This window comes from Schistocerca americana, chromosome X, assembly GCF_021461395.2.
Source record: "Schistocerca americana isolate TAMUIC-IGC-003095 chromosome X, iqSchAmer2.1, whole genome shotgun sequence".
Classification (NCBI taxonomy): Eukaryota; Metazoa; Arthropoda; class Insecta; order Orthoptera; family Acrididae; genus Schistocerca; species Schistocerca americana.
The window spans coordinates 795,832,220-795,904,308 of record NC_060130.1 but is presented as its reverse complement, the minus strand read 5'-3'; positions in this window follow the sequence as shown (position 1 = coordinate 795,904,308).

Sequence of the window (72,089 nt, the reverse complement as noted above, 5' to 3'; positions counted from 1 at the left end):
CGCAGTATCGTACAAACGCAACCTATTCTAAAGATATTCTTCCAGTGCCTGGAGTGCTTATCATATGACATCGCGAGAGACATGGAACGGATTCAGAGAAGCGTTGCTAGGAAAATTTAAATGGAAATTGTTGGAAGGAGGGCGACGTAGTTCATGTGTAATCCTGATCGGTAAATTTAGAGAACTTGTATTGTAACAAGACAGCGACTATTATATTGTCACCATGGCATATATCATGTTGGGATCATGAGAATAAGATAAGAGAAATTAGGGCACGTACAGAGCCATATAGCCAGTAATTTTTACAATCGCCCAATAAGCGAGTGGAGTAGGACGAAAAACCATTAACACTGTCGTGTTGCACTCATCGCCATGCCCTGACTTGTGGAGTGTATACACAAAAAAATAATAAAGGACGCACCACGAAGGAATCATGGAACGGAAATCGGTATATGTGACGTACATGTACCGGCAAACAATTGATTAAAATTTCAGAAAAATTGGATGATTTATTCAAGAGAAAGATCTGCATACACTGAGCAAGTGAAGGACGTAATTGTTCTCCTCCGGCCCCTATGCAAGCCGTTATTCGGCCTGGCAATGATTGACTGAGTTGTTGGATGACCTCCTGACGGATATCGCGCCTAATTCACGTTAGGTCGTAAAAACCCCGAGATGGTTGGAGGGCCCTGCCCATAATGTTCCAAACGTTTTCAATTGGGAAGAGAGCCGGCAACCTTTCTGGCCATAGTAGGGTTTGGCGAGCACGAGGACAGGCAGTAGAAACTCTCGCCGTGTGTGGGCAGGTACTATCTTGATGAAATGTAAGCCCAGGACGGCTTGCCATTGTAGCGGCACCACCGTTTAGGACAGGGAAAGTTAGTTTTGATGTGTTGGTAAATGTGCCAACACCTTGTAGATACAGGAGGCCGAAATGCACGCTATCTAACGCAGACGGGCGTGAATTCTGGAACAGGATAAGTAGTGAATTCTAATAAGAAAAGTATGCAGCTCCTCGAATACTTATCTTTATTCCATCCTTGTGGTACATCGCTCTTGATAATACAAATAAGACTATCTTCAGATACGGTTAATGGCGCCTTGCTAGGTCGTAGCCATGGACTTAGCTGAAGGCTATTCTAACTGTCTCTCGGCAAATGAGAGAAAGGCTTCGTCAGTGTAGTCGCTAGCAAAGTCGTCGTACAACTGGGGCGAGTGCTATCCCGTATCTCGAGACCTGCCTTGTGGTGGCGCTCGGTCTGCGATCACACAGTGGCGACACGCGGGTCCGACATGTACTAAATGGACCGCGGCCGATTTAAGCTACCACCTAGCAAGTGTGGTGTCTGGCGGTGACACCACAAGTTTTGTGCGATATTCTGAGCACAAGTTACAGCCAGGTGCGGGCCGGATTGCAGTAAGTTACGCTGACCAGCGTTTGCGAAGTAGAATGGAGGCCACAGGGCCGTCGAACCACTGAAAAGAGTAAATGCAGTGGTTCGCATGGCGCAAGCTATAGGCAGAAGGGGCCCACTGGCGCAACCAGGGTGTGGGGCATATGTGACTCGGAGTGATGCCTTAGCGAAACAGAGGCGCGCAGCCGAGTATAAATAGGTGTTGTTCTCTAACGAGATTCATTCAAGTGTGGCAGCTCTCCTGGACGGCGGAGCGTGTCACTCCGCCGAGCTACACGCAGCAACAGATGGGGCGACAGTGTCCCAGTCCACGGCGGGTCGTTGGTTCGACCCTCTGAGGCCGACGTGGGGTCCGCAGCCAGCCAGGGCGGGCCAGTCTCTGGCTCGCTACCGCGGGCAGTTGTCCTGGCTCCCGACACACGCCGGAGACTTCCGTGGCGAGGGCCGAAAATTCGGACGCCGGATCGGGGGCGGTCATTGCCGCTGCGTTCCCAGCTACGCCAGCCGAGGAAGAACCAACAGCGGGGCCGGCCTACGGCTCCCGGCGGAGCAGCGCGGAGATAACGAGGACAGTGGTCGCCGAGTCGGCTGCTGGTGCAGCCATCCTGACGTAATCGGGACTCTACAGCTGGCGAACAAGGCTGGCACGACACAGCGTTGCGTTGCACAGGTCGCTGGGGCGGTGGCCTCAGCACTGCGGGGCCTGTGACGCAGACCGAGATGAAAGAAGCACTGTAGTGGAAACAAATAAATCATTTGGAAAGTTCTCTCCGAGTTTTAATACGGCACCTCCTGGCACCCATCCACTACATTTGGTGTCAATACGCCGCATTTGGCGTCTGACACCACAACATTTGGTATCAGTCACTACACCATGAAGGGCAACAAAATGGGGCACTGAATATCGTTGATGTACCGGTGTGTTGTAAGAGTGTGGCGGATGACAACCAAAGGGGTCCTGCTACGAAATGAAATGCCCCCCCCCCCCCCCCAGATCATCTCTCCTGGTTGTCGGACTGTATGGCGGACAACAGTCATGTTGGCGTCCCACCGCTTTTGGAGAGTCTCAAGACACTTCTTCGCTGGTCATCGGGACTCAATTCGAAGCAGGACTCATCACTGAAGACAGTTCTAGTCCATTCAATGAGATTCCAGACTGAATGAGCACGATACCACTGCAAACGGGAGTGTTGGTTGTGCAGAGGTCAATCGTAGTCGGGGCAAAGGGCGCCATTAGCTTAGCCTCCTTTCTGAGAGCATCATGTTAATGGTCGTTGTGGTTACTGAAGCACCAGCTGCAAGTCGGATCGATGATAATGGTGACTATGGCGCTCTGAGTGCCTCTCTGACGATTACAACGTCCTGTCGTTCTGTCATCCCTCTAGGTCGACCTCTTCCTTCTTGACACTTTGTTCGGCCATGCTTTACCAAATCCTCCCAACATGGTCGAATAGTGACACCGCTCGTATTCAAATGTCGAACGATTCGTCGATTAGTAGAACCGGATTCTTTGAGCCCAACTACACGTTCTCTCTGCAATGCGAGGTATAATTACTGTCCAACGCAGTACACGGAATGAAATTCACAAAGACCTTATGTCCTGGTATCGACGTGTTACCTGTGTACTATCCTTGCCAGCCGTTTGGTGAAATTTTGCTGCAGCGCCACACATTCACCCATCGGCCGCCAAAGCTTACTATTTTGCATTTTCCGTCGATACCTGTATGAATATAAATTTGTGTCCAGTTTTCATAACTGCTTAGTGGTGCATCGTTTTTTTTTCTTAGAGTGTATGTAGATACACCGAAGAGCCAAAGAAACAGGTGCACCTGCCCAATATCGTGTAGGATTCCCGCTACCAAGCAGAAGTGCCGCAACACGAAGTGGCATGGACTAAACTAATGTCTGTAGTAGTGCTCCAAGGAATTGACACCATGAATCCTGCAGCTTGCCCATAAATCCGTAAGAGTACGAGGGGTTGGAGATCTCTTCTCAACGTTGCCATTTACAAATGGTGCAAATAGCTCTGAGCACTATGAGACTTAACATCTGAGGTCATCAGTCCCCTAGAACTTAGAACTACTTAAACCTAACTAACCTAAGGACATCACACACATCCATGCCCGAGGCAGAATTCGAACCTGCGACCGTAGCGGTCGAGCGGTTCCAGACCGAAGCGCCAAGAACCGCTCGGCCACAGCGGGCGGCGGTTCGTTGTAAATTCGGCTGTTTTGTAATCAGTGAAATAACATCACCAACCCTGTCAACCAGTGAAGTTTAAATATGTGTCCTCCTCCCATTCTGGGTGCTTCACTTTTCGTCAAGAAGTGCATATTAGCGAAATAGTCTTTGACAAGGTTCGATAGCATCGCTATAAGCATTAAGACTTGGTTAAAACAACATGACTCCAAACATTACTAACCACCGCCTTCTAATAGAAATTCCAAGAGATAAATTCAAAGATACGACCTCTAAGCTGAAAGCATAAAAAGTTTGACCCTCAACTGACTGTTTTCCATGTCCACGGGAATATCCCACACTTCAGTTTCTACGGAAGTAATACAATTTCCACTTTAGTAAAAGTACTTTAATAAAAGGACACCTTACAAAGTATTAATTAGGTGGTCACAGTTCAGTCTGACACTAACTTGTGTTCAATGTTACGCCATACTCACGCTGTGAAAACCCTCCAACTAAAACATGCCAAATGTGATGATAGTATTCCAGTGGATAGCAAAGGATCGTGTCAAGTGGCACGATGAACAGGACCACACACTGTGAATGTGTATGGGATGACAGTCCTGTTGCATGTTCGTAAGATACACTCCTGGAAATTGAAATAAGAACACCGTGAATTCATTGTCCCAGGAAGGGGAAACTTTATTGACACATTCCTGGGGTCAGATACATCACATGATCACACTGACAGAACCACAGGCACATATACACAGGCAACAGAGCATGCACAATGTCGGCACTAGTACAGTGTATATCCACCTTTCGCAGCAATGCAGGCTGCTATTCTCCCATGGAGACGATCGTAGAGATGCTGGATGTAGTCCTGTGGAACGGTTTGCCATGCCATTTCCACCTGGCGCCTCAGTTGGACCAGCGTTCGTGCTGGACGTGCAGACCGCGTGAGACGACGCTTCATCCAGTCCCAAACATGCTCAATGGGGGACAGATCCGGAGATCTTGCTGGCCAGGGTAGTTGACTTACACCTTCTAGAGCACGTTGGGTGGCACGGGATACATGCGGACGTGCATTGTCCTGTTGGAACAGCAAGTTCCCTTGCCGGTCTAGGAATGGTAGAACGATGGGTTCGATGACGGTTTGGATGTACCGTGCACTATTCAGTGTCCCCTCGACGATCACCAGTGGTGTACGGCCAGTGTAGGAGATCGCTCCCCACACCATGATGCCGGGTGTTGGCCCTGTGTGCCTCGGTCGTATGCAGTCCTGATTGTGGCGCTCACCTGCACGGCGCCAAACACGCATACGACCATCATTGGCACCAAGGCAGAAGCGACTCTCATCGCTGAAGACGACACGTCTCCATTCGTCCCTCCATTCACGCCTGTCGCGACACCACTGGAGGCGGGCTGCACGATGTTGGGGCGTGAGCGGAAGACGGCCTAACGGTGTGCGGGACCGTAGCCCAGCGTCATGGAGACGGTTGCGAATGGTCCTCGCCGATACCCCAGGAGCAACAGTGTCCCTAATTTGCTGGGAAGTGGCGGTGCGGTCCCCTACGGCACTGCGTAGGATCCTACGGTCTTGGCGTGCATCCGTGCGTCGCTGCGGTCCGGTCCCAGGTCGACGGGCACGTGCACCTTCCGCCGACCACTGGCGACAACATCGATGTACTGTGGAGACCTCACGCCCCACGTGTTGAGCAATTCGGCGGTACGTCCACCCGGCCTCCCGCATGCCCACTATACGCCCTCTCTCAAAGTCCGTCAACTGCACATACGGTTCACGTCCACGCTGTCGCGGCATGCTACCAGTGTTAAAGACTGCGATGGAGCTCCGTATGCCACGACAAACTGGCTGACACTGACGGCGGCGGTACACAAATGCTGCGCAGCTAGCGCCATTCGACGGCCAACACCGCGGTTCCTGGTGTGTCCGCTGTGCCGTGCGTGTGATCATTGCTTGTACAGCCCTCTCGCAGTGTCCGGAGCAAGTATGGTGGGTCTGACACACCCGTGTGAATGTGTTCTTTTTTCCATTTCCAGGAGTGTATGTTACAGTGTACAGTGTCGTACATAATGTCATTTCGACGCTGGAGCGCTGATACCAGTGTGGATTTATTTGCGTCGACGTTTTACTTGTCTGTTGCTTGCTTGACCTGGAGGTTGAAAGATCAGTTCAAACAAACGACAAACTATGGGGGGGGGGGGGGGGGTGGTTACCGAATGAATGAGTCTCCTTCACGACAACGCGCGACCCCATATAGCAAATCGAACGAAGGAAAAATTCAGACTTTTTGGCTGCGAAATTTTAGAATATCCTCTGTATAGTCCGGACTTGGCAACATGCGAGTTGCATCTCTTCCATAGATGAAGGCGTGGCTGGCTGGTCAGCACTTCACTACAGATAATCAGCTCAAAGATTCCGTCAACAACTAGCTGCAGCACTATGTGGCACCAGTCTCTGATGAAGGAATAAATAAACAGGTGAGACTGTACTACAAATGTTTGAAATTTGGTGGCGACTGTGTGGAGAAGTAATATCAACACTGATGCGTTTGGTTCTCTCTTATTCACTAACTGACATGTATTAAATAAAAATCTTCTCAGTAATTCACGGTAAGAAGAGGATATGCATCCTAAGAACTTTCTAATAACCATAACACCGCGAAGAGAGAAGGAAACACCTAACTATGATGAACTAGATCCAGTTTTTTAGATAAAAGAAAATTGTAAATGCTGTTGAAATTCCTTATAAAACACATCAGCGTGTTATTTCTGTTCACCATCTGTATTAACTCGTGGGACCGGAGACATCAAGCCAATGAAGCAATTCACGACGTCATTGTTCAGTGGTGACTGATCGATCGACTTAGCAAGATTCTTATTTAAAAAATATACGAACAAAACCGAAAGAAATCGATCTCAGAGTGGTTCTGCTTAGCGATGTCAAACGAATAACGAATGAACGCGTAGTGGGTCCGGCCCTTATACCACCGAACATTTCCCCCACAATCTTTTCTTTACGGCCTCTGAGTAAATGCAAAAGTGCATATAAATTATCTTTGTCAACGTGAGAATAAAAAAGGTCAAGTATTACGAAATAAATACAATAGACTTGGATATTAAAATATGTTCTATTTAAGCCCAGTGTCAGCACAATGAAACGTACATGCTTACGGTACAAGAGTAAGTCGAGAAAAGACGGAAAATAATGGCAAGAATAAGTGAAGAGCAATTATTCCTCTGTTAAAAAACTACTTGGAGTTCTTTTCTCTTCTAGAAGCGTGGCCTGGTAGCAAGAGTCTCTGGTCGTAAAACTTTATTTTTACTTAATAACATGAAGTATTTAATATATATCGGAAAAGAAATCTACGTAGCATTTTAGTTATTATACAATTACATAGGTATACGTCGATCTTTTTATTTATATAACTTTGTAATTTCGCATGTATAACATAGGGAATATCGTTACATGTAAGTACATCTGGTACCCAAAAGAATATTTCTTTCTTTGTTTTGTGGCCAGTCGGAGTTTAAAATATGAATAGCTTTCGTATCACCACAAAGAAAACAACATATGCGATTATATAGGATGTCCCTCCTAACTTGGCATCTGCAACGACTGTGTTAATTTTTATGTGTCAAGAAAATGGTTCAGTCAAAGGGCGCTTGATTGCAAGATTCCTAACTGCTTACGCTACAGAAAATAACTTCAACTACAAGTTTTAAAAAATACGACGGTCACTAGCATTTTGCGGCAGAGAAGCAAATCTGTATGAGATAAGTTCAATGACATAACTCTTTTGTATATCTGATAAGGAATTATGGAGTAAAAATATATTGGCTAGGTGGATTTGTCTGCAGTTTTTGCAATCAGGTGAACGTCGCGCCGCCTGGAAATTCACGTAACACTTAACGGGAACTCCGCCGAGGCAAACGATACGTGGTGTTCACACCACTCTCGACGAAGAGAGGAGCAATAAACGTCCGGGATATACGTCACTCACATAGCAGTAACAACAAATAAAACTTCATATTAAATATACTTTCACTCCGTAATTTCTTGTCAGACTTACAGAAGAGATGTATCGCTGAGTTTGTCTCATACAGATCTTCTATTCCATTAAAATGAAACGAAGTTGTTGCTAGTATTTAGCTGATTAATAAAATTGAGAACATTTGTTGATTTTTCTTCAGTGATACGCCAGTCACTAACCATCCCGATGAAAAGAGATTAAATCTACCTTTAACGAACTGCAAAGTTATTTGAAGTGAATAATGTAGGCGCTCCATCATATATGACGATGATGATGATGAAGTCCCATACTCCTCGACAGAGCGTAGGGGACGATGAGAGAGACTCGCACCGCCTTACTAGGCAAGGTCTTAGTGGAGGTGGTTTGCCATTGCCTTCCTACGGCCGTAATGGCGATGAATGATGATGATGAAGGCGACACAACAACATCCAGTCATCTCGAGGCAGGTGAAAATCCCTGACTCCGTCGGGAATCGAACCCGGGACCCCATGGTCGGGAAGCGAGAACGCTACTGTGGGACCACAAACTGCGGACCCATCATATATATGAGTTTTTATTTTTTTGGGGACGATTTACCTCTCCTAATGACATTCGGAAGCTATTGACACGATGAGTAATTTACCAGTAAGGAAGTACACATAAAATTGTTGCACTGCATTTCTTTTTTCAAGAGGTCTTAAATGGTATAAAAAGGTCTCCGTTCCACTAAATACATTGTTGCTTCAACATCCCGACAAAAAAATAAAATTTATAGATTATAAATCACATAGGAGAGTACTCTCCTAGTTGCGTACTGTTATTAATCAAAATGTTATTTCTGTATCTCCAACTGTTTATAAATATCACGTATACCCAAGTCACCGGAACCTTTCTGTCTATTTACACAGATGAGCCTGAGCCGGCCGAAGTGGCCGCGCGGTTCTGGCGCTGCCGTCTGGAACCGCGAGACCGCTACGGTCGCAGGTTCGAATCCTGCCTCGGGCATGGATGTGTGTGATGTCCTTAGGTTAGTTAGGTTTAACTAGTTCTGAGTTCTAGGGGACTGATGACCTCAGCAGTTGAGTCCCATAGTGCTCGGAGCCATTTGAACCATTTGAACAGATGAGCCAAAACATTATCACCACTGCCCACCGCGAAGTTGAATGCATCTTGGTGGTGTTGCCAGCTCGTGACGCAGTAAGGAAAGAATATAAGCGGAAGAGAGACGAATGGGCAGTCATTATAGAGAAGGAAACAAAGGAAGTAGGTTACAGTACACTTGTTCGCCCACTGCTTGAATATTGCTCACCAGTGTGGGATCCGTACCAGATAGGTCTGATAGAAGAGATAGACAAGAGCCAACGGAGAGCAGCGCGCTTCGTTACAGGATCATTTAGTGATCGCGAAAGCGTTATGGAGATGATAGATAAACTCCAGTGGAAGACGCTGCAGGAGAGACGCTCAGTAGCTCGGTACGGGCTTTTGTTGAAGTTTCGAGAACATACCTTCACCGAGGAGTCAAGCAGTATACTGCTCCCTCCTACGTATATCTCGCGAAGAGACCATGAGGATAAAATCAGAGAGATTGGAACCCACACACAAGCATACCGACAATCTTTCTTTGCACGAACAATACGAGACTGGAATAGAAGGGAGAACCGATAGAGGTGCTCAAAGTACCCTCCGCCACACACCGTCAGGTGGCTTGCGGAGTATGGATGTAGATGTAGATGCAGAAGATATGGGCCGCAAATGCGGAAATACACGGGTACACGTGGCTTTGACAAAGATCACATTGTTGTAACGCAGCGGCTGGAAACGAGAACCTCTGAAACGGCGAAGATGATCGGCTGTTTACGTACTACAGTCGTGAGCACCAATGGAAAGTGGTTGAAGGATGGTGGAATAACGCAATATGATACTGGACGTCCACATCTCATCACAAAACGTAGAGGTCGAAGGATCCTCCACTGTGTAATCCAGGATAGGCAGCAATCTGTGGCTGATCTGACGACAGAGTACAATGCTAGTGCAGGCACAAGTGTTTTGGAGCGCCCCGTTCAGAGGCCATTGTTGAACATGGAGCTCCACATCACACGACCCCTAAGTGATCCTCTGTTGACCCAGCGACATTGTCAGTTATGATTGCAGTTGGCACAGCATCAATGAGTCTTCACCATAGATCAATAGAAACGTGTCACCTGTCGAATGAATCCTACACTACTGGCCATTAAAATTGCTATACCAAGAAGAAATGCAGATGATAAACGGGTATTCATTGGACAAATATGTTATACTACAACCGACATGTGATTACATTTTCAGGCAATTTGGGTGTATAGATCCTGAGAAATCAGTACCCAGAACAACCACCTCTGCCTGTTAATAACGGCCTTGATACGCCTGGGCATTGAGTCAAACAGAGCTTGGATGACGTGTACAGGTACAGCTGACCATGCAGCTTCAACACGATACCACAGTTCATCAAGAGTAGTGACTGGCGTATTATGACGAGCCAGTTGCTCGGCCACCATTGACCAGACGTTTTCAATTGGAGAGAGATCTGGAGAATGTGCTGGCCAGGGCAGTAGTCGAACATTTTCTGTATCCAGAAAGGCTCGCACAGGACCTGCAACATGCGGTCGTGCATTATCCTGCTGAAATATAGGGTTTAGCAGGGATCGAATGAAGGGTAGAGCCACGGGTCGTAAAACATCTGAAATGTAACGTTCACTCTTCAAAATGCCGTCAATGCGAGCAAGGTTCAAATGGCTCTGAGCACTATGGGACTTAACATCTGTGGTCATCAGTCCCCTAGAACTTAGAACTACTTAAACCTAACTAACCTAAGGACATCACACACATCCATGCCCGAGGCAGGATTCGAACCTGCGACCGTAGCAGTCGCGCAGTTCCGGACTGAGCGCCTAGAACCGCTAGACCACCGCGGCCGGCAATGCGAGCAAGGGGTGACCGAGACGTGTAAGCGATGGCACCCCATACCATCACGCCGGGTGATACGCCAGTATGGCGATGACGCATACACGCTTCCAATGTGCGTTCACCGCGATGTCGCCAAACACGGAGGCGACAATCATGGTGCTGTAAACAGAACCTGGATTCATCCGAAAAAATGACGTTTTGCCCATTCTTGCACTCAGGTTCGTCGTTGAGTACACCATCGCAGGCGCCCTGTCTGTGATGCAGCGTCAACGGTAACCGCAACCATGGTCTCCGAGCTGATAGTCCATGCTGTTGCTAACGTCGTCGAACTGTTCGTGCAGATGGTTGTTGTCTAGCAAACGTCCCCATCTGTTGACTCAGGAATCGATACGTGGCTGCACGATCCGTTACAGCCATGCGGATAAGATGCCTGTCATCTCGACTGCTAGTGATACGAGGCCGTTGAGATCCAGCACGGTGTTCCGTATTACCCTCCTGAACCCACCGATTCCATATTCTGCTAGCAGTCATTGGATCTCGACCAACGCGAGCAGCAATGTCGCGGTACGATAAACCACAATCGCGATAGGCTACAATCCGGCCTTTATCAAGTTGGAAACGTGATGGTACGCATTTCTCGTCCTTACACGAGGCATCACAACAACGTTTCACCAGGCAATGCCGGTCAGTTGCTGTTTTTGTATGAGAACTCGCTTGGAAGCTTTCCTCATGTCAGCACGTTGTAGGTGTCGCCACCGGCGCCAACCTTGTGTGAATGCTATGTAAAGCATATCACAGCATCTTCTTCCTGTCAGTTAAATTTCGCGTCTGTAGCACGTCAGTTTCATGGTGTAGCAATTTCAATGGCCTGTAGTGTATTTCTTAGTACACCAAGGCGATGGTTGGATCTTTACATGCCGTCTTCTAGTCAAGTGGCTGCAAGAAACATGCACCGCGTCACAGATGCAGGCCGGTGAGGGCAGAATTATTCTAGGGCATCATGGCAGAAGAGAACCATGTGAACATTACTGTGGACCACCTGCATCACTTCATGCTTTCAGTCTCCTCCTACAGCGATGACATCTTCCAGCACTATAAATGTACCCGGTGCAAAGTCATAATCGTGCTACAGTGGTTTGAGGGCGTTATAGTGAACTCACACTGATATCGTGGTCAGCAAATGTGTCTGATCTGCACCCACTGTGTATGGTGGCAGAATAAATGAAGTTCAATTTCGCACCTTACACAAGAGTTTTATACACTACTGGCCATTAAAATTGCTACACCACGAAGATGACGTGCTACAGACTTTGATAAAGGTCAGATTGTAGCCTATCGCGATTGCGGTTTATCGTATCGCGACATTGCTGCTCGCGTTGGTCGAGATCCAATGACTGCTAGCAGAACATGGAATCATTGGGTTCAGGAGGGTAATACGGAACGCCGTGCTGGATCCCAACGGTCTCGTATCACTAGCAGTCGAGATGACAGGCATCTTATCCCCATGGCTGTAACGGATCGTGCAGCCACGTATCGATTCCTGAGTCAACAGATGGGGACGTTTGCTAGACAGCAACCATCTGCACGAACAGTTCGACGACGTTAGCAACAGCATGGACTATCAGCTCGGAGACCATGGTTGCGGTTACCGTTGACGCTGCATCACAGACAGGAGCGCCTGCGATGGTGTGCTCAACGACGAACCTGGCTACACGAATGGCAAAACGTCATTTTCTCGGATGAATCCAGGTTCTGTTTACAGCATCATGATGGTAGCATCCATGTTTGGCGACATCGCGGCGAACGCACATTGGAAGCGTGTATTCGTCATCGCCATACTGGCGTATCACCCGGCGTGATGGTATGGGGTGCCATCGCTTACACGTCTCGATCACCTCTTGTTCGCATTGACGGCGTTTTGAACAGTGGACGTTACATTTCAGATGTTTTACGACCCGTGGCTCTACCCTTCAGTCGATCCCTGCGAAACCCTACATTTCAGTTGGATAATGCACGACCGCATGTTGCAGGTCCTGTGCGAGCCTTTCTGGATACAGAAAATGTTCGACTACTGCCCTGGCCAGCACATTCTCCAGATCTCTCACCAATTGAAAACGTCTGGTCAAAGGTGGCCGAGCAACTGGCTTCTCGCAATACCCCAGTCACTACTCTTGATCAACTGTGGTATCGTGTTGAAGCTGTATGGGCAGCTGTACCCGTACACGCCATCCAAGCTCTGTTTGACTAAATGCCCAGGCGTATCAAGGCCGTCATTACGACCAGAGGTGGTTGTTCTGGGTACTGATTTCTCAGGATCTATGCACCCAAATTTCGTGAAAATGTAATCATATGTCAGTTCTAGTATAATATATTTGTCCAATGAACACCCGTTTATCATTTGCATTTCTTCTCGATGTAGCAATTTTAATGGCCAGTAGTGTACATCATAACGGAAAGGTGAATATGACACCTAACTTACTTCAGCGGTAATGACCGGATTTGCCTGTAAGTGTGTAGTGCAAAAGGGATGACACTCAATCGACGGTGTTAACACACTGCTCCAATATAATGCATGTCAATGAGCAGAAGGTGAAACAATCAGTGAGAGGAAACGTTTTATGTGGAAGCATGCACGGATAGGAGCAGAGGCCACACCACGGGAGGCACCACGAAAAGCTTTTAGGGGGCGTCCCGCAGCGGGAGTCAGCTACTGGACAGGTGACGCATACTGGAGAGCAAGTAACGGGCCACCAGAAGTAGCACAGAGAGAAGCTTTAGAAGACTGCATTTCGTAGTTCCAAATGGATACGAACAAAAGCAGTGACACAGTTGATCGTGTGAACAGCGAGTGGTACACATGTGATGTAAACATGTAACGTTTAGGCGTCTGGAGTGGACACAAAACGTCCAATTGGCGGAAACGAACTAGGAAGGAGTAAAGTGCCGAGATTTCGATGCAGTTTAATGGTAGGACCCTTGTGATTGGCAGAGAGAGTTTCCACAAAATAAGAGGACGCTCCTATTGGTCGAAAACAGCCGTGACGTGGAGAACGAAAGAACTCAAGTGCGGAGACAGTTTGGGTACGAGAAAGACGAGAGCGAATTTTTTGGGGACTCTTCTCTGAACTGGCGTCAAGTGAAGAACAGGGCGCATAACGCTCTATACGATGCAGAGGAGAGATTTGTGTGAACACCGCGGCTGACATTCTGTTAGATATTAGCTGCTGCGTCGTTGAACTCCAACTGTGGAGAAACGAACCAGCGAGTTAGTTAACTGTTCTTGCGAGAACCGAGAGGGCATTTTAATATGCACGCTGCTCCAGCCATGCGCGTCCATATCACAATATTCCAATATTAGGGATGAGTACATGTTTTCTCGCATAACGAGAAACATGGAGAGAGTTTCTGCTGGAAAAATCAGCATCTACATCTACATCTACATGATTACTCTGCAATTCACATTTAAGTGAACACCTAAACCTCTAAACATTTCTGTTCGAGCTCTGATTTCTCTTATTTTATTTTGATGATCATTCCTACCTATGTAGGTTGGGCTCAACAAAATATTTTCGCACTCGGAAGAGAAAGTTGGAGACTGAAATTTCGTAAATAGATCTCGCCGCGCCGAAAAACGTCTTTGCTTTAATGACTTCCATCCCAACTCGCGTATCATATCTGCCACACTCTCTCCCCTATTACGTGATAATACAATACGAGCTGCCCTTTTTTGCACCCTTTCGATGTCCTCCGTCAATCCCACCTGGTAAGGATCCCACACCGGGCAGCAATATTCTAACAGAGGACGAACGAGTGTAGTGTAAGCTGTCTCTTTAGTGGACTTGTTGCATCTTCTAAGTGTCCTGCCAATGAAACGCAACCTTTAGCTCGCCTTCCCCACAATATTATCTATGTGGTCTTTCCAACTGAAGTTATTCGTAATTTTAATACCCAGGTACTTAGTTGAATTGACAGCCTTGAGAATTGTACTATTTATCGAGTAATCGAATTCCAATGGATTTCTTTTGGAACTCATGTGGATCACCTCACACTTTTCGTTATTTAGCGCCAACTGCCGCCTGCCACACCATACAGCAATCTTTTCTAAATCGCTTTGCAACTGATACTGGTCTTCGGATGACCTTACTAGACGGTAAATTACACCATCATCTGCGAACAACCTATGAGAACTGCTCAGATTGTCACCCAGATCATTTATATAGATCAGGAGCAGCAGAGGTCCCAGGACGCTTCCCTGGGGAACACCTGATATCACTTCAGTTTTACTCGATGATTTGCCGTCTATTACTACGAACTGCGACCTTCCTGACAGGAAATCACGAATCCAGTCGCACAACTGAGACGATACCCCATAGGCCCGCATCTTGATTAGAAGTCGCTTGTGAGGAACGGTGTCAAAAGCTTTCCGGAAATCTAGAAATACGGAATCAACTTGAGATCCCCTGTCGATAGCGGCCATTACTTCGTGCGAATAAAGAGCTAGCTGCGTTGCACAAGAACGATGTTTTCTGAAACCGTGCTGATTACGTATCAATAGATCGTTCCCTTCGAGGTGATCCATAATTTTTGAATACAGTATATGCTCCAAAACCCTACTGCAAACCGACGTCAATGATATAGGTCTGTAGTTCGGTGGATTACTCCTACTACCCTTCTTAAACACTGGTGCGAACAGCGCAATTTTCCAATCTGTAGGTACAGATCTATCGGTGAGCGAGCGGATGTATATGACTGCTAAGTAGGGAGCTATTGTATCAGCGTAATCTGAATGGAACCTAATCGGTATACAATCTGGACCTGAAGACTTGCCCATATAAAGCGTATTAAGCAAAGGCTTAATTAGTTTTTGTAGGAATTTCAGAGGACGAGAGCAGCCATGCAGACGTCAGCTCATCACAGCTAAGGTAAATACTGTGGGGAGAGGTGTAAACTTGTTGGTTCACTAGCTTGCGTCCACTGTAAACTCGAGCGACCTTGGGTAATCCTTCGCTCAACTTGTCACAAAACTAACCATCCTCCATAGACTTGATTGTCATCCTAAATAGTACCGAACTTTGAACCGGAATCGGATGATTTATCGTAGCACTGGCCAACATAATGACATAGTCGTTAGAATAATTTGGTAAAGAAACTTCTAGTTAAAATTTACCATTGTTGTGTTTAGGATTATTTCACTTTCTGAGGACGAGATGGGTTCGTTTGACAACTGTCGTAATATTGTCACATTGTAAACTGTATAAATGCGTATATTTCCGTGATAAGATTGCAACATTAAACCATAAATGTTTACAGCTTACGCAGTTGTTGTTCTGTCCTCAAAACCTTACAACTGGAACACGTATCGGTCACTAGCTACGTGATTGAAAACCATTTCGTAATTTGCGGGAACTACTTGACCTGTGTGTAGATATCTGGTATCACATACTGCTGCAATCCTGTCAACTACTTGTAGAATCCATGCAAGCAGAATCTCTGTTTTACTGTGTTTGAAACGTGGAACAACACACTATTAAACATGTGGTCATAACTACAAACCTCCAGCAAGCTGGCATAATTGCAGGTCAATTTCTGTTAATTAGTACGAGAAAAACCAGCCAAAGTTGTAAATTTCACTTATTTCATTCACTCGATGACTAGTTTCGGGCTGCGACCCATTTTCAAATCATCGTAACATATAGTCTAATTTGTATTTCCAAAAACGCAAAAACTATGTCAAATACGTGCAAACGAACATTTACAGCGCAGCAGTTAATTGTATGCGCTGTAACTGTTCGTTTGCACATTTTTGTCATGGTTTATGCATTATACCAATTTGACTATCTGTTACATTGATTTGAAAATGGGTTGCGGCCCAAAACTTGTCACCGAGTGAATAAAACAACTGAAATTTGCAACTTTGGCTGGGTTTTCATTGTACTGAGGTGGTCTTAATATTGTGGCTTATCGGTGTATAAGGATTTGTCTTTTTCTTTAGTCTCTGGTTGCATAGATAGTAGTATTACTGCTCTACTGACTAATGTTTTCAGGAATCGACCTAGCAGTTTGTACTAACATTCTGCTACGGTCGGTTGAAATGTACAGATTAACTGGATATGGACAGCCTAACGTCTATGAGCGACATTTTGCGAAAACGCAGCGAGCCATTACAGGGAGCTTTCGTATGGACAGTCTGAGACGTACAGCGTAATTGCTTGTCGACTGATTAGGCTTCTGCGTCTGACGTGTCCTGAAAATTCCTCAGCATACCAAGGCAGGATTACGTAATGGTGATGGACAGATTAATTGGTTGCGCATCGCGTCTGAAACAGTCATTAGTACCGCGTCATTTGAAAGCATTTATCATTTCAATTCGTGCATCTTCCAGGCTTATTAACGACAGTACAAGTTAGTAACTATCGGTATTTTAGAATTGCTACTTCGATGTTACTTTAGTGGTTTTCGGAAGGAGTCTGTATAACATAGGGACTTACGAGGGTCATTAGCTGCACAGAACCAGCCATCAATGTACCACAAAAAGCCAAAACTGTTGCCTTCTCCGAAAATGCTTTTACTTTAAACTAGACATAATCGTTCTGTGTAGCGACTTAGAAGTCGGTTCAATTTTGAATACCATGGTAGCTAGGCTCAGCTCTATATAACGTTGTATCCTCTGCTGAAATAACGAGCAAATGGACTATTCTGCACATTTTCTGAGTGTTAGGCTGTTATTACACTGTTAATGTTCTTTGACAGATATTTTATAAAAGCCTGGAACACACTACCACTTTTGTAGAAGATATTACCAGGAAGTGAAATAGGGCAACGCAGGAGTGGCTGTAAAAGGATGCATGACTAAATTTAAAAGTTCTTTTGGAGAAGGGAAGCGCATGTGTGAATATTAAAGAGCTCAGATGGCAAGCCCGCACAAAGTAAATAATGGAAGGCGTCAAGGCGGTAGAAATATATAGAGGATCCTTACAAGGTAAATAAACTTAAAAACACTATTACAGAAAGTTAAGGGGAAGTAGATGAAGATGAGGTAGGAGATATTATACTGCAAAAGAATTTGATGGAGCACGGGAAACAAGGGCCCTATAGTAGATGACATCCCTCACAATTATTGGGATCCTTGGGAGAGCTGGCCATGGCAAAACTATTCCAGTCGGTAAGCAAGATGTGTGAGACAGATGAAATACCCTCAGACGTAAAGAAGACAGTAATAATTCCTATTCCAAAGAAGGCAAGTGCTGACAAGTGTGAATATTACCGAACCTTCGGTTTAATAAGTCGTGGTTGCAAAATAATGATATAAATTATTTACAGAAGACTCGAAAAACTGGTAGAAGCCGACCAGTTTGGCTTCCGAAGATATGTACGTGCACGTGAGGGAACACTAACCTTACAACCTAGCTTAGAAGTTGGGCTGAAGAAAGACAAAACTACGTTTATAGCATTTGTGGATTTAGAGACGGCTTTTGACCGTGTTGACTGGAATAAACTCCCTGAAATTATGAAGGTAACAGGGATAAAATACAGAGAGCGAAAAGTTACGTACAATTTCTACAGAGAGACGACTGAAGTTACAACAGTTGAACATTTATGCGAAGCTCTAGTTGACAAGGGAGTGAGACAGGGTTGTAGCTTCTCCCCAACGTTACTACACCTGTAACAATGAAAAGACGATGGAAACAAACTTGAAGACAATATTACTGAAAGAGAAGAGAAAGTAGATGAAGATGAGATAGGAGATATTATACTGTGAGAAGAATACAGAAATCTTAGAAAAAGGCTTGCTAACACCAGTCAACATATCGCTTCCAAAAAGCGATTATTAGCAACAAAGTAGCACTAAGGTACGTAGAGGCTGTGTCTAACATCAGTAATACAAATCGTCGTGGATTTCGGTACAAGTGGAAGTGTTTTCTAAGCTGGTAACTCTACTAGTTTTCGACTATTTATGTGAATATATTAGGAGTGTTATAGAGAAGATAACTTCAGCAACACGGTTAGGACTTGATAACAAATTTTTGCACTTAATAAGACAGCCTGGTACAACATGTACTGCCAGTGAATGTGAATTCAGTTTCTTTCCAAGAGTGTTAAACTTAACTGAAATTCAGTTTAACGAACATGAACAGCAATTGCTTATTAGGGGCTTGAAGCATAATGTGAAAAAGAAGTTTAATAAAATAACTATGAAAGATGCTGTAGGTCATCTAAAGTTTGCATTAGAAAATTTAAAATCCGCTACAATTGAGCAAAATCATATTGCTGTTGAAATGGAAAACGTCCTTTCTAAGGAACCCTGGTTATCTAATAGGAATCATTCTGTTGAAAAAGTTATTGCAGGTAGCATGAATGAGAAACTTCATGAGGGTGATGCCATCATTAGAAAATCTGATAAAGAAAATTGTCGGAAAATCGGATTGTGTTAACAGAACTAAGCATTTATTTGCAGATAACAACACAGAGAATCGAGAAAGATCCCACAGGGGAAGCACAGCAAAAATTAAGTGAAAAACTTAAAATATACACAGAAATTTTTCATTATTTGGAAAACAAACGCTACGAGATACGAACTTCCACTCTCCCACCCTAAGAGCTAAACTAATAGTCCATGAAGAGTGTTACACTGTGAGGCCAATTGTTAATGGAATGAGTGAACCTTTTTGTAAAGTTTCGCGAAAACGTTTGACATTATTAAAAAGCATTATCTTTTCAGGAAGCAGTAAACAATAAAAAATAGTAAACAATTAACTGATTTCATAAGGCACATACTAGTCGCCACTGGCATGAAGTTAGTTTCCTTTGGCATTGTAAATTTATGTACAAATATTAATGTAAATGAGATGGTTAAAATCATTACAAGTAATCTTTCATCTTAAGGCAGAAAGTCACAGAGCGAGATTATAGAATTTATTGATACTTTGTCATTCATTCTAAAGTACAATTATTTTAAGTTTAATGACGGAGTTTACATTCAAAAATGTGGCCTCATTATGGGAAACGCCATTTAAATCTTTTTGGCAGCTGTGTTTATTACCTATCTTGAGAGTAAATTCTTCAATGAAGACGTTGAGCTAGCGAAGCAAACTGATTATTATGTAATGTACGTCGATGGCACACTTCTGCTAGTTGATAGTGGTGATAGTGGCATTGAAGAAATAGTCTATAAAGTTGATGATGTGCACAAGAAAATAAGATTTCCATTGATGATGTGCACAAGAAAATAAGATTTCCATTTGAACTCAAAAAATGGATCTATGTGTGAAATCGTTGATGGTAGTTATTGTTTTGGAACTTTTTCGTAAAAAGACATATATTGATTATATCATTAATTATAATTCAAACTGTCCCAACCTGCATAAGAACGCATTTTTCTATTTTGCTTTCAATCGCTTATTCATTGTCCCACTTTCACAAGACGAATGCGTCAGAGAAATGGAAATTATAAATTATATCACCAAGACTAACGACTATTCCTCTATTTACAAACAATAAAATATAATAAAATTTTAAACAAGCACACAAATAAGAAGGTGACTAATACTGCACTAGACGAAAGTAAATGTAAAAATGCTAAAACATATGTGGCTCTACCATACTATGGTGTCATTAACCTCAAAATCGCTGCAGCTTTTAAGAAAGTTAAAGTAAATGATTCTTTTTCTACCAACACCAGTTTGGAATTGTACTATCCCATGACGATGATAGATGTTTTCGTAAAGTTTCTTGTTCGCATTGTGATGCTTGCTACATTGAACAGACAGGGTATAAAGTGGATTACCGTTTTGGTGATAAGGGGGACAGCCAGTCAAGGAATATTTTAGGGAACTGGTTTAAAAAATTTTGTTGCGACGGCTCCAGCCAAATCTTTTCAAGCTTTCTCCCATCGTAACTTCGGCTATGCCTACATGGCCCAAGTTCCGTGCCTTTCAGAACCGAGGCAGTTCTGTCCCGTTAAAGAGACGCCTTCAGCCCTCTGCTGAAATTGCTAGCAGAACACTGTTGCTTCTCGCTTGTGATCCAGACCTCTAATAGAACAGATGTCTTTCTTGGGAGGCAGAGCCTCTGGCTCCGAACTTCATGACAGGCACGAACAGAACTTAATATGAACCAACTCCCAACCCGTTCTTAACTTTATTTAGTTGTTCGACCTCCAAGATTGCCCTACACCTGGCAACGTCCTTCCTAGGCATGCCTCTTGTATCCCACATACCGAATTATATTCTCTTTATTTGACAGGCTGTTTCTCAGTAACCGTATAGTAGTTTTAGTATAGGATTATACAGCCAACCTGTTGTATATAACTGTTTGGTACATTGACCTACGATTCGACATCTCTACAGATGTCTTCATCAGAATGAAATTTTCAGAAACCCCATAAAATAAAACATAGAAATTTAAGTATGACAACAAGCATTAACCAAGACGACAATTGTCATGACGTATAAATGTTACTTACATAAAATTACGTTGCAAGAAAGCAATGTTCAGAATTAAGAGCAGATATGTTCCAAAAATGGCTCTGAGCACTATGCGACTTAACTTCTGAGGTCATCAGTCGCCTAGAACTTAGAACTAATTAAACCTAAATAACCTAAGGACATCACACACATCCATGCCCGAGGCAGGATTCGAACCTGCGACCGTAGCTGTCCCGCAGTTCCGGACTGAGCGCCTAGAACCGCTAGACCACCGCGGCCGGCGCAGATGTGTTCAAGTCAAAAAATAAAATGAAACATGTTCCAGCCTTTTGCACGTGTGCCTAGCTAGGAACAACATCAGACTGATCGGTCCTACGGCTTACATTGTTCAAAATGGTAAAAAGGGCTCTGAGCACTATGGGACTCAACTCCTGTGGTCATAAGTCCCCTAGAACGTAGAACTACTTAAACCTAACTAACCTAAAGACATCACACACATCCATGCCCGAGGCAGGATTCGAACCTGCGACAGTAGCGGTCGCGCGGTTCCAGACTATAGCGCCCAGAACCGCTCGGCCACTCCGGCCGGCTGGCTTACATTGTTGCCACGAAAACAATACAAGCTGTGCGACCTACAGTGACATATGCCCATTTGGAACATTATTACAGAAATACGAGGGTTGCCCAGAAAGTAAGTTCCGATGGGTCGCGAAATGGGCACCACAGTGAAAACCTGATGAAGCTTTGCACAGATGTGTTGGGTAGCGTCTAGGATGACCGTAGATCGCATCAAGACGCTCTTTTCAGTTGTGAGCACACTGTGAGCGAGTAAAGGTGCCTAGAACAACGATGTCTCCCGCCAAGTAGGAGGGACCGCTGGGAGGCTTCGCCTTAATGGATGCAGCCCACCTAACACAGCTGCCACGCACTTCCTTCTCCATGGCAATTCTCCGCCGCACTCTGCAGGGGCAGTGAAGACGCTCCTGCACCCTTTTCGATGGGAAGTGTTCGATCACCCACAACACAGCCCTAATTGGCTCGTCCTGAGTATCATCTCTGTTCACATGAAACTCTGGATACGAAGACAATACTTGGGCGCAGGCTACGTGCTATACACCAGCGTAGAGAATTATCGGAAAGCACAGGCAACTGCCTTCTATGACGATGGTGTTGAAAATTTGGTATAACTCTCCGACAAATGTCTAAATCGGAGCGGCGACTATGTAGAGAAGTATCTGGAAAGTGTAGCTAACTCTTACAAATAAAATGTTTCTGATTTTCACTGTGGTTCCCATTTAGCGACCAATCGGAACTTACTTTCTGGACAACCCTCATAATTGAAAAAAGACAGTTAATTTTAAAAACAGAATACAAATGAAGAGAGCTTAATGTATTTTTGAAAATACACAGTAGTCAAGCAGATGAAGTATAACTAAGAACCATCTATTAGGCTTTACAGAAGTTACTATTACGTAAAGGACAGAATAATATAGCAAAATTACACAAACAGCTGTACAATCCAGAAAATATCTGCATGAGGGTAAGTTCAGTACCACACTCCTTTGAGTTTCGAATAAAATGTTGTTTCGGAACCAGAGACAGGAAAATATAGTACAAAACAGAGCAATCAAAATTCCGTGAGCAGTGGATTAAAACAATTGAAAAAATTTTTGTTACGTAGTTGTAATTGTTCATTGAGGATGAGACTATCGTTCTTAGAAATATGCTTGAAAATCTCAAGCTCTTCGAGTACGTCGAGTCTATTTTCTCTATGTAGAATGCAAATTTATTCAACGCTTTTCGATTTATGTCCGGAAATTAACAAATCTGACCTAATTTCGTGCTATATCATTTAACGTCGGCCCTGGATGTCCACTCACATGTCCTGAGTACTTGAGCTCCTGTACATTGCCGTCATAAACGGTATGCAACCAACAAACACCCTCTACACGTACCTGTACAGTGAACTAGTCGTCGACAGAAAAGATGCGGCTGAGAAGTCCAACTTTGCCACTTACCTGACTAAGAGTGGACATTGTGTTCCAGATGTTGACTCGCACGTGAGACTGTTCCATCGTGCTGAGAAGGGTGGGTGCAAGGGGGGATGAAATTAAAAAAAAAAAGCAAAAGAAATTAATTTACTCTTTTTAAATTATTGGTTAACTTATAATATTAGCAGTGTATGTCACGACTATATGTACCAATTTGAATGTAAGGACATGCACCTATATTGATATTTTTACAAAAATAAACTTTAGCTTGACTATTTGCCACATAGACTGCGCTCTTGGTCGAGCTGACCAAACCGTTGGTGCAGTTGTATTATGTAAATAGTAACTGCAGCTCATGTTCGTATTCTGTCAGATATGCTGCTTCTTTTTCTCAATATGTTTAATTTGTGACTATGTATTTATTTCTGAAAGATATATATTTAAACACGAGTTTGATGTTACCACGCTCGGCGATGCGTAGTACATACTTTTTGCCATTTGTATTTTTACTGCGTTACACTGTTTTATAGGTGCTTGTCTCTCAAGCATCATGATGATGATGATGAAGTCCCATGCTCCTCGACAGACCATAGGGGACGATGCGGGAGACCCGTATCGCTGTACTATGCAAGGTCCTAGCAGAGATGGTTTGCCATTGCCTTCCTCCGGCCGTAATGGGGATGAATGATGATGAGGGCGTCATCTCGAGGCAGATGAAAATCCCTGACCCCTGCCTGGAATCGAGCCCGGGACTCCGTGTTCGGGAAGCGACAACGCTTCCCCGACACTACGAGCTGCGGTCACCTCTAGCATAGGTGATAGGTATTCTGCAGTTTAAATCGATCAGCAGTACGTTCAGATTATTCGCGACTGATCGCTACATTTTAACATTTAATAATGTAAACCATGGAGAAATGTGGAAAGGGAATTACACTTCAGAAATAAGAAATGAAAAATTTCAATATTTTCCGATGACATTGTAATTCTGTGAGAGGCGGCAAAGGATTCGGAAGATCAATTTAAGGAAATGGATAATGATTTGAAACGAAGTTGTAAGATAAACATCAACAAGTGTAAAACAAGGGTTATGGAATGTAGTAGAATTAAATCACGTGATATTGATAGAATTATATTAGGAAATGAGACATTAAAAGAAGGAGATAAGATTTCTTATTTCGTCAGCAAAATAACTGACGACGGCCGAGGTAGAGAAAATGGAGAACTGGCTATTGCAAGGAAAGCATTCCTAAGATGAGAAATTTGTTGCCATCGAACATAAATTTAGATGATAGGAAGATTTCTCTGAAAGTATTTGTATGAAGTATAGCTCCGTGTGGAAGTGAAGCGGGGACAATAAACAGCGAAGGCAAGAAGGGATTAGAAGCTTTTGAAATGTGGTGCTATAGAAAAATCCTGAAGATTATGTGGGTAGACCTAATAACTAATGAGGAGGTACTAAATCGAACTTGGGATAAAAGAAATTTCTGGTCCAGTTTGACTAAAGGAAGGAATCGGTTGATACGACACATCCTGAGGTATCTTGGAATAGTCGGTTTAGTTATGGAAGGGAGTGTTTGGGATAAAATTTGTAGAGAGTGACCAAGGTTTGAGTGCAGTAAGCAGGTTCAGATGGATGTATACCGCAGCCGATTAAGCAGACTGAAGAGATTTGCGCATGATAGAGTAGCATGGAGAGCAGCAGCAAACCAGTCTTCGGACTGAAGACAACAGAAACGTTGTCAGATTGCCTGTGAGAAAACGTGGCACAACCTTCACGTAAATATAAACTGTAGTTAATATGCACTAGTCAGTCATAGATGCATTTTAAGTTATGGTAGGTGATAGAATGTGCCCTCTGTAGCGGATGTGACGTCGCGTAATGGGATATAGACCAAAGTTTTTGGTGACCCTAGGGATAATATCTGTCGTCTACATCTAAATTTAAATCTACAGTCTGCAAACCACTACGAAGTGCATGCCAGAGGGTGCTTTCCATTGTACCACGTATTAGGGTTGCTTCCTGCTCCATTCAAGTTTGAATTTCAGAATAAATAACTGCTTAAACACCCCTTTGTGCGCACTAATTCGTCTAATTTTGCCTTCTCAGACCCTACGGGAGCGATACGTAGGAGGTGGTGGTATAAGCCCAGATTTCTCTCTTAATACTAGTTATTCAAAATTTCTATGTATGCTTGCGTGGGACAGCTAGCGTCCATTTTCTGGCGTCTGCCGGCTCAGATTATTCAGCATTTCAGTTTCGCTCTTCCATAGGCCAAACAAACCTGTGACCATTCATGCTTCCCTTTCTTCAATATTCCCTGTTAGTTCTCTCTGGTACAGGCCCCACACCCTTGAGCAATATTCTAGGATCGTTCGCATCAGCGTTTTGTCAACAACCTCCTTTGTAGACTGACTACATTTTCCCAGCGTCCCACCAATGAACTGAAGTATACCACCTACTATAGCTATGACTAAGCCTATGTAATCATTCCACTTCATATACGAACAAATTATTACTCCCAAGTTTTTGTATGAGTTGGCTGATTCTAATTATGAATCATTGATATTGTACTTCTAGGATTCTATGTTTATGCGTTCTGTGAAGCCAATGATCTTACATTTATGAACACTTAAAGCAAGTATTCACTCTAACTGTGAGGTGCCCGAACTAGGACTCGGTAAGCAAGAACCCACTCCCAGATAGACAAGGAACAAGGAAACATTTATTTTAAACAACATAAAACAACACTAACTCTCAGTGTGCTGCCAGTAATTCAGTCACCAAGAAAACGTCATAATAACCTCTTGTTAGCACAATAAACTATGGCCTACTGTAAGTAGTCTGCGAAAAGTTTATTTTACCTGTCCATAACTACACGATTTCACTGATAAATTGCATATTGGCTTCTGTCTCGGGTTCTTCGGCCGACGTTCATCTAATGATTTTTCTGACGTTTCGCCAGCACGAGTGGCTGGCATTGTGAAAGCTTCACCCTCCATTGCCGGTGGTGAACTGGAGCCGAGCTTTTTTTTTTTTTTTAACAAGAGGTGGAGCCCCTCCACGCCCACACCGGCATGATGGCCAACACAAAAGGTCTACTGCCATCTCTGCATAAGGGTTAGTATTCACTAAAGTGAGGTGTCGCAGGATGTGGGTACTGCGATGTTTGCGTACGTCTGGTTAGGATTAACCATTAATACGCGCTCATCTGGAGATAGATTGGTCGAAATCTGACGAAGGGTAGCGGTTTGAAGGGCAGAGGAAAAAAAGTGCCAAGGCAAGAGCCAAGGGAAAAAAACCTCTGCGAAAGTTAGGTCGGGCGGCAAGAGCAGTAGCGGTTGTCTTGCTGCCTGCGATAGGTTGTGCAAGGATAGGCTTTGTTAGTAGTGGGTATCATGCATGTCGATACCTTGACGTTGTGCGTTTGTGCTGCTCGGCGGCTGGCGCTGGGTGCTGGTACTGAGTCCTCGTTCAGCGTCCTGCAACCTGCAACAGTTATGTTTGTTATCGGTCTTGTGTCCGATAGGTCATATACCGGAGGCACAGTGTGAGGGAGTGTTGGGAGATTGTTCGTGCGTCTGTGGGCGAGCTCGTCGGTGTCCCTGCTGTGGCCTGTTGGTCGGCTCTAATAGCAGCTGGTAGTTGCCAGTCAGTATTGCTGATATGCAGGGGCTTACCGACGTTTGTCGCTGTTTGCGTATGTTAGTTTACCATAGGTGGTTATGCCCTAGCTAGCAGTGTCTTTGGTCGCTTGTGTTTCCACCTGTGGTTGTGATCGTAGTTTCCCAGAGTGAGGATGAAAGGATTGTTCGAGTGTCTCGAGTTCCTGTATAGTCGTGTAGCGTGTTTCTTGAATACTTCCTTGAGGGTATCAAGGCGGTATTCATGGTGAAGATCCACGGTGCGTGTGTAGCGTGGAGCATTGCTAATGATTCGTAGCACTTTGTTCTGTATGATCTGCAGGCGGCGCAGTCGTGTGGGAGCTGCATATCCCCAGACGGGAGCTGCGTACGTCATCAGAGGTCTAATCAGTGTAGTGTATAAGGACCTCGACACCCTCCTATTCAGTGTGCTTTCCCTGTTGAGCATTGGGTAGAGCTGTTTGAGCCTCGCGTGCGCTCGGTTGGCAACGTATTCGATGTGGTCCCCCCATGTAAGTTTCCGGTCCAGCCAGACACCAAGGTATCTGACTTTCTCTCGGAAACGTATTGGGCGTGTGTGTAGTGTTATCGGTCTACAGTGTTGGTGTTTGCGCAGTAGTTTCGGTCTGCGTGTGAACAGAACTGCTTCGCACTTGTCGACGTTTACTTTAATACGCCATCGCTCCAGCCAAGGTTCAGCTGTTCTGAGTGCTGTCTGTATTCGTGAGTTGATGTTCGACGGTTTCCAGTCTTGCGCGAGGATGGCTGTGTCATCCGCGTAGACGGCTAACGTCGTGTTTCGTGTCGCTGGGTAGTCATTAATGTACAGGTTAAACAAGATGGGCCCCAGAATGCTTCCTTGGGGTACTCCAGCTTGGATACCGTGTTGTGTTGATTGTTTATCCTGCACGTTAGTGTTGAAACATCTGTTCGTGAGATATGAGTGTATGAGACGTACGAGTCCGTCTGGGAAACCAGCTTCGCTTAGTTTGCGTATGAGTCCGTTGTGCCAGAGACGATCGAAAGCCTTTTCGATGTCTAGGAACACGGCCCCTGTGGCTTTGTTCATGTTGTAGCCGTGTGTTATATGTTCGACTACGCGGAGGAGTTATTGTGTTGTCGAGTGGTGATTCCTAAAGCCGAATTGCTCCGGTCTTAGGGTGTCGTTGGCGATGCAATGCCTAGTGATACGTTTTAGTATTACCTTCTCAACAATCTTGCTGAGCGAGCACAGCAGACTGATGGGTCGGTAATTTTGTGGGAGGGAGTGGTCTTTCCCTGGCTTCCTGAACATCAGGACCTTGGCCGCCTTCCAAAAGTCAGGGAAGTGTTGGTGTGTCAGGATGGCATTCGTTAGGTGTGGAGCCGAGCTCGCGGCCGCAGACTATATGTACCTGGCGCGCCAACGTCCGAGGGCTTCTCCGCGGTCATTTCCGGTGCGGTTCTCCTCTTGCTACCTGCGACGGTCGTTCGCTGCAGTACGGGAAGCCAGGATCCGTTTACCTTAAGGCTTTCCTCTTTCTTGTTCAAACTGTTCGCGTGTTTTTGTATTTCTAGAGCTTCTCTGAACATGCGCGTGTGATAGTGCTTCTCTACAGCCAGAACTTCCGTATCAGCGAATTTTATTACGTGGTCGGTCTCATTCAGTGCGTGCTCTGCCACTGCCGATTTCTCCACCTACCCCAAACTGCAATGTCGCTTATGCTCTTTGATCCTGGTGTTAATGGATCGTCCAGTCATTCCGACATAAACTTTTCCTTTTCCGCATGTGCATGGTATACGGTATATTCGAGACATTGCAAGTGGGTCTCTTTTCTCCTTCGCCGATCTAAGACACTCTTTGATCTTCTTTGTCGGTTTGAAAATCGTCTTTACGCCATGTTTGCGCAATATACGGCCTTTCTGCCATACATTCCCAGAGTGACGGACAGAATCGGCGCGCCAGGTACATATAGTCTGCGGCCGCGAGCTCGGTTCCAGTTCACCACCAGCAATGGAGGGTGAAGCTTTGACAATGCCAGCCACTCGTGCTGGCGAAACGTCAGAAAAATCATTAGATGAACGTCGGCCGAAGAACCCGAGACAGAAGCCAATAGGCAGTTTGTCAACAAGTGGCCACGAAAGCCTTAACAATTTTGATTTCACTGATGTTACACAGGCAAAAAAGTCGGAAGAGGATCACTGTTTTGAATGGCTGTCCAACAGCATTAACACAATGACAAGCCAGGGAATACCAAAGTCATGGCGCCAGAGCTCCGTGAGGCCAAAGTTGCAGCATTGCTTTGAGTTGGACGGCTGCAGCTCGAGGTCGGCTCCGTAAGGTGGCGGTATCCAGGTTGGTACGTTAGCTTCCTCTGCCGCTGCTTAAATACAATGCCGGCGGAAGAATATGTACCATTCCAGAGGTGATAGGACGGAATTAAATAGTCCTCGCTGACTGCACCTCCTAAGGTCGATGTGGCTGCTACCTGCTTGTCCCACCAGCGGCCACCAGAGTTGGCCCTGACAACACGCCGTTCTTGCTGTTGTCCAGTATTATCAGTATTTTGATTCTCTTTGTGGTGACCCCTTCCAGCCCATGTTTCGGCTACCCACCGTGCTGTCTTGTCATGCTGGTGGGCTACGTGACCCGACACAGCAGACTCACAAGGGAAACTCTCCATCGCAACTCCCTCAGATTTGGAAGTAAGATAGCTCAGTGGAGAGCCCATCAAAAACTGGAAGAAGGTGTACTGAACTGTGAAAAACGGCAAAATAGGAACAGTGAATGGTCGAAAGACAAGAAATGCAACATAGAGCAGCGTGAAACAGCGACAGCGTCGTCGTTAAGTCGCCGGCACGTAGCACAGCGTGTTCGGTCAGAGAGCTGGCTGCTCTCTATGATAAAAACACTAAATGAATGGATCAACGATGAACTCGAACAAGCGTCTTGGGACGTCCGCTCGGAAAGAGAGAGAGAGAGAGAGAGAGAGAGAGAGAGAGCGAAAAGAAAAGAAAATAAATAAAGAAAGAATTCGCGGTGCTGGAGTGTCATGCGGACCAGCCGTGTTCGAACCTCCGAACCTCCCACATGCTAATTTTCTTTTTTTTTTCACTGTATTCAAATCTGTGTCTGTATCGTGGTGTAACGACCGTTTGCAACAGCGACGTGTATGGTAAGGATCTATAATTACAGTTGACTCTGCACAACCAGTGTTTCAAGTGTTGTGGTCTAGGACACACGACTAAAACCTGCAGAAAAGCCGACGTTACGTGTGCCAAGTGTGGCAAGCAAGGACACTGGCGCATTGACCTCACGTCCGAGGTTTCCGTCTGCATCCCCTGCAAATACAGAGGCCGTATCTTCAATAAAACAAAAGGAGGTGATTGTCAGACCTATAAACAACTGCATGACCGGGCCCTGGACAGTATAGACTATGGCAGCTACAATCAACACACACACAAGAAACACGAACACCTAAAGGCAATCACCCGAAACGCATAAATACAAATCACCGTCAACATTACAGAGAAGACGGCCGCAGTGGCCGAGCGGTTGTAGGTGCTTCAGTCCGGAACTGCGCTGCTGCCACGGTCGCAGGTTCGAATCCTGCCTCGGGCATGGATGTGTGTGAGGTCCTTAGGTTAGTTAGGTTTAAGTAGTTCTAAGTCTAGGGGACTGATGACCTCAGATGTTAAATCCCGTAGTGCTCAGAGCCATTTGAATTGCAGAGAATCTACCAAAGAGCAATTTGCTGGAGAATACAAATGAATCTTCTACCGGAGAATTACGATGATAATGAACTCATCCCGCCCCCAACACACTCAACGACGTTACAGGATAGCTGCATTAATAGGATAGAATATATAATGACATGAAAATCGGTGCCTTCATCCACTAAGAGGTGGCAAAGCAAATTAAAAGACAATTACGCCACTGGATAAACTTCCAAATAACATTAACGCAAAAGATAGATGAGTTGGAAGATGAGATTACATATATTGTGCACAAGAAAATGCACAAACAAAACCGACATACTCGTTCACAATTTCTCCCAACCGTAGTACGTCACATGACAGATACACAAGATGAACACAAACTAGAATCATAAAATGGTTCAAATGGCTTTGAGCACTATGGGACTTAACTTCTGAGGTCATCAGTCCCCTAGAACTTAGAATTACTTAAACCTAACTAACCTAAGGACATCACACACACCCATGCCCGAGGCAGGATTCGAAACTGCGACCGTAGCGGTCGCTTGGTTCCAGACTGTAGCGCGTAGAACCAGAATCATCATCGCATGGAAAATCCTACGACACACGTAAATGTGAACAGTACATCAAACCAGTCAAATTTGTCTCGGGAGGCACTCTTCACCCCGGGCAAAAGGAACAAGGAATAGACAGATACGTAGACCCTGAATCAATACACACCGAAACAGTCAGGCCACAAACCAATACAAAACTCATAACCACCGGACCCAGACTTATAAAAGTAGACAAATTAGATGAGGACAAATATGGGGGAGACACATGTGACATTCGCAACGATGTCAGAGTGCGTCTAGAAACAACCTCCACTCTAAACATCAACAAAGACAGCATAACACATATAGTCAGTCCCACACAAATCACCACCATCGTCGACACCACACCAGCAAGCACCACCAACATCAGTGAAGAAAAGTGTGACAAAATGAAGTGTAACCGTGTGAAATCCGAAAGAGATCTTAAACTGTCTCCCAATCAGCGACCAAAACAAAGCCACAATCCATCTAGTACCACCTCAGAAACCACAACAGAAACCAGCACCAACAGTAAACCAGCTACAACTAATTATGATAATTTAGAATTTAACTTATTTTTAAGTGGGCTAGAGAAAAAAGAGATATTGCAGACAGCGCAGCAGATGCTACTTAGATTTTGCCATCCAAAGGGAGATTCGCTCTGTTTTACAGTAGCTGAGCAGACAGACAGAACCATCCTAAGGACAGAAGATATTCCTACATCAGCAGAGCCGCTGCTCGACCTCACGCTTCAGGTCTGCCTGCGCAGGTCAGAATCATTCGACTTGGATAAAATATATATGTAGATCATATAAGAGCATACGGACGAACATATTTCGATTACTCGTAGACAGGCAGTAAATGTTTTGTACACGTAAAACACCCAGAACACATAGACAAAAAATGAATATCTTAAAACATAATACAAAAAACATTACGGCAGTCAGCGCGGAAATCTCTAAAATAGCACAAAACTTGTAGGCAGACATCATGTGCTTACAAGAACCTTATAATAGAAATGGGCAACTAATATGTCTACCAAAACATGCTACCACGCCGACCGCTGTGGCCGAGCGGTTCTAGACGCTTCAAGCCGGAACCGCGCGCCTGCTACGGTCGCAGGTTCGAATCCTGCCTCGGGCATGAATGTGTGTGATGTCCTTAGGTTAGTTAGCTGTAAGTAGTTTCTAAGTCTAGGGGACTGACGACCTCAGATGTTAAGTCCCATAGTGCTTAGAGCCATTTTTGAACACGCTACCACCATAACAGGCAGGAATGACTGTAAGGCTGCAATACTAATTTTAAATAGAACTTATAAATAAGGTAACACAGTTATGCAATCAACTCTTCGTTACCATAGAGATAACTAATGGGAACATCAAATGGGTTATTGCATCCATGTACGCCCAATACCCACATCAAATACAGCCGTACGCAGACTACACCGGAGACCTAGTAATGTATGCCAGAGGCAAAAAATTAATGATAAGTGCAAACATTTATTCCAGATCGACCCTCTGGAACTCAGACAGAACAGATGACAGAGGACGCATAATCACCGACCTAATACAAGAAACACCATTACATGTAATGAATACCGAAGGCTCTATACCAACATATACATGGTTCGATGGTACGAGAATTAACATCGACTTTACGTTAGCAAATAATGCGGCAATGGCATACGTAATAAATTGGACTGTACACAAAAACATAACCAGCAGTGATCACAATGTCATAACATACACACTAAGTCACACTCAGTACACAACGACCAAATCACACACCAAACACTTATTGTTGCACAAAGCAGACTGGAGCAAATTAACGGAAATTATCCAACAACACGATCTAGAAAACATCAATGGAGGTATAGATTATAGAGCACACAAGTTAGCACAGGTAATACAACATGCACAAAACACATCAATACCGACAGTAAAGAACACAAAACGCTCACCAGTACCATGGACCAACGAACTCACGAGACTCAAAGAAGATGGCAGACGCAAACGAAAATTATATCAAAGAGCGATAGCAGATAGGGACAGACGCATAAGACTTGAAGCATTTGGGCATGCACAAGACTTATACAGACAGACCCTATAAAACTGGCGTAGACAAAAATGGGAGCTATTTATAATAAACAGAGCAAAATATATGGGGGTAACCATACAAAATACTGACAGAGAAGGTAAAAGCCCACTCGTTCTTGGAATGCTAACGCAGGATGACGGCACGATGACGAGGGAATGGGGGAATACAGCGGAGTTCCTGCTGTAAAAACTGCTCCCTGATGACGTTATCGATACAGACACACAATATCATACAACACTAAGAGAAAACCTACACACACACACCATACAACACTGCAACTGTCACCTGTCCTTGTGTGCCAGAAGAGGTTGCTCTAGCAATCTCAGAGCTCAAAAACAAGAAAGCACCTGGACCAGATGGTATCCACCAGGAAACACTGAAAAAACTAGCACCGCAGATCACCCCGTTCCTAACAACGTTACTGAACGATGCCTTACGGCTGGGCGGGATACCTACAGTATGGAAAACCTCAAAATGAGTCATTATTAAGAAATCAGCGTTTGGGGATCCTTCAGATCCAAAGAAGTACAGGCCAGTATGCCTAATAAACACCCTAGCCAAGATTCAGGAGAAGCTATTGTGTAAGCGCCTGCAAACACACAGAGCTCTCAGTGGTATGAGCAAACACCTATTCGGCTTCGGAACTGGCAGATCAATAGATGATGAGATCAACCAGGCCCTACACATAGTTAGTACTATAAAACAGAAATACGTCATGGCAATAATGATTGACATTGCCGCAGCATTCGATAATCTCTGGTGGCCCGCACTGTTTCAGAGATTAAGACATCTGGAGGTACGACAGTCACTGTATAACAGTTTCACAGACTACTGTAAAGACCGAGTAGTCGAATGGCAGATGGACAGCCGGAAAGCAATTAAAAGAATTACGAAAAGGCAGTCCTCAAGGGTCGATCTGCCACCCCGACTTCTGGGACATAGCAACCGAACATCTCCTACAACTTCTGGATGGGGGTGACAAGTCAAACGGAATTGTCGCCTATGCAGATGACCTATTAGTTGTAGTCAGTGCAAAGAACAGAGCCCAGTTAGAAGAGAAAGCCAGTGGAATACTACAAACGATTACACAATGGTGTTACAACAATAAACTCAGGATAGCGGAAAACAAAACAACATACACGTTACTGAAAGGATCACTCCAGAGGAATCCTTCGGTTAAAATTGGGTACACAAACATAAAACGAGCACACGTTACGCGCTATCTTGGGTTATACATGGATGAAAAATTGAATTTTCCAGGAACACACAAGGCTAACAAGAGACAAAACAGAAAAAATACTACACAAACTGGTGAGGCAAAATTGAAAACAGTACAGATTACCTCTGCCAGTGATATGGACATATCACTGTGCGCTCTTCGAATCAGTACTCAGCTTAGCAGCTAGCACGTGGGCACATAGACTGAACGTGGTCGCCAGCAAAGCATCGGTCAGACGAGACCAGAGAAGCGTCCTACTTAGGCTATCTGGAGCCTTCGGCACCACCTCAGCGTATGCACTGTGTGTGGTGCTCGGAATATACCCCATAGATGTCACGATCAAATACAGACCTGCAAGGTACAGGTTAAAGATGGGGAGACTAGATAAGGTACACACAATAACTGGTATGCCGATAGAGACGATACGTCACCTTAAAAGTTGGCATGTCAAGGTGAGAGATAAGCGTCGTAGTCTGCACGACTTCTTCCCTGACATACGGGAATGGTTGAGAATGAAACATATCGATCCCTGCCGCGGTATGGTTCATTTCTTAACCGGACACGGACCTTATCCCACGCAGTTAAACCGCGTGAGTCTGAGGTAGACACCTACATGCACATGCAGGGAAGAAGATTCCCCAGAACACACTGTCTTTTTCTGAGGGCAATACGTGAACTATAGACATACACTGCACTTAGACTACACAGATACAGACATATGGTTCAAATGGCTCTGAGCACTACGGGACTTAACATCTGAGGTCATCAGTCCCCTAGAACTTAGAACTACTTAAACCTAACTAACCTAAGGGCACCATACACATCCATGCCCGAGGCAGGATTCGAACCTACGACCGTAGCGGTCGCGCGGCTCCAGACTGAAGCGCCTAGAACCGCTCGGCCACAACGGCCGGCTTACAGACATAGATATATACACAGCAAAAAGAGACGAAGAACGATGGGCACAATTAAACGTATTGACAAACAGTATTTTAAAAACAACACATGAAGTGCACATGCGGACACGACATAACAGACATGCCTATGTGCAACTGAACAACAATCTCCAGAGGGTGGACAGCGAAAACAGTGACATTTGAGGAGGAACAGGAGGAGGAAGCCGAGATGTGACAGTAAATAAGCATAAGGTTCTGGCGATCTAGTCAAGAAATCACCAAATGCTGTACACGGATGGGCACCTAAAGTTAATACATAAGATTAGTAATAAACACGATAAGCAATACTATTTCTCTACTAACAACCATTTGTGTGTGTGTGTGTTTTTCTGTATGTGTGTGTTTCTGTGTGTGTGACTGGCGGTCAACGGGTCGGTATATATATACAGGGTGTTTCAAAAATGACCGGTATATTTGAAACGGCAATAAAAACTAAACGAGCAGCGATAGAAATACATCGTTTGTTGCAATATGCTTGGGACAACAGTACATTTTCAGGCAGACAAACTTTCGAAATTACAGTAGTTACAATTTTCAACAACAGATGGCGCTGCGGTCTGGAAAACTCTATAGTACGATATTTTCCACATATCCACCATGCGTAGCAATAATATGGCGTAGTCTCTGAATGAAATTACCCGAAACCTTTGACAACGTGTCTGGCGGAATGGCTTCACATGCAGATGAGATGTACTGCTTCAGCTGTTCAATTGTTTCTGGATTCTGGCGGTACACCTGGTCTTTCAAGTGTCCCCACAGAAAGAAGTCACAGGGGTTCATGTCTGGCGAATAGGGAGGCCAATCCACGCCGCCTCCTGTATGTTTCGGATAGCCCAAAGCAATCACACGATCATCGAAATATTCATTCAGGAAATTAAAGACGTCGGCCGTGCGATGTGGCCGGGCACCATCTTGCATAAACCACGAGGTGTTCGCAGTGTCGTCTAAGGCAGTTTGTACCGCCACAAATTCACGAAGAATGTCCAGATAGCGTGATGCAGTAATCGTTTCGGATCTGAAAAATGGGCCAATGATTCCTTTGGAAGAAATGGCGGCCCAGACCAGTACTTTTTGAGGATGCAGGGACGATGGGACTGCAACATGGGGCTTTTCGGTTCCCCATATGCGCCAGTTCTGTTTATTGACGAAGCCGTCCAGGTAAAAATAAGCTTCGTCAGTAAACCAAATGCTGCCCACATGCACATCGTCGTCATCAATCCTGTGCACTATATCGTTAGCGAATGTCTCTCGTGCAGCAATGGTAGTGGCGCTGAGGGGTTGCCGCGTTTGAATTTTGTATGGATAGAGGTGTAAACTCTGGCGCATGAGACGATACGTGGACGTTGGCGTCATTTGGACCGCAGCTGCAACACGGCGAACGGAAACCCGAGGCCGCTGTTGGATCACCTGCTGCACTAGCTGCGCATTGCCCTCTGTGGTTGCCGTACGCAGTCGCCCTACCTTTCCAGCACGTTCATCCGTCACGTTCCCAGTCCGATGAAATTTTTCAAACAGATCCTTTATTGTATCGCTTTTCGGTCCTTTGGTTACATTAAACCTCCGTTGAAAACTTCGTCTTGTTGCAACAATACTGTGTTCTAGGCGGTGGAATTCCAACACCAGAAAAATCCTCTGTTCTAAGGAATAAACCATGTTGTCTACAGCACACTTGCACGTTGTGAACAGCACACGCTTACAGCAGAAAGATGACGTACAGAATGGCGCACCCACTGACTGCGTTGTCTTCTATATCTTTCACATCACTTGCAGCGCCATCTGTTGTTGAAAATTGTAACTACTGTAATTTCGAAAGTTTGCCCGCCTGAAAATGTACTGTTGTCCCAAGCATATTGCAACAAACGGTGTATTTCTATCGCTGCTCGTTTAGTTTTTATTGCCATTTCAAATATACCGGTCATTTTTGAAACAACCTGTATATATATATATATATATATATATATATATATATATATATATATGTATGTGTGTGTGTGTGTGTGTGTGTGACTGGCGGTCAACGGCTCGAAGGAATCATTCCGAGGTATTCACCGTCAGTCACATTCGGTGATGGTACTAACAAATCTCTCTTCTATCCTATCATCTTTTTAAGCTCCTAGATGTACGACCTGTTTTAAAAAAAAATCAGGTAACAGGTATATAATTTGGCAATAAATAAATAAAAGTAAAATAAATATGCATAACTACTCTATTAGCAGCCGAAAGGATGTGGCTTTCGAATTGGGACCGCAAACGTTTGATAACAAGGCGACAAGTCAACTGAATCCTCCACCGGAAAACACGTCTGGTATGTCATACACGGTATTAGTGACAGTACGTGTGTCATTTGATAGGAATCTCTTACCGACGCACTGGATTTGTACGCCTGGTAAGTGAATGAGATAAGCCTCCTTTCGCGATTTAGGTGTCCGTATGAATGTAAATCCGATCACTCTCAAGGAAATGATGAAAACATAATAGTGTGTCACAAACTGCAACAAATGAAAGTAACAGTTTCACAATCACACAGTTTCTCTGTGCTCTGTCAAACACATGTTATTTTTAACGTTTTTGAAGTTACGTTCCCTTTTGGAAGTTTTGACTGTTGAATTTCTTTGTTGTGACCTAGTTCACACTCGTCTATTTTTGTTTTCATTTCCGTGAGACTTCTGTGTGGTATCTCGCCTGCTCTCACTATTCATCACGTTTACTTGCGACGATAACATGCTCTTACCACATTACTTTTATTTTATAACCAGTGTATAGTATAAGAACTGTCAGGACTACAGAAAGCGAACAAACATTTCAGTGACCGGACGGACAATTCTTAATGTTGTGAGAAACAAAAAGGCACGATGGAGTTTATGAACACGGGCCGCTCCCATGATAGCCCAACACTGTGACCAATCAACCACGACGCTGTTGCTGTTTTAGGCTGGTCTATATTGCACATCTTGTCCTTCGGCAATTCACTGTTTTTATTTTGCTTCTTTTCACATTTCGGTATACCTTCTTCCTGTTCTCATGCGTGATCTGTGTTCAGTTTTTGACCGGCTATCCACTGAGCCATCTTATCACTAGATCTAAGGGGGGGGGGGATGCGACGTGGCACTTCCCTTGCGAGCACTTTTACAGCTTTTCATATACTCTAATACTTCATTACTGAAAGCTCCATCAAGTGCGGGAAGTTAGAGGTCACTACTAATTTTCTTACAGAATATTCCGTCAGCACATCGAGGAACACAGGCATATTGTTTCAGCTGTTAAATCATATACAACATGAACAGCAAGGGGCGCAACACACTTCCCTGGGCACAGCCTGAAGTTACTCCTACATCTGTCGATGATTCCATTCAAGGAAACATTTTGCGTGTTCCGTACCAAGAAGTCCTCAATCCAGTCACAAATTTCGTTTAATATCCCTTATGACTATACTATACTTTTCTTAATAAACGTTGCTGTGGTACAGATTCAGAAGTAAAGAAATACAGCATCTGTGCTTTGATCTACGGCTCTAAGGGAACCATATGAGACGAGCGCTGGTAGGGTTTTACATTAAGGTGCGTTTACACTGCCATTTGTATCGGCACATGTATGAGATACATGTATATGCGACTTTGCGACATGTATCGCGACTTGTATGAGTTGACAAGCATCAACCTCATACATGTATGAGCGTGCGTTTACACTGGTTGATATGTATCACTGTGCGATAGCTTTCGACGACGATTTGGAAGATTTCACATTTTTATGTGTTGGTACACTTGCTCTTTTGGAAGATGATAGGAAGAAAAGGCGGAGGAAGCGTAGATGGTGGCAGAGAGAGTTTCTCGCGAATTAACGCTAAAGGATGGCGCATATTTTAGAAATTATGTTAGGATGAGTATGGAGGATTTCCGCGGTTTGTTATCACTTGTGGCTCCTCTTGTGTCCAAAACCAACACAAACTTTCGGGAAGCGATTCCACCAGAGGATCAGTTGGCAGTAACACTCCGTTTTTTGGCCACTGGGGATTCCTCTTGAAACGATGATTTCATTACAAAACATTTGCATTGTCGCGCGATTGCTAATGCCAACGTCTCACACACGATTGTCGGCATCCGCTGTCAAGATTATCACGCGAGGCCGCCGGAATAATAGCAAAAAATTGATATACGTGCCAGATGCATGAAAAAATTATAGAATGTATTACATACTCTGATATATATAAAACTTTTACCTTCACTTCTTGGAATAAAACTTGCACAGTAGCCTCGCAAACACGAAGAATAATGTTGCATATGGCACTTTTTGATGTTCTATGCAGATACATTAACGTCGAAACGATAGTCGGCACCTCCAAAACTCAAACAGCCGCCAAAGAGCCTGGTACTACGCATGCGCTAATCGTCAAAATAAGCGGCAGGCGACAAGACGACAGGAAATGATGGTACTGCGCATGCGCGAATTCTTCAAATGTCGCTCATACATGTCGCGTATATGGCCAAAAAGCGATATACAAAATGTATACGCGACATGTATGAGCTGGAGGGTCCGCATACAAGTTCCGTGAATTTTTGTATGAGGTGATGTATCGCGATATGTCAAATTGACATGTCGCTCATACATGTCGCGATACATGTATCCCAGTGTAAACGTACCTTTACCGATACAATCTGGCTAACATGGAGGAGATCATTCTATCCGAGATACCTCATTATGTTCGAGCTTAGAATACATTCTAGGACTGTACAACAGGTAGATGTTAATGATACTGGAAAATAATTTTGTGGATAACAGCTGCTACTCTTCTTTTAAGACATGTGTTTCCTGTACTGTGTGCCAACTATTGAACACAGTTTTCTTCTTCGAGGGATCTACGTTATATTATGGTTAAAGGAGGGACTAACTCAGTCGCTAATAATGTATATACTCTGAAAGGGATTCCATTATCCCTAGAACCTCGTTCAATTTAAGCCGTGCGCTATGTATTACACAAATTGTGCAGTAGTCGTACTTTCTTTAGAAGCTGCTTCACACTCTTCATCATGAATTGTTCTGCTAGGTACATATCTATCCTGAACTTGGTCAACTATTTCTCTAAATTTAAGCTACAAATGTCCTTTATGCCAATACTCATAGCCAAAGGTTTCGAGTTCTTCTTCGAGATATGACACTACCGCTTTTTATCTACTTTACTGAACACTTAAAGCTTTCTAGTTGTTTTTGTTGCCCTTTGTACTTGCTAATCATAGTTGCTGCAACTGCCTCGTAGTCACTGGTGCCTGTTACAGTGTGGAAGTATCCAATATATTTGCGTAACGAGTGGTATTTCGAACCATCTGCTCGAAGCATTTTTCAGAGAAAGCATGTATTATTGTTTCACGGGATGTCTTGTCACGCCAAGCACTACAAAACTTTAAGTATCCCAATTGACAGTTAGATAATTGAAGTATCCTCTAATTATGACAGTGTGATTGGGCAACATTTGTGCTAGTGATCTGAGGTGTTGTCCAAAGTTTTCAGTTAGTATAGCTTTAGGTGGAAGGATCAAATTATAAATTGTTATCCATCCTTGATACTGAGACTTGCCCAAACATTCTCGCATGCAGCTTCAGTTTCTGTTGTACAGTATAGTAACCAGCAGTGAGTTTGGATTCAGTGAAATTTGTTTGATTTATCACAACTGTTTTCATTATATGACATGAAAATTTTTCTCAGCGTGACGATCTTCGAAAGCTCGAGTTTTAATTACGATTTGACACGGTCTGAATTTATCAGTTTGTGAGCATTTAGCAGTTCTTTTAAATTGTGGCGGCTGATTGTGGTGTCACCGCCAGACACCACACTTGCTAGGTGGTAGCCTTTAAATCGGCCGTGGTCCGGTAGTATACGTCGGACCCGCGTTGTCGCCACTGTCAGTGATTGCAGACCGAGCGCCACCACACGGCAGGTCTAGAGAGACTTCCTAGCACTCGCCCCAGTTGTACAGCCGACTTTGCTAGCGACGCTACACTGACAAATACGCTCTCATTTGCCGAGACGATAGTTAGCATAGCCTTCAGCTACGTCATTTGCTACGACCTAGCAAGGCGCCATTATCATTTGCTATTTATCTTGTGATGCATGTACCGTCAGACCGATGTTCACCAATTATGGATTAAAGTTAAGTATCCAGAAGCAACGTACCTTTTTTACTAGTCTCAACTCCTTTAACTGTTCCAGACCTCACGCAGCCTGCGTGAGATTAAACGCGTGCCTTTCGGCTACCTGTAATAGTGGCTTGGCTGTCTTGCCAAGTCACAACACTGATCATGTACTCCAGTACACCGTCAACAAATTTGTAAGACGTCTGTTATAAAATATCTTTTAGAAAGTTATTTTGCTGTATAATACGGACCTTAGAGCTACTGCTTGAGCAGTCCGTCTAGTTAATTCCCAGATGCCGTTAAATCCTTCTAGAGTTACGTGGAACAGAGCTACAGTATTCATGATCACGTAACTCAGTGTGAAACTACATGCCGGGTTGAAAGTAAATTTCGAATGAGGGAGAGCCGTATCTCCGTGTCTAGCGTGCAACAGTTACTAGCGTGTAGGAGTGCCGTCCCAGTCCTTCTCACGCGCCGTCTCTATGGTTTAATATAAATATTTGTTTCGTGGAAAACTTGGCTAAATGGAGAGAACGTTCCTCACTATGATACCTTCTAATACTCTACGTTCACGTTAATACTCGTACCATACAAGGAACCGTACAGAAATTTATGTTATCCGTCCGTAAGGATCTCTTGCACAGAGCGATTCAGTTTTCCCGTGCCTGCCTATGTTTGATTATAGTGATTTCGTATTCTTTCCTTACCCCCGTGTCGCATGCATGTTAGTACGATTTCACGGTTGTTTAGTGAAAAAATAATTTTATTTAGGAAAGGAAAGGCTATGTCTGGTATAATGTAAGAGCCAGATTTTATTTACCGTAGCGAAAAGTGGTAGCAACTTAGAAAACTTGAAGCTGTGCATCTGATGGCTGGACAAGTACGGTACACGCAGCGGAAGCCACACGGGAAGGGCAGTCTCCATTGCGGCGTCACATAGCCCTCATAGAGGCCTTCAATGTACTATTTCACCCTATCCGCTCTCTCCTCTGCGTTTAACAGTGGAATTCCCGTTGCACTCTTAGTGCACTGAAGGTTGTTTTGACTTTCCTATATGCGAGTAAGTCCTTCCGACAATCGTTTCTTTTTCGATTGCTTCACATTTTTCATATAGCTATTTCGTCTTAGCTTCCTTGTACTTCCTATTTATTTCATTCCTTAGCGACTTGTGTTTCTGTATTCCTGAAGTTTCCTGAACATTTTTGTAATTCCTTCTTTCACCGATCAGCTGAAGTATTTCTTCTTTTGTGACTCTCCAAGCTTTTCCGGCGAATGTGTTGTAGTCTTCACTGGTTTGCCGCCGGATCACGTTGGGCAAATTCCACAATATTTCCTCGGAGCAACTGTCCGACATTTTCAAGTGGTTCAACCTTGCTCGTGGCTAGGTACGAGTGACGGTATCCGCACACCGACGCCCCGTTTTTAGAACACGAGCGCGAAGAATGCGCAGCCGCTGACATCGCGCATGCGCAGTTATTTGCCATATTCAAACTCGCTCTGCCGAAAGTCGTAGAGCGGCTCTCCCGCACGTGCGCTGTACGCTGCGTTTGTCAAGTGCGGCCAGACGTTACTCACCAACGGCCGTACTAGGCCAGTGTTATGACGGGCCTATTATCGAAGAATTTTGATTTTCGCGTCGTGATTTAATAGCAACCAATGCAGGGTTTCAGGTTGTGCCCAGTTGAAATCCCGTATCCTTGTTGATAAGATTATCGGCTGTGCGGATATGTATTGCTTCCTTAATGACGCAGTTCCAGAAGTATGATGTCGGAGATAAAAGTTACGTATTTTCATAAATGATACGATGTCCTATATTCAGGCAGTGTTCCGCAATTGCCGACTTTTCCGGTTGAAGAAGGCGTGTATGACGCTGATGTTCATCGCAGCGTTCTTGTACAGTACGGCATGTCTGGCCTATATACGCTGCACCACACTGACAAGGAATCTTGTACACACCACATTTCCTCAGTCCAAGGTCATCCTTAACCGAACGCAACAGGTTTCTCAGTTTTGCAGTTTTCTTCTTTTACCCAGGGTTTCTTCGCAGTTACCTGCTTTGTACCAATGTTTTTCTTCCCAGTTTCTGTGATTGTCCATTTTAGAGCACTTTACAGTGAGCATATCGTGATTAAGAGCTCACGTAACAGTGCAGTGAACTTTAGAACTATTTACAGTAGGAGCGGTGAAATGATGTTGGACAGTGGAAGTACATTTTTGAGTGGCACAAGTGAACTGAAATTTCGTATGGACAGTGAACAGAATCTTGCACAAACAATCTTTCTCGAAAAAGTGAAATCTCAGTATTGTTTGAAGTGACACGAAAGAAGTGGGTGCCATTATGGAAGAAAAAATGGCTCTGAGCACTATGGCACTTAACATCGGAGGTTATCAGTCCCCTAGAACTTAGATCTACGTAAACTTAACTACCCTCCCACACATCCATGCACGAAGCAGGATTCTAACCTGCGACCGTAGCGGTCGCGCGGTTCCAGGCTGAAGCGCCTAGAACCGCTCGGCCACAGCGGCCGGCCGTTATGGAAGAAAGTTTGAGCAACGGGAATTCAGTGCAGCCTGACGTCATCAACGTCGTCTCAGTTTTGGACAGGAGCAAATCAGAGCGCACGAGAAATATGGGTTCAAATGGTTCAAATGGCTCTGAGCACTATGGGACTCAACTGCTGTGGTCATAAGTCCCCTAGAACTTAGAACTACTTAAACCTAACTAACCTAAAGACAGCACACAACACCCAGCCATAACGAGGCAGAGAAAATCCCTGACCCCGCCGGGAATCGAACCCGGGAACCCGGGCGTGGGAAGCGGGAACGCTACCGCACGACCACGAGATGCGGGCGAGAAATATGGGCGCCACAACGATTTTGTGACGCCACCCTAGCCGACTTGTCCGCCACACTTGGCGAATGCTCGGCTCTGTGCCGAGCCCGTGGGAAATCAATATGCCAATGAAAAGGTACCCAATAAAGAGCTTAACATTGTCGTGTACTATCGAGAACATGCGCGAATTTAAACGCACAGTTAACAGTTATTAAACTCGTCTGAAGTAGTAACCTGCAGTTTCACGTGCTGCGACGTACGCGCTACGGCAGGGCTTAACAACTGGCCGGTTTTGAGCGCGAGTACTCGAGTCTGCTCAGGCACGTGCTCGCGAGCAGGTGCAAGGTCGCGGAGTAGGGAGGGAAGGGAAATGCGCGCGCACGTTTGAATGTGATCTCGCGTTCTTAGCAGATTTAACTAGCCATCCGAATGCTTTGAACATTTTACTACAAGGTAAAGATCTGCTAATTACTCATTTCATAGATCGAATTCGAGCTTTTAAAATGAAATTGACACTTCAGGTGAGTCAGCTGGAAACAGGAAACCTAGCTCATTTTCCTAAATTATCATCCATGCAAGATGTTCACAAAGACTGTGAACGTTATTCACATAGTTTAGGTGATCAGCGCTTTCAAGATCTGACAGCACTAGACAGTGATTTTGATCTGTTCTCTCCATATTCAGCGAATATTTACGAGATTCGTCCTGAGCTGCAGCAAGAAATTATTGACCTGCAGTGTGACAGAATACAGAGACAAATTTCAGAACAAGAAAAACATTTTGGAATTCTACAGACACTTCCCTCAGGATAGATTTCCTCGTTTGTACAAACTGGCGGCTACAATAATATCAATGTTCGGTTCCACGTATGTTTGTGAACAACTGTTCTCTGCAATGAAATGTAACAAGATGCGCCTGAGAAACGCATTGTCTGATCGAAATTTAAACTGCACGCTGCGCCTAAAATGCACAAGAACAATTACTCCGAACATAGACGCAATTGTAAAGGGCAAAAAGTACAAGATAACCGAGAATCCCACACTTCAGTGACACCTTTTATTGTGTAACAGTTCAGAAATTAATGCGAATGTAGAGGCATACACTAAGCTAATAAAATTATGTGGCATGTGTACATTCTCCTTTATTTGTTTCATTTGTCGCAGTAATAATTCGTGAGTGATATCCCTACAGGTGGCCGCGGATTTACATTGACTGGCGGCAGCTGTTGTGTGCCCCACGTGACTCTCCCCACTCTCCGCTCTGGTCCGGTAGTGGGGGTAGCGTACTCGCGCTGCTCCGTGCTCGCGCCTTGCTGCTCACAGCTTGCTCCGCGAGCACTTATGTTGTGAAGCCCTGCGCTACGGCCTGTTTGTCTCGTGGGCCTCGTCAGCGTGTAACTTACGTCACAGCTTGAAGTCTGGCAGCTGGTTGGTGTAAACGAGGGACGCCTGAGCCAACGCGGACAATTTGAGCTGCAGCAGTTAGCAGCGGCAGCCGCAACTGGCGACGGAAAATTATCAGTGCATAAGTGTTAATACCATCGAGTGACTAATAGTTGTTCAGCCAAAATGAATAACTTGTAAGTTAAGGAGAGAATATTGGGGTTACAAGATAAGAAGCGTAAGAAGTGGAGGAAATGTACCCATGATTGATACAGTTAATGAAACACCAGGAACAGAATTTTAGATTGTAGAAGTAGCATCAGAGAGTTTTTAACAGTTTTGAATCAAAATGATGTAGCTTCAGAGCAAAGCTTTTTAAAAGAGAAATGAAAATACGAAGTACAACAGCAAATTTGACACGAAATTAGAATCTTTCTGATATCATCCTTACTACCATTACAAACTTTTTCTAATTTTTTCCCAGCAGAACTAGGAACAGTATCCATTCTCCTTTTACACAGGTTTCCAACCATCTTTTTACCTGCTAGACTTGCACTGTTAACTTTACTTATTTTTACTGCTATTTGAACCGCTTTCAAATCTCCCTGAAAAAATTTAACGACTTCCATTCCCTTATAACATTTGTTTTTGATTATGTTTTACATTTGACAACCAGTATTTACGAAACTGGTCTGATATTATTCCTACTACCATTACAAACTTTTTCTAATTTTTTTTCACTAGCAATAGGAACAGTATCCATTCTCCTTTTACTTAGGTTTCCAACCATCTTTTATTTGCTAGACCTGCACTGTTAACTTTACTTAATTTTACATCTGTTTGAACCGCTTTTAAATCTTCCTGAAAAAATTTAACAACTTCCATTCCCTTATTACATTTGTTTTCGATTACGTTTTAAATTTGACAACCAGTTTGGTAAATACTGGTTGTCAACATCAAAATGTCCGCCCCCGGTAGCTGAGTGGTCAGCGGGACAGAATGTCAACCCTCAGGGCCCGAGTTCGATTCGCGGCTGGGTCGGAGATTTTCTCCGCTCAGGGACTGGGTGTTGTGTTGTCCAAATCATCATCATCATTTCATCCCCATCGACGCGCAAGTCGCCGAAGTGGCGTCAAATCGAAAGACTTGCACCCGGCAAACGGTCTATCCGACGGGAGGCCCTAGGCACACGCTAATTATTTATTATTTAGCATCAAAATGCCATTAAAGTGTTTGAACTGCTAACCTGACGTAGACCACATCATTTGAAACAGCCTACGTTAGACAAACACTTTTTAGCCAGATTTGACGGAGGTACAGCTACCGGAAACACATTTGCGCAGGTAAATACAGATACGCTACAATCGGTGTGCAAGACTTGAGGACGAAAGGCACTTTCATTTGATATTTCACTGCCAAAGAACTTAGCTCGATGAAACTTGGACCATACGTAGAAAGAACTGCTACGGGAAGGTACAGAAGGAAACCGAAAGAAATACCAATGAGACGAACAGAACTGACACTTTTATTCAAAGACAATAACTATGCAGAAGTCACCGAGATTCTTGATGGACTTCTGGACATTACAGAACACGGGGTATGGTTCTTGATAGGGTGTGTTATCACCAAAGACGGCAATGCATGCTTTACCACATGTTCCCTTGCTAGCAACAATATTGCTAAGGGGTTCTTGTGGTCGAGCGTTCCACTCCTCTATTACTTCAGTTGGCAACTGTTGGATGGTCGTTAGTGGATGTGGACGAGCTGCAATACGTCTCTCCAACGCATTCCACAGGTGCTCGATGGAGAGCTGCTCCACCTACGCTGTTCGCTGCGGTCGCCCATTGTCAACCTTAACGAAGTCAGGGCTGAATGCAGGCCTGAAATGACGCACATGGAGAAGGAGTACACCGTCACAATAACGTTGACCGGTAGTCTACCGTGTTCAAAGATCTGGAGGTCAGTACGCCCATGTAACAATCTACCCTTCTCCCGCCCCCTTTGTTCGACAAAGTTCTTGCGTGCATTCCATGATCCCACATCTTGTCATACGAGGACACAACCAGAATCACTATTCAGACTGATTCTGCCCTTCTTCGAGAAGACCTCGCTACTCCACTCTTATTTGGTTTAGTCCGTTTGCTCTAGACATCATCAAGAACAGTGCTGCCACTGTGCGGGTGCCAACGGAACACAACAGACTGGTCGTCGGACAAAGAGACCACCCCCATGCAATTCCCAGGCCACTGTGGAGCGTCAGATTGCGTGTTTTGTAGTCCTGTTAAATGTGGTTGAGATTACACCCGCTGTTTGACGTCTGTCCCTTCTTGCCTGTTTCACAGTGTAGCGTTCATCTGCGATTGTAGCTGACGGTGGTCGACCACTTGCTCTCCTTCGACCAGCAATGACTGCGGCTCGGAACACTCTCCACGCACGTAAAATAATGCTTTGAGCAGAACCAAACTCCTGGGCTACGTTCGTCACACTTCGTCTGTCTTTCAGTTCTACATCTACATCTACATCTACATTTATACTCCGCAAGCCAGCCAACGGTGTGTGGCAGAGGGCACTTTACGTGCCACTGTCATTACCTCCCTTTCCTGTTCCAGTCGCGTATGGTTCGCGGGAAGAACGACTGTCTGAAAGCCTCCGTGCGCGCTCTAATCTCTTTAATTTTACATTCGTGATCTCCTCGGGAGGTATTAGTAGGGGGAAGCAATATATTCGATACCTCATCCAGAAACGCACCCTCTCGAAACCTGACGAGCAAGCTACACCGCGATGCAGAGCGCCTCTCTTGCAGAGTCTGCCACTTGAGTTTATTAAACATCTCCGTAACGCTATCACGGTTACCAAATAACCCTGTGACGAAACGCGCCGCTTTTCTTTGGATCTTCTCTATCTCCTCCGTCAGACCGATCTGGTACGGATCCCACACTGATGAGCAATACTCAAGTATAGGTCGAACGAGTGTTTTGTAAGCCACCTCCTTTGTTGATGGACTACATTTTCTAAGCACTCTCCCAATGAATCTCAACCTGGTACCCGCCTTACCAACAATTAATTTTATATGATCATTCCACTTCAAATCGATCCGCACGCATACACCCAGATATTTTACAGAAGTAACTGCTACCAGTGTTTGTTCCGCTATCATATAATCATACAATAAAGGATCCTTCTTTCTATGTATTCGCAATACATTACATTTGTCTATGTTAAGGGTCAGTTGCCACTCCCTGCACCAAGTGCCTATCCGCTGCAGATCTTCCTGCATTTCGCTACAATTTTCTAATGCTGCAACTTCTCTGTATACTACAGCATCATCCGCGAAAAGCCGCATGGGACTTCCGACACTATCTACTAGGTCATTTATATATATTGTGAAAAGCAATGGTCCCATAACACTCCCCTGTGGCACGCCAGAGGTTACTTTAACGTCTGTAGACGTCTCTCCATTGATAACAACATGCTGTGTTCTGTTTGCTAAAAACTCTTCAATACAGCCACACAGCTGGTCTGATATTCCGTAGGCTTTTACTTTGTTTATCAGGCGACAGTGCGGAACTGTATCGAACGCCTTCCGGAAGTCAAGAAAAATAGCATCTACCTGGGAGCCTATATCTAATATTTTCTGGGTCTCATGAACAAATAAAGCGAGTTGGGTCTCACACGATCGCTGTTTCCGGTATCCATGTTGATTCCTACATAGTAGATTCTGGGTTTCCAAAAACGACATGATACTCGAGCAAAAAACATGTTCTAAAATTCTACAACAGATCGACGTCAGAGATATAGGTCTATAGTTTTGCGCATCTGCTCGACGACCCTTCTTGAAGACTGGGACTATCTGTGCTCTTTTCCAATCATTTGGAACCCTCCGTTCCTCTAGAGACTTGCGGTACACGGCTGTTAGAAGGGGGGCAAGTTCTTTCGCGTACTCTGTGTAGAATCGAATTGGTATCCCGTCAGGTCCAGTGGACTTTCCTCTATTGAGTGATTCCAGTTGCTTTTGTATTCCTTGGACACTTATTTCGATGTCAGCCATTTTTTCGTTTGTGCGAGGATTTAGAGAAGGAATTGCAGTGCGGTCTTCCTCTGTGAAACAGCTTTGGAAAAAGGTGTTTAGTATTTCAGCTTTACGCGTGTCATCCTCTGTTTCAATGCCATCATCATCCCGGAGTGTCTGGATATGCTGTTTCGAGCCACTTACTGATTTAACGTAAGACCAGAACTTCCTAGGATTTTCTGTCAAGTCGGTACATAGAATTTTACTTTCCATTTCACTGAACGCTTCACGCATAGCCCTCCTTACGCTAACTTTGACATCGTTTAGCTTCTGTTTGTCTGAGAGGTTTTGGCTGCGTTTAAACTTGGAGTGGAGCTCTCTTTGCTTTCGCAGTAGTTTCCTAACTTTGTTGTTGTACCACGGTGGGTTTTTCCCGTCCCTCACAGTTTTACTCGGCACGTACCTGTCTAAAACGCATTTTACGATTGCCTTGAACTTTTTCCATAAACACTCAACATTGTCAGTGTCGGAACAGCCCGTGTGAAGTCATCCAAATGCTTCTGGGCCATTTTGTATGGAAGATCACCACCACATCGTAACTATTCACTGATTGACACACACCGCCGTTTCGTGTTCCTTCAACTGCCTCATTCTCCGGGGCTAGCCGTATTTGGCGCTATAGTCACAATGGAAAATGGAAATGTGCGTTTGGCGTCATTGGCCGGGAGGCCCCTTACGGGGCAGGTCCGGCCGCCTTGGTGCAGGTCCTATTTCATTCGACGCCACATTGAGCGTCCTGCGCGCCGGATGGGGATGAAATGATGATGAACACAACACAACACCCAGTCCCTGAGCGGAGAAAATCCCTTACCCAGACGGGAATCGAACTCGAGTACGTAGGACGGCAATCCGTCACGCTTACCACTCAGCTATCGGGGCGGACGTAGTCACAATGACCTCATGTCATATGACGTCGGCTTTCTGTGTACGATTGCGATACCTTTGGCAACATGCACCCGCACTTTCCTGGAATGTTGTTGACTGAAGCAGAGTTGTCTTCATTGAAGAGTCGCGCTAGGAACTGAGCCCTGATGACCAGCGAGGACGTGTCTGGAGACGCTCCAGATAGTGGTGGAATACCAACCTGACTGTCACTGGCTACGCGGCCCGATAACCAGGAGTGATGCCATTTCATTTCATAGCTGGACCCCCTTCGTTGTCATCCGCGGGAACCTTACAGCACAGCGTTATGTGGACAATATTGCACTCTCCGTTTTGTTGTCCTTCATAGTAAGCCATCTTTGGCTTACATTTAAGCAAAATAATGTCCACCCGCACTCGGCTAGAGTTTCTACTGCTTGTCTTCATGCCTGCCGCTCTCTACTTTGGCCAGAATGATAGATGGCTCTCTCCGCAACTGAGTACGTTTGGAGCATTACGGCCAGGGCCCTCCAACCAGCTGGAGATCTTGACGATCTAACGCACCAGCTGGACGTAATTTGGCAACGTATCCCTAAGCAGACATCCAACAAGTCTGTCAATCAGTCCGAAACCTAATAACTGCCTGACTAAAGGCCAGAGGTGGACCAACGAGTTATTAACTTGCGCAATTTATAAAGTTTTCTTCTCCTGAATAAATCATCCAATTTTTTCTGAATTTGTAGTCATTTGTGATTCTTCAGTTTCTCATAGCGTATTTCTTGCTCGAACAGTCCACGGGTGTACTGCCGGTCCATAGTGTCCAACGGGCGCTATATTTCGGCGATCAGACATGTCGCCATCGTCAGGTGCGCTGACGAACTGAGGTCCTGAGGGCGGGCGGCCGTATTAAATCCCCTCCCCTCGCGAGGCGTTCTCTCCGCGGTCCGCGCCCACGCGTCAGAGTTCGCTGAGACGCTGGCTGGCGTCAGCGTCTGTGGTGGCGTCGGTGTAATTGCCTCGTCCGCTCTAGTCGCCCGTTCGTTTCCTTTGCTGACCGTCTTTCTAATCAGACTCAGTGCTGGTTCCTATGTCCTGCTGAGGTTGTAGCCGCAATCTCGGTTGATGAGTCCGTCCCTGGTACGAATTTCGATAGCCTCTCTAACGACGCTGTCCCAGTGCCAAGACCCTGGTATGTTGGTAGTCCATTTCGTGATTTTCGGACAAATAGTGCTCTGCGACCGCCGACTTGTTGGAGAACCCAAGTCGAGTGTGCCTCTGATGTTCTCGGCAACGATCTTCGATGGTGCGACTAGGGTGGACGAGGCAATTACACCGACGCCACCACAGACGCCGAAGCCAGCGTCTTAGCGACTGCTGACGCGCGGGTGCGGACAGCGGAGAGAACACCTCACGAGGGGAGGGGATTTAATACGGCCGCCCGCCCACAGGAGCGCAGTCACACATCGGAGGACAAGTTATCTCCGTGAAGATCCACGCGAGACAGGAGCGCAGTTCGTCAGCGCACCTGACGATGGCGACATGTCCGATCACCGAAATATTGTGCCCGGTGGACACTATGTACCGGCAGTACACCCGTGGACTGTTCGAGTTGTAGTCATTTGTTTGTCTGTTCATGTACGTTACATCTACCGATTTCCCTCCTATCCAAATAATTCCTTAGTGGTAGGTCTTTATTTTACCTTGGAGCGTACAGTGAGCTGACAGGCGTCATGGGATACCTCCTTATATCGTGTCGGACCTCCTTTTGCCCGGCGCAGTGCAGCAGCTCGATGCGGCATGGACACACAAATCGTTGGAAGTCCCCTGCAGAAATACTGAACTATGCTCACCTCATAGGAGCCCATAATTGCGAAAGCGTTGCCGGTGCAGCATTTTGCGTACTAAGTGACTTCTCGATTATTTCCCATAAATGTTCGATGGGATTCATGTCGGGCGATCTGGTTGACCAAATAATTCGCTTAATTGTTCAGAATGTTCTTCAAACCAGTAGCGAACAATTGTGCCCCGATGACATGGTCCATTGCCATACATAAAGTTTGCATCGTTGTTTGGGAACATAAAGACCCTGAATGGCTGAAAATGGTCGCACCAGCTTGCACGGTGCCTTGTTGGCAACTTGGTCCATGCACCATACTCGAATCCTACCAGCAGCTCTCACCGACTGAAATCGGCACACATCTGACCAGTCCACAGGTTTCCAATCGTCTAGCGTCCAACCGTTATGGACACGAGCCCACAAGAGGCGCTGCAGGCGATGCCGTGCTGTTAGCAAAGGCACTCGCGTCCGTCTGCTAGCCCATTGACGCCAAATTTCACCGCACTGTCCTACGGGATACGTCAGTCGTACGACCAATATTATTTCTGTTGTTATTTCACGCAGCATTGCTTGTCTGTTAGCACTAACAACTCTACGCAAATGCTGCTGCTCACGGTCGTTATGTGAAGGCCGCCGGCCATTGTGGTGTCCGTGGTGAGAGGTAATGCTGAAACTTGGTACTCTCAGGACAATCTTGTCACTGTGGATTAGGAATATTGAATTTCCTAACGATATCCGAAACAGAATGTCCCATGCGTCTGGCTCCGACCACCATTTCGACTGCAAAGTCATTTAATTCCTGCCGTGCGGCCATAATCACCTCGGACACCTTTTCACATTAATCACCTGCGTTCAAATGACAGCTCTGCCAATGCAATGCCTTTTTATACGTTGTGTACGCGATACTACCGCCATCTGTATATACCGGGTGATCAAAAAGTCAGTATAAATTTGAAAACTGAATAAATCACGGAATAATGTAGATAGAGAGGTACAAATTGACACACATGCTTGGAATGACATGGGGTTTTATTAGAACCAAAAAAAAAAATACAAAAGTTCACAAAATGTCCGACAGATGGCGCTTCATCTGATCAGAATAGCAATAATTAGCATAACAAAGTAAGACAAAGCAAAGATCATGTTCTTTACAGAAAGTACTCAATATGTCCACCATCATTCCTCAACAATAGCTGTAGTCGAGGAATAATGTTGTGAACAGCACTGTAAAACATGTCCAGAGTTATGGTGAGCCATTGGCGTCGGATGTTGTCTTTCAGCATCCCTAGAGATGTCGGTCGATCACGATACACTTGCGACTTTAGGTAACCCCAAAGCCAATAATAGCACGGACTGAGGTCTGGGGACCTGGGAGGCCAAGCATGACGAAAGTGGCGGCTGAGCACACGATCATCACCAAACGACGTGCGCAAGAGATCTTTCATGCGCCTAGCAATACTTTTTTTTTTTTTTTGGTTCTAAAAAACCCCATGTCATTACAAGCACGTGTGTCAATTTTAACCTCTCTATATACATTATTCCGTGGTTTATTAAGTTTTCAAATTTATACTGACTTTTTGATCGCCCGGTATGCATATCGCTATCCCATGACGTCTGTCACCTATGTGTGAAGCATTATAACTATTAAGATTTTTTCTTCTCTTTTGATAGTGTTTGTTTTGTGACTGCTGGTTTAGCGTTAGGATACTCTTACAACAGTAACTCTTCTTCACGCTCATCAGGGTACACGGAGAAGAGCATTTTTTCCGAGTAAGCTGCGTATGTACGTGTGTAATCAACAGTTTTTTAACTGCAGGTTGTGTATCAGTAGTAACTAGGGCGTTAGCTAGTTTCTTCATTTTGTCTCCCCTTCGTTAAGCTACTAAAAAAAAAAAGCTCTTTTGTAGCACACAAATGGAGCAGTTGGCCTGTAGTGGATGCATATACTTACATTAATAATCCACGGAAGTGTTAATGGACAGAAAGTAATGTATTTATGTATGTACCTTTTACTGCCGAATGCTATGTTAGGCAAAGTACAACCTCCAATCTGCTGGTGAGGGAAAATACAGTCTGATCCCGTTGATAACCATAGTTTAAGAATGGGTCCTAATTATGTGCTGGAAGAAATTATAAAGTTTTGGCTGTGTATTAAGAACAACTGCGTAGGCAGTAGTCATCCTGATACATTCTTATGGTGACTCGCGACTGCGCCGACCACTGTGACCGAGCGGTTCTAGGCGCTTCAGTCCGGAACCGCGCAGCTGCTATGGTCGCAGGTTCGAATCCTGCCTCGGGCATGGATGTGTGTGATGTCCTTAGGTGAGTTAGGTTTAAGTAGTTCTAAGTCTAGAGGACTGATGACCTCAGATGTTAACTCCCATAGTGTTTAGAGCCGTCTGAACCATTTTTCTTCGCGACTGCATAATCTATTTGGTGTATGTTTCGAAATTTTTTCCTTCTACGATCACATTAATTTGTAACCATAATGATCAATACAAAACGTCGAAATGTATTTGTAAATATTCTGCGACCGTATATAAATTTTAAATTCTGTAAAATTACTATTAATATTCGATTTATTTACAAATCAGTTGTACAGATTAGCGAAGTATTTTCTAGCGTGATACAGTAAGGCAAGTGAACCTCTCTCCAATCTAATGATAGGGGATGTGTAACTGCTGTTAACACTTTTGAAGTCGGTATCGCATTTCAGTAAGAAATATGATGTATGGTTACGCAGCGGTATTAAGCATCACGAGTATACAAACAACGTGTCATAGCTACCAAGAGGCTTATGTCAGAATCGTTTCCACTGAGTAATACCTGACACTAATTATTTATGCACAACAATTTAGTATTTTAGTGCTCTCGTGGAAATCCATGCAGTTCAGTCGTCTTTCTCAGTTGACATAAAATGGTCGCTTCAGCTCAAACTAAAAGACGTTTCCTGTGTGACCTCAATTAAGCGTGGCATTTGCAGGGATGGGCTCATTATACACCACATGGAGTGAAAATGAGAATCACTGCACACATATGACTGACGTTACTAGTTCTGTCTCACACTAAACCACCACACGTGCAAAATATGATTATAAGCCACAGATTTGTAATAGACGTCGTTAAATTCACGGTAGTAATAACACCAGACAAAAAATTAACCACTCCCAAAGAGACCTCAGACCAACACTGTGAAGTGCCTCCCGCCATATATATATAACGTGCTTAACTACTAATAGTAGTAGTTAATGTTAAATAAATAAATGTCACTAAGTGGTTACCTGAGTGTTACTCTTTTTGGAACATTGGATCTGAGCCTGGAATTCACTCAAAATGCAAGCAAAAGTTATTGATAACTGAACCACTTTGGGAATGCAAGCAACACACACAGTAATTGACTGTATGTAGCCAGAAGGATTTTGAATTTGTATGGTCAGGGAGCATTACGAATGATGCACACTACTCAACTAAGACTCAGATAGAAACTGTATGTTAATAGTAAACACTGAAAAAACAATTACAGAATGCACCTCTTGGAACAATGACTTTAAGAATTATAACATTATGAGCAAATATGTAAGTATCCCTGAGTTATACTTACTTTTATCAAAGTTCATTCATACTTCTGATGGTTGAAATAGTGGGAAGTTGCATTTTTACCACCATAGCTCCATCCAAATCTCATTGTCCTATGGCGAGAGGGGTCGGGAGTCGGTGCCTGGCGTGCCGCCCACACAGAAGAGCCTTTTCCCCTGCGTTAAGCTCACAGCCCAACTCTGAAATGACACCACTGCGTGAGTCCCAAGGGAGTGACTGTTGTAGCAGACCTTCACTGCCTTCTTATGGTCCGCCCCGAACAGCCTAGTCTGCTCCTTTTGCACCTCCAGTTATAGAGTCGCAATAAAGAAAAATCGAGCACAATTAGTTAGTACTGACTCTGCAATCACTGCCATATCCGACTTTATGATTCTAAGTGCCATTGCTACATCCTGTCTGTCATTAGCATCTTCGTCACTTCTATCTCTATGCAAGGGTGAAATGTGGCTAGCTGGAAAGGTTAGCCACCTCTCATTACTAATTGGCAGCACCATCCCTAAACTTGAAGTCGACTAGACTTCACACATCTGTTGTAAGTATTGATTCTCATTTACTCGGCGAACTCATGGTACAAAAAACACCCTAAAAACTCATAGAAACCCCTTGCATGAACTACACCTCCACACTCTGTGGGTTAAACGCCTTATTGGGCCGTCCCTGCACTCGACGCGTTCCAACATTTGAACAGAGATAAAATCGCAACTCGTCCGACCATATTACAATGGCCTTTTGTGAGGTACCCGACACGAAACCTCCGTTGAATGCAGATTTTGCAGTATTCGCTTGGAAACTGGTTGACATCAGCAATTCCTGTTAGATTTGAAACTGAGATTTCATTTTCAAATATTGACTCTTGCTTGCAGTCCCTGTCGGTTACGATACTTTTACGACAAGCGTTCTCAGGCCATCTTTGTAGCTGCGAATGGTACAGCATTCCTTGTAGATGCGTTGGACGGTCCACACTGATACACCAAGAGATCAGACAGCTTCTTGCACAGGGTGGCCATGGGCACGTCCAAACACGATAGCTGCCTTCTGTCATTCTGTCCCGTCTCCACTTAGACCCATCGCACTGCGCTGATTCCATACAATTAATGTCTCACGCAGCACTTCACTGCCTGCGGTGGAGTGTCACACGGCCGCGTGGTAATAGTTCAGTACCATTTACAGCGCTCTATTGGGAGCAGAATGGCTTTTCGAAACGGGTGTCTTACAAAGTGTTCTGTGAACTGCACTTTCCTAGCACTTTTTGCTCGATCTGGAGGTAATCAGTTTTTGTCTTGGTAATAGACAGGAAAGTAATTAGAGCAGAAGCGATGGTGCATAGAGTCCCTTCGCCAGATTCCGTGCCAGAATCCTGGGCTCAATTCCGAACCTTTGAGCAGTTTCTTATTGTGTGGGAGTGTAAGGCACTCGATGGTGAATGGTCTAACTGGGTTAAAATACGTTTATTCAAAATTATGAACTAAGATTATTAGGCAACGAACCAAAAATCGTCCTTTTGAAGACACTTTAAGTGGTACATGAACCTTGGGAGAAACTTCATGGCAGGTAGCACTTACGAGACGCTTCAAATGACACTCTGTTTTCAAATCTAGCGTAATACAGTAGTGTTTGGTTCTCACAATGGTTCCTTAAGATATTTGTCAGTAATGTTAGTAATATGAATCATGAATGTTGTGTTTTTTGTTCTCAAAATGTATAACTAAGCAAGGGACGGGCAATAGCGTTCTGTAGAGTAGCATAGTCATTGAGAGTTCAAAAAGAAAGTGTAGAGGTAGTAGGGGACGGCCGTGTCAGGATCCGACAGACGCAGAGAGAGCGGAGGCGGGCGAAGTTCCGTGGGAAGGACACAGCGCAACTGCCAGAGGCAGAACAGGTTCCCATCTGTAATCACGCACCACTGGCAGCGTCCCTCATAGAATAATGGCCTCTTCACGGCTACGACAGCGAGAACACAGCTGCTCGATGACTGCGCATTAACGTGTCAATGATAAAGAGAATTACAGTAAAGGTTAAAAGGATGATTCTGTTTAGCGCTCTTTTGACGACGAAGAAAGACTGACTAAAGATTAGAATTAATGTCCCGTCGACGTAGACACCATTAGAAAGACAAGGATGGTTAATCAAATAGGTGGTACCTTAGTCAAGGGATAAAGGAAAATTACAGAAATACACTACTGGACATTAAAATTGCTACACCAAGAAGAAATGCAGATGATAAACGGGTATTCATTGGACAAATATATTATACTAGAACTAACATGTGATTACATTTTCACGCAATTTCGGTGCATAGATCCTGAGAAATCAGTACCCAGAACAACCACCTCTGGCCGTAATGACGGCCTTGATACGCCTGGGCATTGAGGCAAACAGAGCTTGGATGGTGTGTACAGGTACAGCTGCCCATGCAGCTTCAACACGATACCACATTTCATCAAGAGTAGTGACTGGCGTATTGTGACGAGCCAGTTTCTCGGCCACCATTGACCAGACGTTTTCAGTTGGTGAGAGATCTGGAAAATGTGCTGGCCAGGGCAGCAGTCGAACATTTTCTGTATCCAGAAAGGCCCGTATAGGACCTGCAACATGCGGTCGTGCATTATCCTGCTGAAATGTATGGTTTCGCAGGGATCGAATGAAGGATAGGTCCACGGATCATAACACATCTGAAATGTAACGTCCACTGTTCAAAGTGCCGTCAATGTGAACAAGAGGTGACCGAGACGGGTAACCAATGGCACCCCATACCATCACGCCGGGTGATACGCCAGTATGGCGTTGACAAATACACGCTTCCAATGTGCGTTCACCGCGATGTCGCCAAACACGGATGCGACCATCGTGATGCTGTAAACAGAACCTGGATTCATCCGAAAAAATGACGTTTTGCCATTCGTGCACCCAGGTTCGCCGTTGAGTACACCATCGCAGGCACTCGTGTCTGTGATGCAGCGTCAAGGGGAAACCGCAGCCATGGTCTCCGAGCTGATAGTCCACGCTGCTGCAAACGTCGTCGAACTGTTCGTGCAGATGGTTGTTGTCTTGCAAACGTCCCCATCTGTTGACTCAGGGATCGAGACGTGGCTGCACGATCCGTTACAGCCATGCGGCTATGATGCCTGTTATTTCTACTGCTAGTGATACGAGGCCGTTGGGATCCAGCACGGCGTTCCGTATTACCCTCCTGAACCCACCGATTCCATATTCTGCTAACAGTCATTGGATCTCGACCAACGCGAGCAGCAATGTCGAGATACGATAAACCGCAATCGCGATAGGCTACAATCCGACCCCTATCCACCTATCCAAGTTCGGAAACGTGATGGTACGCATTTCTCCTCCTTACACGAGGCATCACAACAACGTTTCACAGGGCAACGCCGGTCAACTGCTGTTTGTGTATGAGAAATCGGTTAGAAACTTTCCTCATGTCAGCACGTTGTAGGTGTCGCCACCGGCGCCAACCTTGTGTGAATGCTCTGAAAACCTAATCATTTGCATATCACAGCATTCTCTTCCTGTCGGTTAAATTTCGCGTCTGTAGCACGTCATCTTCGTAGTGTAGCAATTTTAATGGCCACTAGTATATTAAACTGGCATGATGAAAAATGTTTGAACCTTGCCCCTTCTGAATACGTCTATAGTGTTTATCTGCGCCTTCTCACTCACTATCGTCAGCAAGAGCATTATAAATAGAGAAAACGATCCATCTGACAAACATGATTCGGAAAATCGGCCAAGAACTTTCCCGTGGAAGTGGAGCAGCATTCAGCTGACGTGACTTAGGGGAACCATAGCCAACTGCAGACAGGAGTGTCACACGAGAATCTGAACCCCTGCACCTACTGAATATGTGTCCAGCGTCTTATAAACACCACCCTCTTCCTCTGTTGAATGGTTGAAGACAGGTATGAAAGAGAGTGACTTAAAGTAGGGTTTATGTATACACTGTCTCATCAAACGTATCCAGACACACCTATGCAATCCAGAACTGACGACTGGATGTCACAAGCGTGTCACCCATCAATGTAAAGAGCCGTGAGCAGAAATTTTGCTGTCAGTAGAGAAACAGTAACAGCAAAATGGGTCCATCACGAGAGTTAAGTGACTTCGAACATGGACTAGTCTCTGGATGTCACCTCAGTAACAAATAAATTAGCGCATCTCAACCCACCTACAGCTGCTGTCGCCAGCCGAGGTGGCCGAGCGGTTCTAGGTGCTACAATCTGGAACCGCGCGACCGCTACGGTCGCAAGTTCGAATCCTGCCTCGGGCATGGATGTGTGTGATGTCCTTAGGTTAGTTAGGTTTAAATAATTCTAAGTTCTAGGGGACTGATGACTTCAGAATTTAAGTCCCATAGTGCTCAGAGCCATTTGAACCATTTGAACAGCTGCTGTCGATTTGGTTGCGAAGTGAAAAACTGAAGAAAAAAATCACAGCTAAGCCAAGGCCAGGCAGAACTCATGCACTGATGGACAAATATCGCCAAGAATTAAGGAGAACGGTTGTAAAAATCGAATGACATCAGTGGAAGTAATCACTCGTGAGTTCCAAAGTGCTACCAGGGGCCTAGCTAGCACAATGACTTTAAGTATAGCTTTCAAAATGGTGGGGTACAACGGTCGAGCAGCTCCTCACAAACCACACATTTGTGTAGTCAATGACACGTGATAATTGAGGTGATATAAAGAGCGACGCCACTGAACAGTGGATGACTGAAAACGAGTGATTCATATGGATTAATCACGCTATATTTTGTGGCAATACCGTGGAAAGGTTTGAAATTGATGAATGCCTGGAGAAAGTTACCTGCATGAGGTGTAGTGCCAACAGTGAATACGAAGAAGGTAGTGCTATAGTATGATGGTGTTTTTCATGGTTAGGCAGGAGTTCCCTTATTGCGCCGGTCGTTGTCGCCGAGCGGTTCTAGGCGCTTCAGTCCGGAACTGCGCTGCTGCTACGGTTGCAGGTTCGAATCCTGCCTCGGGCATGTGAGCTGTCCTTAGGTTAATTAGGTTTAAGTAATTCTAAGTCTAGGGGAATGATGACCTCAGATGTTACGTCCCATAGTGCTCAGAGCCATTTGAACCATTTTTCCCTTATTGCGCTTAAGAAAACGCTAAATGTTGAAGAATATGAATACATTTTCAGGACTGTGCACTGTATACTGTAGAGGAGCAGTTCGGAGACAATGATTGATGCTAACAACATGACAATGGACACTGCCATAAAGCAGCATCTGTTAGACAATGGAATATGGTCAACAATATCATTAAAATGGACTGGCTTGCCCTAGGTCCCGACCTGAACCCAAAGGAACATATCTGAGATGAATTAGAATGTCGAATTAGCTGCAGACCCTAGCGTCCAACAACAGTACCCTATCTGGTTTCGGCTCTTGAGGAAAATTGGGTTGCGGTTCCTCCATATAAATATAAACACCTCACTGAAATTGTCCCCAGCAGAGTTCAAGCCATCATACGAGTGGCGTTTGAAAAGTCCGTGCAAAGTCCGAGAGATGACACCACTGGCGCGTATTGAGGTCATGTTTAGTTAGTGGCGTCCTCGGAAAGAATACATGCAAAGTTTCAGCCATATTGGTCTATTTCTTTGTGTTTGGCATTCGTGTGAATCAAGAAAGTCGAGTGATTGTCAAAAAATGGAAGAAAAAGAATTTAGTGTGGTGATTAAACGTTACTTTATGAAAGGAAGAACGCCTCAGGAGACTATAGAGAAGCTTGATAAACATTACGGTGACTCCGCGCCTACGATCAGAACAGTTTATAAGTGGTTTCAAAATTTTCGGAGTGGCCAAATGGGCACAAGTGATGCTGAACGTTATGGACGCCATATGGAGGTTACTACTCCAGAAATCATTGATAATATCCGTGATATGGAGATGGATGGCAGAAGAGTTAAGGTGCGTGAGATTGCTAGTGCTGCGGACATCTCGAATGAACGGGTACATAATATTTTACATAAACATTAGAACATGAGTAAGCTATCCGCAGGATGGGTCCCGCGATTGCTCACGCTTCACCAAAACCGGAATCGTGTGAAGTGTTGCAAGGATGGTTTGCAGCTGTTCTGGAAGAAACCGCAGGACTTTAAGAGTCGTTTCGTCACTGTGGATGTAACATGGATACATTACTATACTCCTGAGACCAAACAACAATCTAAACAATGGTTTACCAAGGGAGAATCTGCACCAAAAAAGGCGAAGACCATTCCTTCGCCGACTGGTGTGGCCGAGGGGTTCTAGGCGCTTCAGTCTGGAACCGTACGACCGCTACGGTCGCAGGTTCCTGCCTCGGGCATGGATGTGTGTGATGTCCTTAGGTTAGTTAGGTTTAAGTAGTTCTAAGTTCTAGGGAACTGATGACCTCAGATGTTGAGTCCTATAGTGTTCAGAGCCATTTGAACCATTTTTGAACCATTCCGGAATGGTTATGGCGGCTGTCTTTTGGGATTCGCAAGGGATAATCCTCATCGACTATCTAGAAAAGGGTAAAACTATTACAAGTGCATATTATTCATCATTATTAGACCGTTTGAAAACCGAGCTGCAAGAAAAACGCTGGCGATTGAACCGCAAAAAAGCCGTTTCCATCACGACAATGCACCAGCACAGATCTCAGCAGTTGTGGTCGCAAAATTAATGGAAATAGGATTCCAAATCTTTTCACAACCCTCTATTCTCCAGACGTGGCTCCCTCGGACTACTATTTGATCCCCAATTTGGAGAAATGGCTGGCTGGACAAATATTTTATTCAAACGAGGAGGTGACTCCAGGAACTATGCTGTGATATGCAAATGATTAGCTTTTCAGAGCATTCACACAAGCTTGGCGCCGGTGGCGACACCTACAACGTGCTGACATGAGGAAAGTTTCCAACCGATTTCTCATACACAAACAGCAGTTGACCTGCGTTGCCTGTGTTGTGATGCCTTATGCAAGAAGGAGAAATGCGTACCATCACGTTTCCGACTTTGATAAAGGTCGGATTGTAGCCTATCGCGATTGCGGTTTCTGGTATCGCGATATTGCTGCTCGCGTTGGTCGAGATCCAATGACTTTTAGCAGAATATGGGATCGGTGGGTTCAGGAGGGTAATACGGAACGCCGTGCTGGATCCCAACGGCCTCGTATCACTAGCAGTCGAGATGACAGGCATCTTATCCGCATGGCTGTAACGGATCGTGCAGCCACGTCTCGATCCCTGAGTCAACAGATGGGGACGTTTGCAAGACAACAACCATCTGCACGAACAGTTCGACGACGTTTGCAGCAGCGTGGACTATCAGCTCGGAGACCATGGCTGCGGTTTCCCCTTGACGCTGCATCACAGACAGGAGTGCCTGCGATGGTGTACTCAACGACGAACCTGGGTGCACGAATGGCAAAACGTCGTTTTTTCGGATGAATCCAGGTTCTGTTTACAGCATCACGATGGTCGGATCCGTGTTTGGCGACATCGCGGTGAACGCACATTGGAAGCGTGTATTCGTCAACGCCATACTGGCGTATCACCCGGCGTGATGGTATGGGGTGCCATTGGTTACCCGTCTCGGTCACCTCTTGTTCACATTGACGGCACTTTGAACAGTGGACGTTACATTTCAGATGTGTTATGATCCGTGGACCTATCCTTCATTCGATCCCTGCGAAACCACACATTTTAGCAGGATAATGCACGACCGCATGTTACAGGTCCTGTACGGGCCTTTCTGGATACAGAAAATGTTCGACTGCTGCCCTGGCCAGCACATTTTCCAGATATCTCACCAACTGAAAACGTCTGGTCAATGGTGGCTGAGCAACTGGCTCGTCACAATACGCCAGTCACTACTCTTGATGAACTGTGGTATCGTGTTGAAGCTGCATGGGCACCTGTTCCTGTACACGCCATCCAAGCTCTGTTTGACTCAATGGCCAGGCGTGTCAAGGCCGTTATTACGGTCGGAGGTGGTTGTTCTGGGTACTGATTTCTCAGGATCTATACACCCAAATTGCGTGAAAATTTAATCACATGTCAGTTCTAGTATAATATATTTGTCCAATGAATACCCGTTTATCATCTGCATTTCTTCTTGGTGTAGCAATTTTAATGGCCAGTGGTTTATTTTGCAGAATTGCACAATTCCTATTATTCGGAACTGATCATCAAATTAGAACAGCATTGGACGAAGTGTATAAGTCTAATAGAAGACTATGTCGAAAAATAAAAAAGTTTTACTCCAAACACGTAAGTAGTTTTTATTTTTGCACAGACTTTTCAAACGCCCCTCGCAAACGCAAAGCGTAGACACACTCCATATTAATTACCATTAACTGGAATAGATATCTAATGATTACCGAACCAAAACAATCATGTTCGACGATGTTCCTTCGTGAATTACGTGTTTGCGCTTCCAACCAAATGAGGGTACGTCCAACATTGTCGAACATGATCGTTTTGGTGGTCCTGGTGCTATTGTGTGAGGAGGTATAGTATTGCATTGGCATAATGACCGCCAATTCTTTGAACATGGTACATTGACTGGTCAACGTTATTGTGACACTGTACTCATTCTCCATGCACGTTTCTTCAGGGGTGACCGAGCGATGTGGCGCAGTCGTTAGCACACTGGGCTCGCATTCAGGAGGACGAAAGCTCAAACCCGTGTGCAGACATCCAGATTTAGGTTTCCCGTGATTTCCCTAAATCGTTCCAGGCAAATGCTGGGGTGATTCCTTTGAAAGTGCACGTCCGATTTCCTTCCCCAGCCTACACAATCTGAGCTTGTGCTCCGCCACTAACGACCTCGATGTCGACGGAACGTTAAACCCAATCTTCCTTCTTCAGCAGTGTATTCATCCCTGACTTAATTTTTTTGGCTGACACTGCACGACCGCAGCAAACGAGCAGATGGAGGAGTTCTTGGATCGCGAGGGTCTCCACGAATGATCTGGTCTGCCCGTTCCCTCGACGTAAATCCCATCGAGCACGTGTGGGATGCATTGCAGCACAACCACGTGCTCCAAAGACCATCTAGCAGTTGTCATCCGCGCTGGTGGATGAATAGTGCTCCCTACCACAAGAACTCCTCACCAACCTTGTGGTCAGCATGGGATCACGTTGCTGAATACGCATTACCGTCCTAGAGATCCATGTCCCGTCGCTTGTAATGTCCGGGGACCATTATAAATCGCGGAAACTTCATTGTAATTACAAGGCTTGTTCAGAAAGTAAGTTCCGATCAGTCGCGAAATGGAAACTTCATTGAAAATCAGAAATGTTTTATTTGCGACAGTTGGCTCCACCTTCCAGCTACTTTTCTATGTAGTCGCCTCTCCAGCTAGGACATCTGTCGCACCGTTATGCCAACTTTCCAAAATACACGTCATAGAAGGCAGCCGCCTATGCTTCCCACCAATTCTCTACGCTCATTATAGCTCGTTGTCTGTGCGAAAATATTGTCTTCACAGCCAATAGTTAATGTGAGCAGAGATAAAACGCAGAGAGAGCCAATTACCGGCTGTAGTACAGGTGATCAAACACTTACCATCGACCGAGCGAGGTGGCGCAGTAGTTAGCACACTGCACTCGCATTCGGGAGGACGACGGTTCAATCCCGCGTCCGGCCATCCTGATTTAGGTTTTCCGTGATTTCCCTAAATCGTTCCAGGCAAATGCTGGCATGGTTCTTTCGAAAAGGCACGGCCGACTTCCTTCACCAACCTATCTGATGAGACCGATGACCTCGCTGTCTGGTCTCCTCCCCCAAACAACCGAACCCAACTTACCATCGAAAACTCTGCAGGAGCATTTTTTTGCCCCTGCAGATTTCGACCGAAAATTGTCACGAAGTAGGAACCGTATGACAGTTCTGTAAATCACACGAAATCTCTCACCACGACCTCGTACTTGGCGGGAGACACTATTTTCTACGCATCCTTATGTGCTCACTATGCGCTCAGAACTGAAAAGAGCGAAGTAATACAACCGACAGGTATACTAGAGACACTGTCGAACACATATGTGCAAAGCTTTATTGGATTTTCACAGTGGTTTCCATTTCTTGACCGACCGGGACTTACTTTCCGAATATCCCTCGTATTAAAATGGTTCAAATGGCTCTGAGCACTATGGTACTTTACCGAGCGAGGTGGCGCAGTGGTTAGCACTCTGGACTTGCATTCGGGAGGACGACGGTTCAATCCCGCGTCCGGCCATCCTGATTTAGGTTTTCCGTGATTTCCTTAAATCGCTCCAGGCAAATGCCGGGATGGTTCCTTTGAAAGGGCACTGCCGGCTTCCTTCCCCATCCTTCCCTAATCCGATGAGACCGATGACCTCGCAGTTTGGTCTCTTCCCCCAAACAACCCAACCCAACTATGGGACGTAGCACCTGAAGTAATCAGCTCCCTAGAACTTAGAATTACTTAAACCTAACTAACCTAAGGACATCACACACATCCATGCCCGAGGCAGGATTCGAACCTGCGACCATAGCGGTCTCGCGGTTCCAGACTGAAACGCCTAGACCCGCTCGGTCACAACGGCCGGCCTATCCCTCGTATTATCTTTGATGGAGTGGATCATTTATGTTCGCTTCATTATTTCTTTCAGTAACCGTCTGTATTCTATTGTAGCAAATTTTTTTAAGTATGGTTCAGTTTTCATCGAGCTGTGTTACTTGGTAGTGATCCATCACGAGAAAATGACTATAGTACTTAAATTTTTCATGCCTGTGTAAAAGAACCGAATCAGTTTGTGTGTCATCGGCTTCGAACCGAATTATCGACTAACGGGGAGGTTCGCGCCGAACAGTTCCCACGTTAGTGGTTGGTTGGTTGGTTAGGTGGGATGGGTTGCAGTGGGCGTCTAAAACAGCGACTCTTCAGGAAATCTAGAATATATATGAGTTTAGAAAAACGTAATTTTCTTTGTGAAATGTTAACAATACTTGTTAGTCGGTTTAAAAACGAGAAAAATTTTATGTCGACTGATAAGAATATAAGTAACTTTGCGTGTGGTTCATGCAGTCGTACGCGTAACTACACCACATCATTGTACAGTTTACAGTTTTGTCTCAAGAAGTGTGCACAATAAAAGTGATTGGTATCATCCCTATAAACTTCGGAACTTATTTTTTCAGTACGGCAGAGCCTTAGTCACTTTCTTGGTAGTTCCACTGAAACCTCACAGCAAAAGGAGTGGACGCAAGATCTACTTGCTAATCCTGTGCTGCGAAGATGATATCACTTGAAGAAGTCGGGTTGATGCACATTTTAGAAAGTGTGTGTTTTGCTTTTCCTGCAGTTGGACACAATTAACCCTTACACATCCTGCTACTCAAGTACAAATGGAGACAGCTGACTGCATCTGTGATAGTTATAACAAAGAGAAGGGATTCGCAATCGCACAACGATAGCACATATTAAGCCGCGATAGATTTTTTATTGGCGAAGATCGTAGTACTGACAGATTAAAACAATGTGTCCGTAGGTAGGAGAGAGATACCGGTGGAAATAAAACTCAGAGGGCGAATCGTGGTTCATGGTCGGATAATGCAGTCAGTAAGACCACCGCCCGCGAAATGTAGTTCGAGGTTTGAGTCCTCCTCCAGCATACAGTTTTAATATGACAGGAAGTTTCAGAACAGAAAACATTCTGCTGCAGAATGAAATATTCGCTCTGGGAACAATTCCCTGTGCTGTGACTAAACTATTTTTTCAGTATCCTTTCTTCCAGAAGTGCTAGTCTGGGAAGGTACACGGAAGAGCTTCTGGTATGTTTGGAATGCAGGAGAGAGCTATCGGTGGAAGAAAAGCTCTGAGAATGGGTTATAAGTCGTTCCTTGATAGCTGCGTTGATAGGAATATTGTTTGCGAATGGTAAGGTTCTGGGTGCAAGTCCTTTAGTACGTAGTTTTAATCTGCAGGGACGGTCCAGTCCTATGATAGTAACATTTCGGTACCACAAAATCATGATGTACGACTCTGAAAATATTCAGCAGTGTGTCGTGGATGGCTCAGCGGTTATCAAACCTGCCTAGTAAATAGGATATCCCGGGTTCGAATCCCGGTCTGATACACATTTTTGTTCGTCACCGCTGATTCCGATTAATGTCCCGCTGTAGTTGACAGCAGTGACCCCCTTTCAATTTACATGTAGTGTTTCACAGCTGGGGGATCTGCGTGGTGTTTGTTCTTTCGAAGGAACAGACACCACTCATTCAAATAATTGAGCAGTGGTACTTATATTATACTACAGTTCGCCATTGCATTGAATCTTCCAGTGTTGGTATTTGTGTGTATGAGTGGCTAATTGCCTGTCGAGGAAAATGTAATGTGGTGCCATATGGCTTAAACCCCACTTGGCAACACCAATTGCAAGTGATCCCACACTGAGTGTATGGGTGATCACGTGAACGACCGTTTTCTCATCTCGGCCGCGCGGGATTAGCCGAGCGGTCTTAGGCGCTGCAGTCATGGACTGTGCGTGCCGGCCGCGGTGGTCTCGCGGTTCTAGGCGCGCAGTCCGGAACCGCGCGACTGCTACGGTCGCAGGTTCGAATCCTGCCTCGGGCATGGACGTGTGTGATGTCCTTAGGTTAGTTAGGTTTAAGTAGTTCTAAGTTCTAGGGGACTGATGACCACAGCAGTTAAGTCCCATAGTGCTCAGAGCCATTTGACGTTTTTTGAGCCATGGACTGTGCGGCTGGTCCCGGCGGAGGTTCGAGTCCTCCCTCGGGCATGGGTGTGTGTGTTTGTCCTTAGGATAATTAAGGTTAAGTAGTGTGTAAGCGTAGGGACTGATGACCTTAGCAGTTAAGTCCTATAAGATTTCACACACATCTGAACATTTCTCGCCTCGTATTGACTGTCATCACCACGTCCTTAAAAGAGCTCTCTGATTGGCTAAAAGTCAAGAACAGAGGCTCCAGAACAATTTGACTCCAGGTCCGCGACATCAGTTCGAATGATGAGATCGCTCTGAACATAATTGTGCACTGAGGTAGACATATACATAGTGCAACTGCTTTTTCATTCAAATTGGACTGTGTATAAGTAGTACAGTTTGTGATGAAGTGTAGAGCCACCTTCACAATAAAATTATTGTGGCATGCATGAAAATTACAGCATCATTCTGCAGATTCAGAAAATTCTAGAGCCTCATTACAGTCACAACAGGTGTGATCAACAGTCCTATGACCCTGCGAAATCTTCTGCTGTGTAAGGTGCAAGCTGAGTAGACAGGACTTTTTCCACATGTGTCTGAAGTGCAGACTTCAAAAGGCAAAGCCCACGTGAAATGTCACGCTGTCACAACCAACCATATCATAACGTTCAAAGAACACGAGAGCCTCATTACTGTCACAACAGGTGCGATCAACAGGCCTATGACCATGCGAAATCTTCTGCGAGAGAGACACAACTGTATAAGATGCAAACTGAGTTGAAAGAACTTCTTCCACATGTTCCTAAAGTGTACACCTCAAATAGTAAAGCCCACGTGAAATTTCAGGCTGTCACAACCCGTCCACATCATCACGTTTCAACAATAATTTCGAGTGAAGCTGTTACACCTGGCTGTGTAGGGTAAAGAGCCCACACTTTGGGTGGTTGCCTAATTCCTGGTAGCTTAATATCTCTCTTGCTTGGTGTCTAGTAGCGAAGGGCATTCTGATACGCCGTTGTGAGTTTAGTGCCGCTGCTGTTAACATTTGGTCTCCTGAGCTAGTTTTGTAATTTGGTCAAGGTAAACATTTGCTACAGAGTTCAGTTGTAAGTCCTTCCTCAAGCCAGGTAAGACATATTTTTAAAGTATTTCATATGATAAAGTAGTTTGAAGCATGATCTTTCTTATTTAATTAGTAACAGTGTCGTCCACTGCTCAGTTCAAGGTTAGGTTGTGCCTAAATAGAAGTAAAGGCTAGTCCCTAAGAGCAGTAATAGGTTGCACTATTTCGGGTACCCGAAATTTGGCGTCAGTTTATGTGTTCTGAATTTTATTCAAGATGTCACCTTTCGAGTTTTTGACAGACAGTGGGACATTGGCGGGTTGTGTGTACTGCGGAGCGGCAGAAATAAAAGTGGCTGCACATGCTTTCAAAAATTGTGGGATCTATCCTTGTGACCCCCTGGTTTCTACACCTGTGGATTTTCAAATGGTTCAAATGGCTCTTAGCACTATGGGACTTAACATCTGAGGTCATCAGTCCCCTAGAACTTAGAACTACTTAAACCTGACTAACCTAAGGACATCACACACATCCATGCCCGAGGCAGGATTCGAGCCTGCGACTGTATCGGTCGCACGGTTCCAGACTGAAGCACCTAGAACCGCTCGGTCACACCGTTCGGCTATGGATTTTCCTACTGAGCAATCTGACGGATATTCTGATAAGATCTCAGAAACTACTGCAGGGCCATAGACTACTGCAGTTACCGGAATGGAAGAAACAGCAGTTTCTACTTTTGAAATCAGCTCACCTCCTCTGCTTCCACCATCAAACCCAATACCAACAGCCGGAAAAATAGCAGTGTTGACGTCATCTTCTTTTAAATACGCTTTAGAGCAGTCAGTGGCTGAAACTGGTGCTATCTCGGCGTATCATAAAACGCCCAAAGGACTAAGCGGAAGGACTGGACCTTAGGGTGGGGGGAGCATTTACCTTTTATTGTTCACAATATTTATTAAAGTCAATCAATAGATAACAGTTGTCATAAACTTCAAGTGAGAACATTTGTACTTGAAAACCATCTGTTGGCTTTCGATAGCCAAGCAAGTATAACAACTTTTCAGATGAGAAAGATAATACCTTTTTATAAAAAATAGAATACACTGAAAGCTTAAAGGGCTACAGTAAGTTCACTTACAGTTTTAAAATCTTGCCCAAATATATTCATTTAAAAGAAAGAGTAGCCTTACACATAAACTGTGAGTAACTATTTTGCATTAAAAAATAGTGAAGAAATGACACTTATAATAATAAACTCCCAGTCGGAGAACATTAATACATGAAGCCTATCAGTTGGCTTTAGTTACTAACAAATGTATAACAACTGTTCAAATGAGACAGGTAATATCTCTTTATAGAAAACAGAAAACACTGCACGCCATAAGAGCAATCGTAAGTTCACTTACAGGTAGTTTTAAAACCTTGCCCAAATATATTCACTTACAAAAAGAGTAACCTTAAGTACCGACTCCAAACTAGACAGACAATAATATACACCGGACACTTCTGCTAAAAATAGTTCCCAGCTCACGGCATCGGCCAAGTGCGGATATGAATGTCCTGCGGAGCAACCAACACGGGCCACACCTGGTTGTGCCGTTAGGGGCCCGATTTATCGTCCCGACCGAGGGTGCGGAGTACACTAGGTGCTTCCGACTGCACTTCCCGGGTGCTCCTCCACCCCCAAACGGTTATTGGGTCCACCTGGGTCTTAACGAAACGTTCTATTCCTTCAGATTCAAGAACAAGCGTGAACCCGAAGGCGTAGCCCAAACCCACTACTTAGACACAGATGTAGAACAAATTGTCAACAATTTTTTTTTTTTGGTCATCAGTCTACTGACTGGTTTGATGCGGCCCGCCACGAATTCCTTTCCTGTGCTAACCTCTTCATTTCAGAGTAGCACTTGCAACCTACGTCCTCAATTATTTGCTTGACGTATTCCAATCTCTGTTTTACTCTACAGTTTTTCCCTCTACAGCTCCCTCTAGTACCATGGAAGTCATTCCCTCATGTCTTAGCAGATGTCCTATCATCCTGTCCCTTCTCCTTATCAGTGTTTTCCACATATGCCTTTCCTCTCCGATTCTGCGTAGAACCTCCTCATTCCTTACCTTATCAGTCCACCTAATTTTCAACATTCGTCTATAGCACCACATCTCAAATGCTTCGATTCTCTTCTGTTCCGGTTTTCCCACAGTCCATGTTTCACTACCATACAATGCTGTACTCCAGACGTAAATTCTCAGAAATTTCTTCCTCAAATTAAGGCCGGTATTTGATATTAGTAGACTTCCAGAATGAGATTTTCACTCTGCAGCGGAGTGTGCGCTGATATGAAACTTCCTGGCAGATTAAAACTGTGTGCCCGACCGAGACTCCAACTCCCGAGTTCGAGTCTCGGTCGGGCACACAGTTTTAATCTGCCAGGAAGTTTCATATCAGCGCACACTCCGCTGCAGAGTGAAAATCTCAT